Here is a 72089-nt window from a genome sequence, read left to right as displayed (position 1 = left end):
CAGACACTGTCCTTTCACACTCTGGGACAGTGGGTCAGACTCTGACCTCTCACACTCTGGGATAGTGGGTCTGACTGTCCTTTCACACTCTGGGACAGTGGGTCAGACTCTGACCTTTCACACTCTGGGACAGTGGGTCACACTCTGTCCTTTCACACTCTGGGACAGTGGGTCAGACTCTGTCCTTTCACACTCTGGGGCAGTGGGTCAGACTCTGACCTCTCACACTCTGGGACAGTGGGTCAGACTGTCCTTTCACACGCTGGGACAGTGGGTCAGACTCTGTCCTTTCACACTCTGGGACAGTGGGTCAGACTGTCCTATCACACTCTGGGACAGTGGGTCAGACTCTGTCCTTTCACACTCTGGGACAGTGGGTCAGACACTGTCCTTTCGCACTCTGGGACAGTGGGTCAGACTCTGACCTTTCACACTCTGGGACAGCGGGTCAGACTCTGTCCTTTCACACTCTGGGACAGTGGGTCAGACTCTGTCCTTTCACACTCTGGGACAGTGGGTCAGACTCTGTCCTTTCACACTCTGGGACAGTGGGTCAGACACTGTCCTTCAGTGGGTCAGACACTGTCCTTTCGCACTCTGGGACAGTGGGTCAGACTCTGACCTTTCACACTCTGGGACAGTGGGTCAGACTCTGTCCTTTCACACTCTGGGACAGTGGGTCAGACTCTGTCCTTTCACACTCTGGGACAGTGGGTCAGACTCTGTCCTTTCACACTCTGGGACAGTGGGTCAGACACTGTCCTTCAGTGGGTCAGACACTGTCCTTTTGCACTCTGGGACAGTGGGTCAGACTCTGACCTTTCACACTCTGGGACAGTGGGTCAGACTCTGTCCTTTCACACTCTGGGACAGTGGGTCAGACTCTGTCCTTTCACACTCTGGGACAGTGGGTCAGACTCTGTCCTTTCACACTCTGGGACAGTGGGTCAGACTCTGTCCTTTCACACTCTGGGACAGTGGGTCAGACACTGTCACACTCTGGGACAGTGGGTCAGACACTGTCTTTTCGCACTCTGGGACAGTGGGTCAGACTCTGTCCTTTCACACTCTGGGACAGTGAGTCAGACTCTGACCTCTCACACTCTGAGACAGTGTGTCAGACCATCTTTTTTAAACACTGGGATTTGGCTGTCAATCCATTGACTGTAAGGGTTCCATGTGGATTGTGTTTTGGACAATCTCAACTCTACTCTTAGTGGGTGTGGGCTGTGCAAAAAGCCGTCCCCCAATTGACAGTCTTACTCGGAGCCACTGATACAGGATGAGGGTCAGTTTCTGATTTCTAACTATTGTTCTGTTTGTGACGTGTCTGCTTTTTAAACACAATGGAGCCCATTATTTGAGATTCCACTGCCATCTGGCAGCTCACTCACCATGTCCTGATATCACAGGCTCCCCCCAGCATCGGATAATCAGCCCTGTTGGTTCAGATCTGAGGAAGGCTGAACTGAAACTCTGATCACCCTACTTGGCTCAAAAACCTTAAAACACGAGGCTCAGATACTGAGGGCTAAAAATTCGGTGGCGCTGCGTTTGGGGCGCCAAGCTCGCCTGGGTGCCGGAATTTGCGCTCCGGCCAGAGCCGCTTGCGCCCTCCCGATATTCAGTGGGTGCGCCCCAAGAGGGACTCGGGGCGCTGCTCGAGGCTCCCCGCGTCCCACTTGGGGCGCTCAAACTGAATATTGCCGCGCTACGTGCCACAGCGCCACATGCTGTGGCATGGCGTGCTGCTGTACTGCAGGCCTTCCTCCCCTTCTTAAGGGGGAGGGGCCTGCACCAGCGCGATCACCGATCGCGAGTGCCAGCAAAAGAGCCCGACACCGAGGAGAAGTGCCGGGCTTTTGGGACACAGCCGGCACTGCCCGGGGGGTGGATCAGGAGGCCGGGGAGGGCGGCGCGAGGAGGTGCTGGCAGGCGGCCACCGGAAAAAATGGCCGCCCCGCACCGCCACCTTAATTTGCGCCACTACCGCCACAGGTAGGCCCTGTGAACCGGTCGCGATTTGCGACCGGCGTTACAGAGGCGGGCGCGACCAAATATCGCGATCGGGGCGGGGCGCTGCGCACACCAATGATGTCATCGGTGGTGGTGCAGCGCTACAAGCTAACACCGCCATTAGCGCCCCGCTAAATATCGCGGGAGACGTGGCCAGTGGCGCTAAAGCCACTGAGTGCCCTCTTTGGGCGCTAACTGGTGGCGCAGCCCACCGAATTTCTAGGCCTGAGTGTCCCAGACACTGAATAACCACAGCGAGGGCCCAGAGTTGGTTGTAACCGGTGCCGTGTGTTGGTGTTTGAATGAACTGATCACAATGCAATGACTTAATTAATACTATTTTAAATTTTTTAAAACTGTGATAATGCTGAATGTTTACCTTTGACCTCCTGGGAGATTTGGTGCTAAAGACTGCCACCTGGCATTACATTGTCTTGGTATCCTCGTACTGTTCTTTACCCAATGAATGTAAACAGTTATTTTACTGCATTTATTGACACTTACAGGACTGTCTCCTGCTGTTTACTTTGTATTCTTAAATATGAAGTTTTAACTTTATTTTTTTATTAAAAGCTGCATTTTGACAACTCTAACATTGCTTTTTATGTGATTTTTAAAGTGTGTTGTGGATCAGAATCTGAACACCTCACTAGAAACCACATTAGTGATGATCTCGAGATAGAATTACAATATTCAAAGATTTTCACACCCTGAATATCAGCCTTGGCCCTGACTCTCGCCTCGAGTCAGAAGGTCGTGGGTTCAAACCCCACTCCAGAAACATGAGCACATAATCCAGGCTGACACTCCCAGTGCAGTGCTGAGGGAGTGCTGCACTGTCGGAGGTACCGTCTTTTGGATGAGACGTTAAACTGAGGCCCCGTCTGCTCTCTCAGGTGGATGTAAAAGATCCCATGGCAGTATTTCGAAGAACAGGGGAGTTATCTCCAGAGTCCTGCCTGATAGTTATCCCTCAACCAACATCGTTACAATTACAACAACAACAACTTTATTTATATAGCGCCTTTAACATAGTAAAACGTCCCATGGTGATGCACAGGAGTATTATAAGACAAAAAAAATTTGACACCAAGTCACATAAGAAATTAGGGCAGATGACCCAAAGTTTGTTCAAAGAGGTAGGTTTTAAGGAGCGTCTTAAAGGAGGAAAGAGAGGAGCAGTTTAGGGAGGAAATTCCAGAGCTTAGGGCCTTGGCAACAGAAGGCACAGCCACCAATGGTTGAGCAATTATAATCAAAGATGCTCAAGAGGCCAGAATTTGAGGAGCGCAGGTTTGTGGGGATGAAGGAGATTACAGAGATGAGGAGGGATGAGGCCATGGAGGGATTTGAAGACAAGGATGAGAATTTAAAATGGCGTCGCTTAACCGGGAGCCAGTGGAGGTCAGCGAGCACAGGTGTGATGGGTGAACGGGGCTTGGTGTGAGTTAGAACACGGGCAGTCGAGTTTTGGATGACCTCAAGTTTATGTAGGGTAGAATGTGGGAGGCCGGCCAGGAGTGCGTTGGAATAGTCAAGTCTAGAGGTAACAAAGGCATGGATGAGGGTTTCACCAGCAGATGAGCTGAGGCAAGGGCGGAGACGGGCAATGTTACGGAGGTGGAAATAGGTGGTCTTAGTTATGCCACGGATATGTGGTCGGAAGCTCATTTCAGGGTCAAATATGACACCAAGGTTGCAAACAGACTGGTTCAGCCTCAGACAGATGTTGGGGAGAGGGATGGACTCAGTGGCTAGGGAACGGAGTTTGTGGCAGAAACCGAAAACAATGGGTTCGCTCTTCCCAATATTTAATTGGGGTAAATTTCTGCTCATCCAGTACCGGATGCCGAACAAGCAGTCTGACAATTTAGAGACTGTGGAGGGTTTGAGAGATGTGGTGGTGAGGTACAACTGGGTGTTGTCAGCGTACATATGGAAACTGACACTGTGTTTTCGCATGATGTCGCCAAGGGGCAGCATGTAGATGAGAAATAGGAGGGGGCCAAGGATAGATTCTTGGGGAACCCCAGAGGTAATGATGTGGGAGCAGGACGAGAAGCCATTGCAGGTGATTTTCTGGCTACAATTAGATAGATAAGAATAGAACCAGTCCCACCCAGCTGGACAATGGTGGAGAGGCATTGGAGGAGGATGGAGTGGTCAACCGTGTCAAAGGCTGCAGACAGGTCGAGGAGGGATAGTTTAAAATACATTATCTGGTCATTTATCTTATTGCTGTTTGTGGGATCTTGCTATGCACAAATTGGCTGCCGCGTTTCCTACATTACAACAGTGACTACACTTCAAAAGTATTTCATTGGCTGTAAAGCACTTTGGGATGTCCCAAGAACATGAAAGGCGCTATAGAAATGCAAGTCTTTGCCATGCTTTAAGTTTTTGTTCTTCCCGGTTTTCAATGAACTTTTTCCATTGGATGTTTAATCCCATGTGTTCTACCCATGACATATGTGTTTATTCATACTCAACAACAACAACAACTTGTATTTATATAGCGCCTTTATCGTAGTAAAACGTTCCAAGGCACTGCACAGGAGTATTATAAGACAAAAAATTTGACATGAGCCACATGAGGAATTAGGGCAGATGACCAAAGTTTGGTTAAAGAGGTAGGTTTTAACGAGCGTCTTAAAGGAGGAAAGTGAGGTAGAGAGGTTTAGGGAGGGAATTCCAGAGCTCAGAGCCTAGGCAACAAGGCATGGCCACCAATGGTTGAGCTTTTATCATCAGTGATGCTCAACAGGGCAGAATTAGAAGAGCGCAGATATCTCGAGGTGGGGGGTGGGGGGAGGTTGTGGGGCTGAAGGAGATTACAGAGATAGGAAGGGACGAGGCCATGGAGGGATTTGAAAACAAGGATGAGAATTTTAAAATTGAGGCATCGCTTAACCAGGAGCTAATGTATGGTGCGAGTTAGGACATGGATGTACAATGTGTGTAGCAAACCTACATGTCAATTTTGCACACTCTAAATACAGAAATGAGTTAATTACTGGTTACAAAGGTTAAATTTGAGATCAAGGGTTTCCTTATAATGTGCAGTACTCCTAAGGTGAGCTGCATTCAGCGTTGCTAATGTAACATAAGGAAAGTCAGAGCTGATAAAAAGGCCATTGGGACCGTCGTCCCTCTGGTATGGTAACATTAACATTGAACAACCACAATGCAGCATTTAATGGGGACAATGTTGTTGGAGACACTGTCATTGAATGAAGCATTGAAGCCCAAAGTCCTGACCACCTGACCCAGAGGATAATTCGGGCTGGAACCAGTGTCCTGGCAAATCGAATAACTAGTGCAGTAGACAGGGCTTTAAAATAATGAAAGTCGGGGGGGGGGGGGGCGGTGGGAGGCTTCAGGAAAGAGTAAATTTAAAAGCAGCGAGAGAAATGTCAAGGCTCTAGAGCAGAGTAGAGTTTGGGGTAAAAATAAGCAGAGTGGGTCAGGAAGGGACAGAGAGAGTAAAAAGGTAATCAGGCATCAGTGACTAAGATGACATCAGAGAAAAATAGAAAAAAGTCAAAGCTAAAAGCATTATATCCGAATGCGTGAAGCATTTGCAACAAAATAGATGAATTAATAACGGAGATAGAAATTAAAAGGTTTGAGTTAATAGCCATTACGGAGACGTGGCTGCAAAGTGACCAAGGTTGGGAACGGAATATTCCAGAATACTTAACTTTTAGAAGAGATAGGCAAAATGGAAAAGGAGGAGGGGTAGCCCTGATAATAAAGGATGGGATAAAGACAGTAGAGAGAAAGGATCTTGGTTCGGAAAATCAAGAAGTAGAATCTGTTTGGGTGGAGCTAAGAAACAGCAAAGGGCAGAAAACATTGGTGGGAGTTGTTTATAGGTCCCCAAACAGTAGTTGTAATGTAGGGCAGCGTATAAATCAGGAAATTAGAGGAGCATGTAACAAGGGTAATACAGTAATCATGGGGGACTTTATTCTACATATAGACTGGGTAAACCAAATTTGCAGTAATAGTGTGGAGGACAAGTTCATGGAATGTATACAAGATAGTTTTCTAGATCAGTATGTTGAGGAACCAACTGGGGAACAGGCTATTTTAGATCTAGTATTGTGCAATGAGAAAGGGTTAATTAATAACCTTGTAGTAAAGGGACCTTTAGGGAAGAGTGACCATAATGATAGAATTTTATATTGAGTTTGAAAGTGATTTAGTTAAGTCTGAAACTAGGGTCTTAAATCTAAACAAAGCAAACTATGCAGTTATGAGGGGCGAGTTGGCTAAGGTAGATTGGGAAACTACATTAAAAGGTATGATGGTAGACAAGCAATGGCTAGCATTTAAAGAATTAATACATACTTTAAGGCACAAAAATCCCACAGGAAAAGTGGTCCAACCGTGGCTAACAAGAGAAGTTAAAGATAGTATTAGGTTAAAGGAAGAGGCTTATAATGTTGCCTTGCCAAAAAGAGTAGTAAGCCTGAGGATTGGGAGGATTTTAGAATTCAGCAAAGGGGGACCAAGAAATTGATAAGTAAAGAGAAAAAAAAGAGACATAAAAACAGATTGTAACCATTATTATAGGTATGTAAATAGGAAGAGATTAGTGAAAGTAAACATAGGCCCATTAGAGGCAGAGACAGGAGAAATTATAATGGGCAATGAGGAAATGGCAGAGACATTAAACAAAAACTTTGTGTCTGTCTTCACAGTAGAAGACGCAAAAAAAATTCCGGAAATAATGGGGAACCGAGGGTCTAGAGAGAATGAGAAACTCAAAGAAATCAGTATAAGTAAAGACATAATACTAGAGAAATTAATGGGACTAAGTGGTGACAAATCCCCTGGACCTGATGACCTGCATCCTAAGATTTTAAAAGAGGTAGCTGCAGAGATAGTGGATGCACTGGTATTAATCTTTCAATATATACTAGATTCTAGAACAGTCCCCAAGGATTGGAAGGTAGCAGATATAACCCACTATTTAAGAAAGGAGGAAGAGAAAAAACAGGGAACTATAGGCCAATTAGCCTGACATCAGTAGTAGGCAAAATGCTAGAACTTATTATTAGGGACATGGTAACAGGCTACTTAGAAAATTGTAATATGATTAGGCAGAGTAAACATGGTTTTATGAAAGGGAAATAGTGTTTGACAAATCTGTTTGAGTTTTTTGAAGATGTAATTAGTAGAATGGATAAGGGGGAACCAGTGGATGTAGTATATTTGGATTTCCAAAAGGCATTCGATAAGGTGCCACATAAAAGGTTGTTAAGCAAGATAAGGGCTCATGGGGTTGGGGGTAATATATTAGCATGGATTGAGGATTGGTTAATGGACAGAAAACAGAGAGTAAATAAATAGGACTTTTTCGGGTTGGCAGGCTATAACTAGCAGGGTACTGCAAGGATCAGTGATTGGGCCTCAGCTATTTACAATCTATATTAATGACATGGTTAAAGGAATTGAGTGTAACATATCCAAGTTTGCTGATGATACAAAGTTAGGTGGGAAAGTAAGCTGTGAGGAGGACACAAAGAGGCTGCAGAGAGATATAGACAGATTGACTGAGTGGGCAAGAACATGACAAATGGAATACAATGTGGGGAAGTGTGAAGTTATCCACTTTGGTAGGAAAAACAAAAAAGCAGAATATTTTTTGAATGGTGAGAGACTGGGAAATGCTTGCATTCAGACGGACCTGGTTGTCCTTGTACATGAATCACAGAAAGTTAACATGCAGGTACAGCAAGCAATTAGGAAAGCAAATGGTATGTTAGCTTTTGTTACAAAGGGATTAGAGTATAAGAGTAAAGAAGTCTTATTACAATTATACAGGGCATTGGTGAGGCCACACCTGGGGTACTGTGTACAGTTCTGGTCTCCTTACCTAAGGAAAGATATACTTGCCTTAGAGGGAGTGCAACGAAGGTTCACTAAACTGGTTCCTGGGATAAGGGGATTGCCCTATGAGGAGAGATTGAGTAGACTCGGCCTATATTCCCTAGAGTTTAGAAGAATGAGAGTTGATCTCATTGAAACATACAAAATTCCTTAGGGGCTTGGCAGGGTTAATGCTGGATGTTTCCCCTGGCTGGGGAGTCTAGAACCAGGGGTCACACTCTCCGAATAAGGGTCAGCCACTTAGATGAGGAGAAATTTCTTCACTCAAAGGGTTGTGAATCTTTGGAATTCTCTACCCCAGAGAGCTGTGGCTGCTCAGTCGTTGAGTATATTCAGGACAGAGGTCAATAAATTTTTGGGAATTAAGGGATATGGGGATAGTGCGGGAAGGTGGTGTTGAGGTAGAAGATCAGCCATGATCTTGTTGCATGGTGGGGCAGGCTCGAAGGGTCGAATGGCCTACTCCTACTCCAGCTGTGGCTCACTTTCCTCTGAGTCAGAGGGTTGTGGGTTCACGTCCCACTCCAAGGACTTTGAGCACATAAATCTAGGCTGACAATCCAGTGCAGTACCGAGGGAATGCTGCACTGTTGGAGGTGCCATCTTTCGGATGAGACGTTAAACCGAGGCCCTGTCTGCTCTCTCAGGTGGACAAATAAGATCCCATGGCACTATTTCGAAGAAGAGCAGGGGATTTAGCCCCGGTGTCCTGGCCAATATTTATCCCTCAATCAACATAACAAAAACAATTATCTGGTCATTATCATATTGCTGTTTGTGGGAGCTTGCTGTATGCAAATTGGCTGCCACGTTTCCCACATGACAACAGTGACTACATTCCAAAAGAACTTCATTAGCTGTAAAGTGCTTTGAGACGTCCGGTGGTCATGAAAGGCGCTATATAAATGCAAGTCTTTCTTTTTTCTTTATTTCTTATGTTCTTGAATTCCACCGCCCCACCCCCACCCCGCAGCCACTGTTACTGTGTTAGTTCTGGTTTTACACTAGATAGAATCATAGAATTATAGAATGGTTACAGCACGGAAGAAGGCCTTTCGGCCCATTGAACCCGTGCCGACTCTCAGCCTGTCCCACTCCCCTGCCCTTTCCCTGTAGCCCTCCAAATTTTTTCCATCAGATACTTAACCTACTCCCATTTGAAACATAGAAACATAGAAGATAGGAGCAGGAGTAGGCCATTCGGCCCCTCAAGCCTGCTCCACCATTCAGTGAGATCATGGCTGATCATCCAAACTCAGTACCCTGTCCCTGCCTTCTCCCCATATCCCTTGATCCCTTTAGCCTTAAGAAATATATCCAACTCTTTCTTGAATATATTTAATGAACTGGCCTCCACCGCCCTCTGTGGCAGAGAATTCCACAGGTTCACCACTCTCTGGGTGAAGAAATTCCTCCTCATTTCAGTCCTAAATGGCTTACCCCTTATCCTTAGACTATGACCCCTGGTTCTGGACTCCCCGGCCATCAGAAACATCCTTCCTGCATCTAGTCTGTCCAGGCCTGACAGAATTTTATAGGTTTCGATGAGATCCCCTCTCAATCTTCTAAACTCCAGTGAGTATAAGCCCAATCGACACAATCTCTCCTCATACGTCATTCCTGCCATCCCAGGTATCAGCCTGGTGAATGTTCGCTGCACTCCCTCCATGGCAAGAACGTCCTTCCTCAGGTAAGGCGACCAAAACTGCACACAATACTCAAGGTGCGGTCTCACCAAGGCCCTGTACAACTGCAGCAAGACATCCTTGTTCCTGTACTCGAACCCTCTTGCTACGAAGGCCAACATACCATTTGCCGCCTTAACCGCCTGCTGCACCTGCATGCTTACCTTCAGCGACTGGTGCACAAGAACACCCAGGTCTCTTTGCACTTCCCCTTCTCCCAATCTATTGCCATTCAAATAATAATCTGCCTTCCTGTTTTTGCCACCAAAGTGGATAACCTCATATTTATCCACATTGTAGTGCATTTGCCATGTTTCTGCCCAATCACCCAACCTGTCCAAATCGTACTGGAGTTTCACAACATCCTCCTCACAGCATACCCTCCCACCCAGCTTTGTGTCATCTGCAAATTTGGAGATATTACATCCAATTCCCTCGTCCAGATCATTAATATATATTGTGAACAGTTGGGGTCCTAGGACCGATCCTTGCGGTACCCCACTAGTCACTCCCTGCCACTCGGAAAACGACCTGTTTATTCCAACTCTTTGCTTTCTGTCCGCCAACCAGTTCTCTATCCAAGTCAATACCTTGCCCCCAATCCCATGTGCCTTAATTTTGCACGCTAATCTCTTATGCGGGACCTTATCGAAAGCCTTCTGAAAGTCCAAATACACCACATCCACTGGTTCTCCCTTATCTATTTTACCAGTTACATCCTCAAAAAATTCCAGTAGATTAGTCAAGCATGATTCACCTTTTGTAAATCCATGTTGACTTTGTCCGATCCAGTCACTGCTTTCCAAGTGCTCTGCTATTACATCTTTTATAATGGACTCTAGCATTTTCCCCACTATCGATATCAAGCTTACCGGTCTATAATTTCCCGCCTTTTCTCTACCACCTTTTTTGAATAGTGGGGTAACATTAGCTACCCGCCAATCCATGGGTGCCGTTCCAGAGTCTTATCGAGTTCTGGAAGATGACCAGCAATGCATCTACTATTTCTAGGGCCACTTCCTTAAGTACCCTGGGATGTAGATTATCAGGCCCTGGGGATTTATCGGCCTTCAGTCCCATCAATTTTCCTAACACCATTTCCCTACAAATACTGGTTTCTTTCAGTTCCACCCTTTCATCAGACCCTATGTTCCCCAGCATCTCTGGGAGGTTATTTGTGTCCTCCTTTGTGAAGACAGAACCAAAATATGTATTTAGTTGGTCTGCCATTTCTTTGTTCCCCATCCCACAGTCCAAAGATGTGCAGGTTAGGTTGATTGGCTATTTTAAATTGACCCTTAGTGTTAGGGGGATTAAATACGTGGGGCTACGGGGATCGGGTGGGATATGTGTAGGGGTTACGGGGATCGGGTGGGATATGTGTCGGTGCAGGCTCGATGGGCCGAAATGGCCTCTATCTGCACTGTGGGGTTTCTGTGATTCTGTGATTCTGTGATTATAAATTCCCCCGATTCTGACTGCAAGGGACCTACACTTGACTTCACCAATCTTTTTCTCTTCAGATATCTATAAAAACTTTTACAGTCAGTTTTTATGTTCCCTGCAAGCTTACTCTCATATTCTATTTTCCCTTTCTTAATTAATCCCTTTGTCCTCCTTTGTTGAATCCTAAACTGCTCCCAATCCTCAGGATTATTGCTTTTTCTGGCCAATTTATATGCCCCCTCCTTGGACCTTATGCTATCCCTAATTTCCCTTGTTAGCCACGGTTGGGTCACCTTTTTTGTTTTATTTTTATGCCAAACTGGGATGAACAAATTCTGTAGTTCATCCATTCGGTCTTTGAATGTTTGCCATTGCCTATCCACCGTCAACCCTTTGAGTGCCATTCCCCAATCAATCCTACCCAACTCGCTCCTCAGACCATCGTAGTTTCCTTTATTTAAATTGAGGATCCTTGTCTCTGAGTCAACTACTTCATTCTCCATCTTAATGAAGAATTCGATCATATTATGATCGCTCCGACCCAAGGGGCCTCGTACAACAAGATTGCTAATTAATCCTTTCTCGTTACATAATACCCAGTCTAAGATGGCCTGATCTCTGGTTGGTTCCTCAACATATTGGTCCAGGAAACCATCCCGTAAACACTCCAGGAATTCCTCCTCCACAGTATTGTTACTAATTTGGTTGGCCCAATCTATATGTAGATTAAAGTCACCCATGATGACTGCTGGGCCCTTATTGCACGCTTCTTTAATTTCCCTTTTAATGCCATCCCCAACCTCCGCCTTACTGTTTGGAGGTCTATAAACCACTCACACTAACGTTTTTTTCCCCTTAGTATTTCTCAATTCTACCCATACAGATTCCACCTCATCAGAGCTAATATCCTTCATTACAATTGTGTTAATCCCTTCTTTAACCAGTAATGCTACCCCACCTCCCTTTCCTTTTTGCCTATCTTTCCTGAATATCGAATACCCCTGGATGTTGAGTTCCCAGTCCTGGCCTTCCTTGAGCCACGTTTCCGTAATCCCAACCAAATCGTATTTACTTCTATTTGCGCAGCCAATTCATCCACCTTATTACAAATGCTCCTCGCATTAAGACACAAAGCCTTCAGGCTTGTTTTTTTAACGCTCTTAGACCTATTAAAATTATTATTTACTGTGGCCATGTTTGATTTAAACCGTTGATTTCTCTGACTGCCACTTTTGTTTTTCTCCTTCCTATCTTTTGCTTTTATCCTTGTTTCCCTTTCCTCTGTCTCCCTGCTCAGGTTCCCAACCCCCTGCCATTTTATTTTAAACCCTCCCCCACAGCACTAGCAAACACTCCCCCTAGGACATCGGTTCCAGCCCTGCCCAGGTGCAAACCGTCCGGTTTGAACTGGTCCCACCTCCCCCAGAACCGGTTCCAATGTCCCAGGAACTTGAATCCCTCCCCCTGGCACCATTCCTCTAGCCACGTATTCATCTGAAGTATCTTTCTATTTCTACTCTGAGTAGCACGTGGCACTGGTAGCAATCCTGAGATTACTACCTTTGAGGTCCTGTTTTTTAATTTATCTCCTAACTCCCTATATTCCGCTTTTAGGACCTCATCCCACTTTTTACCTATATCGTTGGTGCCTATATGCACCACGACAACTGGCTGTTCACCCTCCCCTTCCAAGATGTTCTGCAGCCGCTCGGAGACATCCTTGACCCTTGCACCAGGGAGGCAACACACCATCCTGGAGTCTCGTTTGCGGCCGCAGAAACGCCTATCTATTCCCCTTACAATTAAATCCCCTATTACTATAGCTCTACCCCTCTTTTTCCTCCCATCCTGTGCAGCAGAGCCACCCCTGGTGCCAGGAAGTTGGCTGCTGCTGCCTTCCTCTGATAAGCCATCCCCCCCAACAGTACTCAAAGTGGTGTATCTGTTGGAGAGGGGGATGGCCACAGGGGATCCCTGCACTACCTGCCTGCACCTAGTACTCTGCCTGTTGGTCACCCATTCCCTTTCTTCCTGTCCAACCTCTACCTGCGGTGTGTCCAACCCCGTAAATGTGATATTCACGATGTCCTGAGCATCGTGAATGCTCCAGTATGCATCCAATCGCAGCTCCAGTGCCGCAATGCAGTCTGTCAGTAGCTGCAGCTGGATTCACTTCCTGCACATGTAGTTGTCAGGGACACAGGAAGTGTCCCTGAGTTCCCACATACTGCAGGAGGAGCATACAATGGGCTGGGCTCTCCTGCCATGACTTACCCTTTAATTTAAATTAAATCAATCAATCCCACTAATTACACTACAGTTAACTGGTTTACCAACAGTCCCCGCTACACCAGAGACCTTAGTAACTATAAACCAGAGTTAAAGTTTAAAAAAGAGAGAAATACTCACCAACCAATCACTTACCTGCTTCCTAGTGACGTCACACTTTGATTACTTTTTACCTCTCTCCCCGCTGTTGAATTGGTTGGGCCTCGTTCACTGCCACCGGTTTTAAGCTGCCGCTGCTCCCACACAGGTCCGATGCTCTGGTCGGGCCTCGTTCACTGCCGCCGGTTTTAAGCTGCCGCTGCTCGCCTCACTGCTCCCATACAGGTCCGATGCTCTGGTCGGGCCTCGTTCACTGCCACCGGTTTTAAGCTGCCGCTGCTCGCCTCACTGCTCCCACACACATCCGATGAGATTGAGTCTGCCTCCACCACCCTTTCAGGCAGTGCATTCCAGATCTTAACCACTTGCTGTGTAAAAAAGTTTTTTCTTATGTCGCCTTTGGTTCTTTTGCCAATCACCTTAAATCTGTGTCCACTGGTTCTCGACCCTTCTGCCAATGGGAACAATTTCGCGCTCTCTACTCTGACCACAACCCTCATGATTTTGAACACCTCTATCAAATCTCCTGTCAATCTTTTCTTCTCCAAGGAGAACAACCCCAGCTTCTCCAGTCTATCCATGTACCTGAAGTCCCTCATTCCTGGAATCATTCTTGTAAATCTTTTCTGCACCCTCTCTAAGGCCTTCACATCCTTCCTAAAGTGTGGTGCTCAGAATTGGACACAGTACTCCAGTTGGGGCCAAACCAGTGTTTTATAGAGGTTCATCATAAATTCCACACTTTTGTACTCTATACCTCCATTTATGAAGCCCAGGATCCCGTAAGCCTTTTTAACTGCTTTCTCAACCTGCCCTGCCACCTTCAACAATTTGCGCACATATACCCCCAGGTCTCACTGTTCAATGCACCCCCTTTAGGATTGTACCATTTAGTTTATATGTCCTCTCCCCATTCCACCAAACTGTATCACATCACACTTTTCTGCATTAAATTTCATCTGCCACAGGTCCGCCCATTCCAGCAGCTTGTCTATGTCTTCCTGAAGTCTATCTCTCCTCCTCACTGTTCACTATATTTCCAAGTTTTGTGTCATCTGCAAATTTTGAAATTGTGCCCTGTACACTCATGTCCAAGTCATTAATATAAAATAATAGCAAAATACTTTGGATGCTGGAAATCTGAAATAACAACAGAAAATGCTGGAAATACTCAGCAGGCCAGGCAGCATCCGTGGGGAGAGAAACAGAGTTAATGTTTCAGGTCTGAAACGTTAACTCTGTTTCTCTCCCCACGGATGCTGCCTGGCCTGTTGAGTATTTCCAGCATTTTCTGTTGTTATTTCATTAATATAAAATGTACCCTTACGATTGAAATGCCTCCTGTTTAATGTGGGCACCCTCTGGAAATAGAATGAAACCATCCTTATTGACCACTGATGTTCGTCAATGACGGGCCATTTATCGGTGGCTAATTATCATTTACAATTACCGGCCCACTTTCATATCTGTTGGTTAATGTTGAGCCAAAAATTTGCGGCATCTCCTTCCGAGTTAATCGCTTTTTCGCTGATAAGTGCATTGCACCTACCATACAACACTCAACCTACAGGGGGCAGATTTGCGACTGAACAATATTATTGCTTCCGAGCTCACCCTGAGGTGTAATTTTCTTCTATTTTTAACCGGGAATGGGGCGGAACGCCGGGACAAACGATCACCAGCAGCTCCGTTGAACAAAAATTGTGCTTCCGAAATCTCTTGATATCGATTCCGCACGGATAAAGCGCATGCGCCTCTTCCATGTGCTATTCACAGCAGAAACCCTTTTGATAAGAAAGCTGCGGAGCCCGGACCTAACCAGCCACCCCACACCGTGAAGTGAGGGTGAGCTAATCCTGAAAACTGCCCACGCAACCTCATTGAATCTTCTTATCCGTTAAGAGTAACAACACGACAGCGACATGGAAACACCCCGGTTCTTTACTGTACGCTCAAATTCCACGGTTACCGAACGCGGATAAATTATGCAAACATCGCAAAGCATTTTGGGATACAGCCTAATACAAAAGCAAAATACTGCGGATGCTGGAAATCTGAAATAAAAACAGAAAATGGGATACAGCTGTTGCTCATTCTCAGGGCAGTGGCCTTCGCACTGCTCACCAAGAGGGGGGCGCCGTGGAGCACCAATGGCTGGGCCCGACTGCCAGGGGCTAGAAAAGCATTGGAGGCATTGGTTTTCGCTTTGGAGAGAGAGAGGGCAGCAAGTGGCAGGAGGCCCTCGCCACAAGTCTTCCGCACCATGTGGAGGGAGGTAGCGCAGCATGTCTCGGGCAGCACTGTGGTCCCCCGGACCCACACACAGTGCAGGAAGAAATTTAATGACCTCACTTGGGTGGTCAGGGTGAGTGAATGCTTCAATAAATGCTACATACCACCATTTGAGCCACAATCTTCACATACTGCCCAAAGTACCACCCCCCCCCCCCCCAGTAATCACCCAGTAACAATATCTACCAACACTCACCCTTGCACACAATGACAGTTATTCAACTATGGCAGGCACATCACCCAAACACATTGGGCACCAGGTGGTGGGTGCCGTGGCCACCAACGACGTTGACCCCCTTGGGGAGAACGGTATGTTCATCCCGACTTCTTCTTCTCACACCCCACTTCCCCCTCACCCCACAAGCGTTTCGCACTTTCCAGCTAATCATGCTGTATGCATGCATTTCTCCCTTCCTGCTCCCCTCCCCTCACCTTAATCCGACTCTGGTGCCTTTATGCTTTCAGATAATCAACAAGCACCTGAGCAGCCTGTCCCTGAGGGCATCGCAGAGATCGAGGTGGGAGAAGAGGAGGAGGAAGAACACACCGTGTCACTGCATGTCTCACCTGCAGACACCAGCTCAGATACTGGCACTACGCGTTCTTTAGAGGCTACTATAGTAGCGGGATCTGCACAGGGTGAGGCACCGGGGACGAGTGGGCTGCAGCAAGGCCAGGAGGAAAGGCTAGCTCAGGGGCCTGTTCCCCGGAGGGCGAGTTTACGCGTGAGTTCTGCTGCACAGGACACAGATGAGGACCTCGATGGAGAGGCATGCACATGGAGATGATTGTGCAATGGCAAGGGTCCCCGCGAGCCTCTCGGCAATGGTAAGCAGCGTGGCGGAGTCGACCTCCAACACTGCACAAGGCTCTGCACACACCATGGAGCCCAACATTTCCAGTCTGCAAAGGATGGTAGATTCCCAGAGAGACCATGGCGACCCAGACTGGGGTGATGAGCGATCTGGCAGCTTCCATTGCAGCACAGGCAGAAACGACGCAACGTCTTAGTAGTGTAATGCAGTCTATGCTTAGTGGCATCCAAGCTCAGACTGCCCTCATGCAGTTTCAACTTGATGTCACGCAAGCTCTGACTGCTGCCATCATGGCTGGGTCTACAACCGTCGACCGGGGCTTTCACGGTGTCGCAGCAGGCCAGCAATCTGTGCTCCAACAGATTGCTAGGGATGCTGAGGTTCTGCCCCAGGGGAGTGGCAGTGGGTCAGTGGAGCAGGAACCTGCTGTTCTCTCTCAGGATGACAGCAATCCTGCTCCCACCACTGCCACTCCGCCATTGCCATTGTCGCTGCCTGTCACCCAGCCACCCCATGCTGCCGCCCATGCTGAAGTGGTGCAGCCTACAGCTGGGCCTTCCAGGCCCAGAGCTGGTCGAGGGCGTCCTGCAAGAGCATCTGAAGTCTCCCGCACGGACACTCAGCAGCCTTCCACCAGCCCTGCTGCAGCCACTGGGCCAACACTTCATAGGAGCACCAGAGTAAGCAAAGGCACAGTAACGACAGGCACTAAGGGATTGCACAAGGGTGATAGTTAATATATTTGGTGTAAATATGTATTCATTGATTTTTGATAAATTTATTCATTCAGTTTGGATTCTTTTGTGGTGTGTCTCCTTTCAGCTTTGCACTGTGATATGGCCTGCGACAGGGATGGAATGATGGGGATGTGATGAGCAATGGGAATCTGGGGTTTAATTCATTCGAACCGCAGTCTGATGAGGCGGTCATGGACCGCCCTTCCGGAAGGTCAATTGAGTGGCTGCCTCCTCCCTCGCTCGTGTTCCTCCTCCTCATCCTCCTCTCCCTCCCCCTGAGGTGGTCCCGCAATCCCTGGTGGCAAGGGCTGGACCCTCATGATTGCCAAGTTGTGCAGCATGCAGCAGACCACCACAAAATGGGACACCTGCTCAGCCGAGTCCTGGAGGGCTCCTCCCGAGTGGTCTGCTCTATGATGTTCCTGGTGACGCTATGGCTCTCATTATATGAGTGCTGGTCAGGTGTGTTGGGGTTGCGGAGGGGAGTCATGAGCCAGGTGGAGAGCGGATACCACTTGTCTCCGAGCAGCCAGCCGTGAGCTTGACGTGGTGGCTGGAAGAGTGCTGGCACAAAGGTCTGGCGCAGGATGAAGGTATCGTGGCTGCTGCCAGGATAGTGGGCATTGACATTGAGGATTCGCTGTCTGTGGTTGCACATTAAGTGAGTGGTAGCCTTTGTGGTTACGGAAGATTTAAGGATTATTATGAGGTGCCTGCAAAGTCATGTGGGTGCAGTCAATGGCGCCCTGCACCATGGGGAATCCTGCTATCCTGGCAAAGCCACATGCACGCTCATCCTGCTTCTCTCTGGTGATGGGGAAGGAAATGTAGTCCCTTCTCCTACTGTAGAGAGCCTCTGTGACCTCCCGGATGCAGTGATGGACAGCGAACTGTGAGATGTTCGCTACGTCTCCTGTTGCAGACTGGAATGATCTGCTGGCAAAGAAATTGAGGGCCACGGTGACCTTAACTGCCACTGAGAGAGCCGTGGTCGTCCTGATCTGAGGCTGGAGATCTGGTTGCAGGAGGTGGCAGAGTTCTGTGACCACCTCCTTGGTGAAGCAAAGCCTTCTAATACACTGCTCCTCGCTTAATTGGAGGTAGAAGTGCTCTCGGAATACCCTTGCAGGGTAAGGCCTCCTGTTGAGAGCCCTGATGGACCTCCTCCTCCCTCTAGGCACATGTTCCAGTCTTTCTCGCTGCCTGCGCTCCCTCCGCCGTAGATCCTGGAGGGCGAGGTTGACGGCCAGTACAGCCCCCATTAATGTAACCAAGTGTAGCAGTTTGATTCTTTGAAGAATAAATGTAGCTACCTTTTAGTTGCCACAACATTCCTGATAGAAAAGAACCTCGACATTACTGAATGAAACTGTTGGAATGGGTGAAACTGACAAGAAACCACTGAAACTGCACTAAACAGACAGCTGCAAGTCATTACTGATGATCCCTTTAAATGACGTCCCTGGAGCCGGCTTCCTGGTGCTTCACGCCTGCTCTCCTTGTCGGTGTTTACTAGAGGCGCTAAGGTGGGTGGCAACAATAAATTTAGCAGATCGAGCAGTGTGAGTGTTGCACACTCACTGACGTCACGATCCACCTGGTGTTGACGTTCCCGGCGATAACTCTTCCCGGCGGTGTTACGGGGGCGGGATTTGGCGTGTGCCGCTGGATTCGCCTCGCCCCAGTGATACTGCTCTAGCGCCCCATTAGTGCCATCTTCTGGCGTTAACGGGAGGTGCTAAGGGGACAAATTTTTCCCCCAGTAGCATCTACATGAACAAGGTGGCCATTGTTGGAAAGCCTGGCCTAGATTTTCTGCTCAAATTATGCCAGCTCCAGGAATAACTGGACTTCCAACACATTCTGTCAGAAGTGACATTCGGGTGCATAATGCATATATGAGCAGGGCTATTATAGCTAGAGTAAAATGGCAGAAAAACCCAATTACGCCTTAACAATGTTGGGCCCAAGAAATACAAATATTCTGCCCCTCTTCTGCTGCCCTAGAAGCCACCAGACACGCAATCCCACCAAGCCCAGCCCAGCCTTTCTCCAGCTGCTCGCAGTCGGGCTGTTGAGTGGAGGCCAGGGAGCCTGTCAAAATAATTTAAATGACCTTGACCCGAAAAACTTAGCCGAGCTCAGGGGAACAACCCTGCGGTGGGTAAAAGTCCCGCCGAGTGGATGTTCCTGTTTTCTATCTAACAAGGATAACGTGCAGTTTATAAACAAAACCGCACTAGTCCCACCCTCTCCCTACTGTCAGTACTCTGTAACCTCTTCTGGTTCAATTAGAGTGCAGCATTTGCATTTTTGAAATTGCTTATTCTTTCATATATCAAATAGTGAAAAGAATTTTGGAATAAGCAGGCTGGTTCGAACCTTCACACTGCCCCTGACTGCTGCAGGTTTGGATGCACCGAGTGAGATTGAGCAGCTATTCAGGTTCTGGGCTACAGACAGGGGACGGCCCACCATTAGACCGTAGCAAGAATGGAACACTCGCACCTGCTCATGATGTACGAATGCTGTAGTGGCAGTGGCCCCTGATTTGAGGTGTCTGATTTATCTTTTCAATCTGGCTGAATATCTATTGATGAGTTTTTCAGCTGCCTGGGGAATGGAGCAGGAACTTACAGCAGCTGCAGCACAAATGTAGCATTTCATTCTATTGATGCAATGCCCTCAGTTACCCACAAACCCACCCTCTCACTCCCTCCCACTCTCACCCCCACTCCCTCACTCCCACCCCCTCACTCCCTCACTCCCACCCCCTCACTCCCACTCCCTCACACCCTCACTCCCACCCCCCTCACACCCTCCCACTCCCACCTTCTCACTCCCTCACCCCCTCACTCCCACCCCACACCCTCCCACTCACTCCCTCACACCTACCCCCTCACTCCCGCCCTCTCACTCCCTCACACCTCTCTCTCTCCCACACTCCCTCACGCTCACTCCCACCCTCTCACCCTCTCCCACACTCTCACACGTGCTCCCAGCTCTCTCCCTTGCTCCCTCACACTCACTCCCACCCTCTCACTCTCTCACACTCACTCCTACCCCACACTCCCTCACACTCACCCTCTCACTCCCTCACTCACCCACTCCCTCACAATCACTCCTACCCTCTCACTCCCTCACACTCTCACTCCTACCCTCACTCTCTCCTACCCTCTCACTCCTACTCTCTCACTCCCTCACACTCACTCCTACTCTCTCACTCACTCCTACCCCTTCTCACTCCCTCACACTCACTCCTACTCTCTCACTCCCTCACACCCACTCCTACCCTCTCACTCCCTCACACTCTCACTCGCTCCTACCCTCTCACTCCCACTCCTACTCTCTCACTCCTACCCTCTCACTCGCTCCTACCCTCACTCCCTTACACTCACTCCTACTCTCTCACTCCCTCGCTCACTCCTACTCTCTCACTCCCTCACACTCACTCCTACTCTCTCACTCCCTCACTCACTCCTACTCTCTCACTCCCTCACACTCACTCCTACTCTCACTCCCTCACTCCCTCCTACTCTCTCACTCCCTCACACTCACTCCTATTCTCACTCCCTCACTCACTCCTACCCTCACTCCCTCACACTCACTCCTACTCTCTCACTCCCTCACACTCACTCCTACTTTCTCACTCCCTCACACTCACTCCTACTCTCACTCCCTCACTCACTCCTACCCTCACACTCACTCCTACTCTCTCACTCCCTCACACTCACTCCTACTCTCACTCACTCCTACCCCCTCTCACTCCCTCGCACTCTCACTCACTCCTACTCTCTCTCCCTCACACTCACTCCCTCACTCACTCCTACCCTCACTCACTCCTACCCTCTCACTCCCTCGCACTCACACCTACTCTCTCACTCCCTCACACTCACTCCTACTCTCACTCCCTCACTCACTCCTACCCTCACTCACTCCTACCCCCTCACTCCCTCGCACTCACACTCACTCCTACTCTCTCACTCTCACTCCTACTCTCACTCCCTCACTCACTCCTACCCTCACTCCCTCACACTCACTCCTACTCTCTCACTCCCTCACTCACTCCTACCCTCACTCACTCCTACCCCCTCTCACTCCCTCGCACTCTCACACTCACTCCTACTCTCTCACTCCCTCACACTCACTCCTACTCTCACTCCCTCACTCACTCCTACCCTCACTCACTCCTACCCCCTCTCACTCCCTCGCACTCTCACACTCACTCCTACTCTCTCACTCCCTCACACTCACTCCTACTCTCACTCCCTCACTCACTCCTACCCTCACTCACTCCTACCCCCTCTCACTCCCTCGCACTCTCACACTCACTCCTACTCTCTCTCCCTCACTCACTCCTACTCTCTCACTTCTACTCTCACTCCCTCACTCACTCCTACCCTCACTCCCTGACACTCACTCCTACTCTCTCACTCCCTCACACTCACTCCTACTCTCACTCCCTCACTCACTCCTACACACTCACTCCTACTCTCACTCCCTCACACTCACTCCTACTCTCACTCCCTCACTCACTCCTACCCCTCACTCCCTCGCACTCTCACACTCACTCCTACTCTCTCACTCCCTCACACTCACTCCTACTCTCACTCCCTCACTCACTCCTACCCTCACTCCCTCACACTCACTCCTACCCCCTCACTCCCTCGCACTCTCACACTCACTCCTACTCTCTCACTCCCTCCTACCCTCTCACTCACTCCTACCCTCTCCCTCACACTCACTCCTACTCTCTCACTCCCTCACACTCACTCCCGGTTCAGGATTATTTGGTCATTTTACCACAGAGAATACTTGGATAAAAGCAGTTTTTAATACACATTCTGAGCAAAAGTTGCCTAAAAGGTTTGATCTTTCTGGGACAAGCTCGTGCTGACTACTGAGAGGGGATTTAAATGCGGGGTGTGCAGCTCTTTTGCACAGATCCTAATCAATAGCCAATGTGTTACCAGTGTCTGGCCATCATCCCGCACATCCCTTGGTGTCCTTAAACCCTTTCAATCATAGAATCATAGAATCGCACAGCACAGGAGGAGGCCATTCAGCCCATCGAGTCTGCACCGGCTCTTTTGAAGACCAATCCAGTTAGTCCCACTCCCTGGCTCTTTCCGATATCCCTGCAATGTTTTCTCATTCAAATATTTATCCAATTCCCTTTTGAAGGCTACTATTGAATCTGTATCTACCACCCTATCAGGCAGTGCATTCCAAATCCTAACCACTCGTTGTGTAAAAATGTTTTTTCTCATGTTGACCCTGGTTCTTTTGCCAATCACCTTAAATCTGTGCCCTCTGATTACCGACCCTTCAGCCATTGGAAACAGTTTCTCTGTTTACTCTATCTAAACCCTTCATGATTTTAAACACCTCTATCAAATCTCCTCTTGGCCTTCTCTGCTCCAAGGAGAACAACCCAGCTTCTCCAATCTATCCATGTAACTGTAATCCCTCATCCCTGTCTGTAACCTCTCCAAAGCCTTTACGTCCTTCCTAAAGTGTGGTGCCCAGAATTGGACACAATATTCCAGCTGGGACCGAACTAGTGTTTTATATAGGTTTAGCATAACTTCCTAGCTTTTGTACTCTGTGCCTCTATTTATAAAGCCCAGGATCCCACATACTTTATTAACTGCTTTGTTAACCTGTCATGCCACCTTGAAAGATTTGTGCACAAACACTCCCAGGTCACTCTCTCCTTGCACCCCTTTTGAAATTGTACCATTTAGCTTGCAACCTTGTTCAGCAAGAGTCTCTGGGGCTCAAAGCAATATCTGTATCGCATCGGAGGTTGGAGGACTGTGGACATATTTTCTGTATCCCACACTTGGGCAACCTGAGTTGGACATATATCGCCGTTCCTTCATCGTTATTGGGTCAAAATCCTGGAATTCCCTCCCTAACAGCACTGTGGGAGTACCTTCACCACACGGACTGCAGCGGTTCAAGAAGGCAGCTCACCACCACTTTCTCAAGGGCAATACCGGCTCTGCCAGCGATGCCTATATCCTGAGAATTATTTTTTTTTATAAAGGCCGGGAATTTCCTCGGAGCTGCTCCCGTTCTGCTGCCTTTACTTCACCGGAAATGCAGACAAGTGAGTGGTGACGGAACGGGAGCAGCTGGAAAGGAAATTCCCAGTCTTAAGTTGTAAAGCACACATTTAAAAAAAAAGATATTGATCGGAATCATGTTAAATAAACTGAGCTTTTCCCTTCATGGGCCGCATAGATAGATATCATGGAGCCTCGAGCCATGTATAAAGTTTAAATCAAATTAATCTGGATGTACCTTAAGCTGCGTAAACCAACAGGATTTGGTGCTCTAGGATTCAACAACTGAAAAAAGCTCTTTCCCAATCTGCAGGCTCACAAATTGCAAACAAAACAAACCAGCAAATAAGAAATAAGAGTTCAAATATCAATGCGTTACCTTGGCCCCAGAGTTGGACACCCCTGGGTTACTTAGTTACCAGAGAGGTATGAAAAATCTCTTCGCTTGTAAGGAGGATTCTCTCATCCCCGTTTCACTTGTACAAGAGTTGAAACTGTATTGCCATCATTCTATTAACGGCTGGTCCCCACAGTGATTCCTGCTTGTCCTCATCAACCTGCATCTTCAAATTTGGAAGCTTTCCTTATATAGGTTAATGATTACTTTGTAAATTCTAGTTAGCATCTGAATCTTATTAGAAAGATGTTAAAAACATGTTTTTTGTCTGTATTTACAATGCAAATCAAACATTTTGGAAACCAAAATGTAGGAGGAAATGTGTTGCAAACCTTAGAAGTTGTACGCCTTAAAACTGATCTGGCACTATACAATAAAGAAAAGACAAGGCCTGTCACTCATTTATTTTAACATTCTCATCCTTGTTTTCAAATCCCTCCATGGCCTCGCCCCTCCCTATCTCTGTAACCTCCTCCAGCCCTACAACCCTCCGAGATCTTTGCGTTCCTCCAATTCTGGCCTCTTACACATCCCCAATTTTAATCATTGCACCATTGGCGGCCGTGCCTTCAGCTGGCAAGGCCCTAAGCTCTGGAATTCCCTCCCTAAACCTCTCCACCTCTCTTTCCTCCTTTAAGACACTCCTTAAAACCTACCACTGTGCTAATATCTCTATGTGGCTCGGTGCGCAAATTTGTTTGATAATCACTCCTGTGAAGCGCCTTGCGATGTTTTACTACATTAAAGGTGCTATATAAATGCAAGTTATTGTTGTTACTTTCACTAATGAACAACTCTAAGTTGTTAAGGTGGTGGTTTCCAATTTACTCCTCACCATTTGAATGGTCTGCAGCACATGGCTAGGTCTCTTGTACATGTCATGTTGTCTCACCCATTATATGTTGAATACCTGATTTTCAAATATCAAAAGTCAGATGGTCTAGTTGTTAAGTCAAAGATTTCAGTATTAAAGGACAGTTTTAGTCTTGAGACATCCAGGCAGACAATTGTATAAGACTGTGCTGTACCTGCAATTGGTGGGCCAAATGTCATTGGTATGGACATCAGCCCAAGAAGGAATCCTATAACCTGGGATACATTCTCTGAACCCACAAACTCAAAGGCAGTGGGGGCCATGATTGAGATGAAGCATCCGTCAAATAAACCCACGAAAAGGCAGACAGAAACGAGACTGCCAAAGCCTTGGCACAGTGGAATCATCATGGACATCAGGCCGATCACAAAGAATGAGGCCACCTAAAGGAAATTGCTACTACTCTTTGAAGATCGGCTTTTAAAAATCAGGACCCAGGCACTAAGATGCAGTCAGGCTGCAAGAGTAAACCTCAGGGACACTTTGTGCTTTTATATCGAGTAGAAGGTCCACCGTGTATGTGTTTTCTTGATTTATTTCTGTAATAGTACACAAATGCATGGCTATGAGCTTCCCGTCTTTCTGCAAGACATGTTGAATACTCTTTATTCCAGTCCTCCTCAGGTCCCCTTTGACCTCTTCCTCCGTTCCATTGATGACTATCTGTGCCGATTCCTGCTCTCGCCCTTATCTAGAGAATCTCATTAATTATGCTTCCAATTCCCACCCCTCCCGTACCATTACCTGCTCTGTCTCTGACTCTTCCCTTCGCTTACTGGACTTCTCTATCACGAGGCTGGGCTTTCCACCAACTCTTAAAACTGCCTCAATTACACTTCTTCCCACCCTGCTTCCTGTAAGGACTCCATTCTCTTCTCCCAGTTTCTCTGTCTCATCTGTTCTTACGATGCTACCTTCCACACCAGAGCTGTGGGAGACAGGACCCTCGACCAAGTCCGTCCCATTTCCTGAGCTTCTGCCCTCCCCCCACAAAACCATGATATGGGTCCCCTTGTTCCTCACCAGCCTCCACAATCAACAGATCATTCTCTAGACTATTGGGCCAGTGATTTATCCGTTTTTATGCTACCATCTCGACCTGGCTATCTCCCACCCCATCAGCTCCGTGACTCAAATAGGTCACTTATTTCTTTGATTTCTCTCATTCTGCCTATTGGTTCTTGCTATTATCACATCTGCCATTTAACCATCTCCTCTTCTTGTATGCGTCTGTGCCTTCCCCTCGTCCCCTTGTTCTGTTCCATTTTAAATACTGTCCATCTGTAATTGAGTTCTGATGAAGGATCCATACCTGGAGCATTAACTTCTCTGCTGTCTGACCTGCTGAGTCTTTCCAGCATTTCGTGTTCTTGTTTCCGATTTCCAGCATTGGCAGTATTTTGTTTGCAAAGGTTAGAGACTTGTCCTTCCTGTGAGCGTCTGTCCCACATTCTGCCAGGGGTTACGCAGAAACCGTAGTTTGGTGTTGGCACCAGTGACAGACCTGACTGCACAGTATGGTCACTCCCAGTTTATTGCTGCACTATTTACAGTGCGTTAGCCACTCAGAAATGCATATTTATTGAGAGAATTGGACTCGAATAGATCGAACCTGTGGAAACCCCTGAATATATATGTAGCACCCCCAGTGCAAACCTGGAACTTGCTCCCCCATAAGGCTGTGGATGCTGGTGCTCAATTAAAATTTTCACGGCTGAGATTGATAAGATTATTGTTGGGTAAGGGTATCAAGGGATACAGATAAAAGGCAAGTAAATGGGGTTGAGGTACAGATCAGCCATGATCTAACCGAATGGCGGAACAGGATCGAGGGGCTGAATGGCCTCCTCCTGCTCTTGGGTGCCACCCTGCATGTGACTGGGGGCCTACATTCCAATCTCCCTGGAAAACGGTTGCCCAGGGTGGAGGTGAGATCTGTAACCTGACCCTATCGAGCTGTCTCGGGGTCAGGAGGTTAAGGGCGCCAGCACCTGATAATCGTCACACTCTGGGACATTGCAGAATGATTGAGAGGCCGATTGATCTGGTAAGTTTAATTGCAACATGAAAATACAGAGCATCACTGTCCTGTTAAGGCTCTGACCGAGGTAACTTGTCCCAATTGATCCCACAACTTTTATAGGGAGAGACTGGGACCACCGAGGCTGTTGGAAACATGTTTACAGACAAAGCCATACATCTTTATATATTGCGTGCAGCCCAGAACTCCAGCCTCTCAACATTTGCTTGTACTTTTTTCTCCATCTCTTTAAGAACAGCAGTGAAAGAACATTTAGTGAAGGTGGTCAATGCAGCCTGCACCCCACACGGGTCTAAACCCCACACACTCGCTCTCTATAAACAGAATGGGGTTGCAACAACTCAATATATTCCTGAATGAAAACAAAACCTTCAAATGAATCCAACAAAACAGTAGTTGGTGCGAGTATGTTGTAGTTGATGCAGCTAGTGTAAACACACCAACATCCGTGAGCATATTCACATCCTGCCTCAGGCTTCACGTAGTCACACAGAACCGGTTTATTCACTGGACATGTGGTTTCTGCACAATAAAGGTCTCGCTAACTGGAAGGTCACAGTTCATCAGCCCAGATCCTGCTCTCTCTAAGGTCACAGTTCATTGGTCCAGGTCCCACTCTCTGGAAGGTCACAGTTCATTGGCCCACGTTCCACTCTCTGGAAGGTCACAGTTCATTGGCCCTGGTCACACTCTCTGGAAGGTCACAGTTCATTGGCCCAGGTCCCACTCTCTGAAGGTCACAGTTCATTGATCCAGGTCCCACTCTCTGGAAGGTCACAGTTCACTGGCCCAGGTCCCACTCTCTGGAAGGTCACAGTTCATTGGCCCAGGTCCCACTCTCTGGAAGGAGGATTGCAAATGTTACACCCTTGTTCAAAAAAGGAGTGAAGGATAAACCTGCCAATTACAGGCCAATCAGTTTAACGTCAGCGGTGGGAAAGCTTTTAGAAACAATAATCCAGGAGAAAATTAACAGCCACTTAGATATGTATGGACTAATAAAGCATGGATTTGTTAAGGGCAAATCATGTTTGACTAACTTGATTGAGTTTTTTGATGAGGTAACAGAGAGGGTGGATGAGGGCAGTACAGTTGATGTTTCAAAAGGCATTTGATAAGGTACCACCTATTAGGCTTATTAGCAAAGTTGAAATATAATGGGCAGTAACATGGATACAAAATTGGCTAAGGGATAGAAAACAGAGAATTGTGGTAAATGACTGTTTTTCAGACTGGAGGGAGGTATACAGTGGTGTTTCCCAAGGTTCCGTATTAGGATCACTGCTGGTTTTGATATACAATAATGACTTGGACTTGGGGGTACAGGGCACAATTTTGAAATTTGCAGATGACACAAAACTTGGAAGTGTAGTAAACAGTGTGGAAGAAAGTAATAGACTTCAAGAGGGCGTAGACAGCCTGGTGGAATGGGCGGACATGTGGCAGATTAAATTCAACGAAGAGAAGTTTTGGTAGGAGGAATGAGGAGAGCCCATACACACTAAATGGTACAATTTTAAAGGGGGTACAAGAAGAGAGAGACCTGGGGGTGTTTGTGCACAAATCTTTGAAGGTGGCAGGACAAGTTAACAAGGCAGTTAATAAAGCATATGGGATCCTGGGCTTTATAAATAGAGGCTTAGAGTACAAAAGCCAGGAAGTTGTGCTAAACCTATATAAAACACTAGTTCAGCTCCAGCTGGAGTATTGTGTCCAATTCTGGGCACCACACTTTAGGAAGGACATGAAGGCTTTGGAAGTGTACAGAAGAGATTTACTGGTTCCAGGGATGAGGGATTACAGTTATGTGGAGAGACTGGAGATGCTGGGCTTGTTCTCCTTGGAGCAGAGAAGATTTGATAGAGGTGTTTAAAATCATTAAGGGTTTAGATAGAGTAAATAAAGAGAAACTGTTTCCAATGGTTGAAGGGTCGATAACCAGAGAGCACAGATTTAAGGTGATTGGCAAAAGAACCAGGGTCGACATGAGGAAAAACTTTTTTATGCAACGAGTGGTTAGGTTTTGGAACGTACTGCCTGATAGGTTGGTGGATACAGATTCAATAGTAGCCTTCACCAGGGAATTGGATAAATACTTGAAGGAGAAAAAATTGCAGGGATATGGGGAAAGAACAGGGGGAGTGGGACTAACTGAATTGCTCATTGAAAGAGCCGGCGCAGACTCGATGGGCTGAATGGCCTCCTTCTGTGCTGTACTATTCCATGATTCTAGTTCATTGGTCCAGATCCCACTCTCTGTGAGGTCACAGTTCATATTCAGGCATCAGTCTCTGTAGAGTGTTAAATGATGGCTATCCAGTTACCCCGCAGACCAGTGAACAGTATTTTCACATTGCTGATCACTGCTAGCGAGATGGTTTCAGTTTCCAGCACACGGCTCCCTCACGCACATTCCCGCATCTCCATTCCAGCTTTTGACTAAAATATTCCTTATCACAGTTAAAAACTTGCTGGGGTTGCAGGAGAAAGGGCCTGTGTCCGTACTTGCTGCCCTAGAGCTGGGCTATCCAGTTTTTTGAGTATCAGAATCCAATTGTTCAGCTGGAAAGATGTCGATAGCAGTTAATGGTGAAATGAGCCATTGCCAGACCAACACAATGGCCAAACAAGCGTCATCTCCAGTGGCCCGTCCATCCAGAGAGGCACTAAGCATCAGGAAGGTGATGGGCTGCCTGTCTGTGCTAAGCCCAAACATCTCCCCATCTCAACAGTGCATCACAGTGGCTGCTCCGAGTCCTGCACGTTCCCAGGTCCTGGCCAGAGCTGGGCTGTTTGATTCTCCCACTCATCAACCCCAAGTCCGGCCTGGGTCTTGCATAGGCCTGGGCCGAGAGCCTAGCAGAGAAAGGCTGCTTTTCTTCAGGGTGGCACTTTCACCCTCCGTCCAGTCAGCTAATACTGGATTCCATAAATCCCTCAGGCATCTGGCGGTGTTGGACCTAAGGAGGGAAGAAAGATGGAAAAGGATCAGCAACAAATAACCTGCTGTGCACTGTGGGCGATTCCAGTGCTGTGATGGGTACCTCAGTGTGAGCTTCACCTACCGGTGTCAGATATCGGCATTGTGTGTCCACTCCGGCCTCCTTTTGTCTGAATTCAGCAGGTTTTCCAGATTCTGTTCAACAGTTTGTACAGCTTTACCTAGAAACAGACACTCACAATAAGTACAGCTTCAGCCCAAATCCAATCAGGGGATCACTCCCGGTCAGGGGGGTTACTCTCGGTCGGGGGGGGGGGGTCACTCCCGGTCAAGGGGTCACTCCCGGTCGGGGGGGGGTCACTCCCAGTCAGGAGGGGTCACGCCCAGTCAGGAGGGGTCACGCCCAGTCAGGAGGGGTCACGCCCAGTCAGGAGGGGTCACGCCCAGTCAGGAGGGGTCACACCCGTTCAGGGGGTCACTTCCGGTCAGGGGTCACTCCCGGTCAGGGGGGTTACTCCCGGTCAGGAGGGGTCACTCCCGGTCAGGAGGGGTCACCCCCGGTCAGAGGGTCACTCCTGGTCAGGGGGGTCACTCCCGGGCAGCAGATCACTCCCGGTCAGGGAGTTAATAATTCATTAGAAAAAGGTGTAGTGCCAGAGGACTGGCGGATAGCTAACGTAATACCTACATTTAAGAAGGGGAATAGAACATGTCCAGGGAATTATAGACCAGTCAGCTTAACATTGGTGGTAGGAAAAATAATGGAATCCCTACTAAAGGTGAAATTAGAAGAACATCTAGAAACCAAAAACATAGTAATGAATAGTCAGCATGGATTTCAAATGGGAAAATCTTGCTTGACCAACCTCAATGAATTTCTTTGAAGAGGTGACAGAGAGAGTAGACAATGGTAATGCAGTAGCTGTAATTTATCTAGATTTTCATAAGGCCTTCGACAAGGTACCACATAATAGACTAATGAATAAGGTCAGAGAATGCGGAGTCGGGACAAGTAGCAGAATGGATAGTTGGCTGGCTTCAGGATGGAAAGCAGAGAGTGGGAGTAAAGGGTAGCTAATCACAGTGGCAGAAGGTGGGTAGTGGTGTTCCACAGGGATCAGTGCTGGGATCACTGTTGTTCACAATTTACATTAACGATTTAGACTTTGGAATCAAAAACACAATTTCTAAATTTGCAGATGACACCAAATTGGGGGGTGATTGTCAATACTGAGGAGGACTGCAACAAATTACAGGAGGATATTAATAAACTTGCAGAATGGGCGAATAATTGGCAAATGAAGTTCAACACAGATAAATGTGAGCTATTACATTTTGGTAGGAAGAATAGGGAGGTCACATCACTTGGAGGGTGCGCGTCTAGGAGGGGTAGAGGAACAAAGGGATCTTGGAGTACAAATACATAAATCACTAAAAGTTGCATCACAGCTTAGCAAGGCCATAAAAAAAGCAAGCCAAGCACACGGGTTTATTTCTAGAGGTATGGCCCTGAATTTCCGATCGGAGGCTTCCTGCGGGCGGATGCCTCCGATCGGAAAAATATCTACAAACTTACCTGCTGGTTCCGTAGATCCGTGGTTCCGAAATGCGCAGAGGCCTTGGTATCCCAGGGGCACGTGCAGTTTGCAAGCACCCCTGGGATCATGTGGGCCAGGTGAACCAATGAAAGAAGGGAATTCCCCTTCATACTTTTGACAGTTCCGTACGGACAGAACTGTCAAAGGTATGAATGGGGATCACATTTAAAAACACACTAAAACAGTAAATAAATTTAAAAGAACATTACATAATTAAAATTAATTAAAATGCCATTTAATTAAATATTTTAAACAAAAACTTAATTTGTATGGGGCTAAAATAAACTTACCTTTTTGAAGAGTTTTCTATTTTTTAAAACTCTTAAGCTGGTAAAAGCAGGCCTTACGCCTGTTTTTACCAGGCGTAAGAATTTGACAGTCATTCAGCGGGCGGAAGTTGTGCAAAGGCACTTTTCTTGTGCAGGCGGATGATCTGTCAAGAGAATTCTTGACAGATCACAAGTGCTGGTTTTCAGCGCATGCGCTTCTCATGCCTGAAACTGGCACTTGTGTGGCCCCTACGGATGCATGCGTGCGCACCTCGTACGCACCCGGTGGGAGTCAGAAAATCCGGCCCTAATTGAAAAGTAGGGAAGTTATGCTAAACCTGTATCTGTGCCCAGAAGATGGTGAAGGTGCCTCAATGCTCTGCCAAACTATGTCTCCACTTCACAGCACAGCCATCAGTTTGTGTACGTATTATAAAGCAATCTGCAACACACACAGCTGCAGATTTCCCCGTGATTCTCACTCACCCATTTCCTCTGTGCATTCTTTAAAAGTTGCGTTCAGTTCCGATGTGCTCAGGGATCCCAGAACAGATTTCCACTTAGCAAGGCCTTCTGGAAAGAGAGAGAAGAACCAAGATTAGCAACACCTATAGCCTGGTCACAGGACATAAATACACAAGGAACTTTTTAAAAATTTGTTCATGGGATGTGAGCACCACTGACAAGGCCAGCATTTATTGCCCATCCCTAATTGCTCAATTGCCCTTGAGAATGTGGTGGTGAACCACCTTCTTGAACTGCTGAAGTCCGTGTGGTGAAGGTACTCCCACAGTGCTGTTAGGGAGGGAGTTCCAGGATTTTGACCCAGCAACGATGAAGGAACGACAATATATTTCCAAGTCAGGATGGTGTGTGACTTGGAGGGGAACTTGAAGGTGTGTTCCCATGTGCCTGCTGCCCTTGTCCTTCCAGGCGGTAGAGGTCACGGGTTTGGGAGGTGCTGTTGAAGAAGCCTTGGCGAGTTGCTGCAGTGCATCTTATAGATGGTGCACACTGCAGCCACGGCGCACCGGTGGTGGAGGGAGTGAATGTTTAAGGTGGTGGATGGGGCGCCAATCAAGCGGGCTGCTTTGTCCTGGATCGTGTCAAGCTTTTTGAGTGTTGTTGGAGCTGCACTCATCCAGGCAAGTGGAGAGTATTCCGTCACACTCCTGACTTGTGCCTTGTAGATGGTGGAAAGGCTTTGGGGAGTCAGGAGGCGAGACACTCGCCACAGAATACCCAGCCTCTGACCTGCTCGTGTAGCCACAGTATTTATGTGGCTGGTCCAGTTAAGTTTCTGGTCAATGGTGACCCCCAGAATGTTGTTGTTGGGGGATTTGGCGATGGTAATGCCACTGAATGCCATGGGGAGGTGGCTAGACTCTCTCTTGTTAGAGATGGTCATTGCTTGGCACTTGTGTAGCGTAAATGTTACTTGCCACTTATCAGGCTAAGCCTGAATGCCGTCCAGGTTTTGCTGCATTCGGGCATGGACTGCTTCACTATCTGAGGAGTTGTGAATGGAACTGAACACTGTGCATTCATCAGCAAACATCCCCACGAACATAAGAAACAGGAGCAGGTGTCGGCCATTTGGCCCCTCGAGCCTGCTCTGCCATTCAATAAGATCATGGCTGATCTTCCACCTCATCTCCACTTTCCTGCACTATCCCCATATCCCTTGATATTCAAAAATCTATCGATCCCAATCTTGAATATACTCAACGACTGAGCCTCCACAGCCCTCTGGGGTAGAGAATTCCAAAGATTCACCAACCTCTGAGTGAAGAAATTTCTCCTTAACTCAGTCCTAAATGGCCGACCCCTTATTCTGAGACTGTGACCCCTGGTGCTCCCCAGCCAGGGGAAACATCCTCCCTGCATCTACCCTGTCAAGCCCTGTACGAATTTTGTATGTTTCAATGAGATCGCCTCTCATTCTCCTAAACTCTAGAGAATATAGGCCTAGTCTACTCAATCTCTCCTCATAGGACAATCCCCCCCATCCCAGGAATCAGTCTGGTGAACCTTCGTTGTACTCCCTCTATGGCAAGTATATCCTTCCTTAGGTAACGAGACCAAAACTGTACACAATACTCCAGGTGTGGTCTCACCAGGGCCCTATATAATTGCAGTAAGTCATCTTTACTCTTATACTCAAATCCTCTTGTAATAAAGGCCAACATACCATTTGCTTTCCTAATTGCTTGCTGTACCTGCATGTTAACTTTCAGTGATTTGTGTACGAGGATACCCAGGTCCCTCTGAACACCAACATTTCCCAATCTCTCAACATTTAAAAAATACTCTGCTTTTCTATTTTTACTACCAAAGTGGATAACTTCACATTTCTCCACATTATATTCCGTTTGCCATGTTCTTGCCCACTCACTTAGCCTGTCTATATCCCCTTGAATCCTCCTTGCATCCTCCTCACAACTTACATTCCCCCCCAGCTTTGTACCATCAGCAAACTTGGATATATTACATTTGGTCCCCTCATCCAAATCATTGATGTAGATTGTGAATAGCTGAGGCCCAAGCACTGATCCTTGCGGTACCCCACTAGTTACAGCCTGCCAACCCTACTCTCTGTTTTCTGTCCGTTAACCAATCCTCAATCCATGCTAGTAAATATACCCCCAATCCCACAAGCCCTAATTTTGTTTAATAACCTCTTGTGTGGCACCTTATCGAATGCCTTCTGATAATCCAAATACACCACATCCACTGGTCCCCCTTATCTATTCTGCTAGTTACAACCTCAAAAAACTCAAACAGATTTGTCAAACACGATTTCCCTTTCATAAATCCATGTCGACTCTGCCCAATCCTATTATTATTTTCCAAGTGCCCTGTTACCACATCCCTAATAATAGATTCTAGCATTTTCACTACCTGTACTACTAATGTCAGGCTAACTGGTCTGTGGTTCCCTGTTTTCTCTCTCCCTCCTTTCTTAAATAGTGAGGTTATATTTGCTACCTTCCAATCCACGGGAACCGTTCCAGAATCTATGGAATTTTGGAAAATGACAGATTGAGAGTAGACTGATGGGGTGGTAATTGGCCGGATTGGATTTGTCCTGCTTTTTGTGGAGAGTAACTAACCGGGAGTGAAGGAAGTAAGCTACCTGTCAGTTCAAGCTCTGACCTGTGCAAAGACCAGGAGTTCAGAAAGAACTCGTCACAGCACCTTCAGAGGCATCCCAAAGCACTTCATGGTCAATGGTTCATGAGCAACTGCTATGTAGGCAAATTCAGCAGCCATTTTGCACACAGGAAGATTTCACAAATACTAAATAAGATGAATGAGTAGTTACTTGGTGCTTGATGGTGTAAGTTGAGGGATGAATGTTGACCAGGACACCAGCAACATCCACCACCCAGAAGGACAAGGGCAGCAGGTGCATGGGAACACCACCACCTCCACGTTGTTCTCCCAGTCACACACCATCCTGACTTGGAAATATATTGCCATTCCTTCAGCATCGCTGGGTCAAAATCCTGGAACTCACTCCCTAACAGTGCCATGGCAGCACCTTCACCACACAGACTGCAGCGGTTCAAGAAGGTGGCTCACCACGACCTACTCAAGGTGAATTACGGAGGGCAATAATGCTGGCCTTGCCAGCGATGCCACATTGTGAGATTGATGTTTTTAAAAGCAGGACTCCCTGCTCTTTTTCAGATAGTGCCCTGGGATCTTCAACATCCACCTGAACACTGAACAGGCAAATAATATCTTGATTATCCAAAGGAGTGTGCAGCACTGCCTCAGTATTGCCCCTCCAACAGTGCTGCGCTCCCTCAGTACTGCCCCTCCGACAGTGCAGTGCTCCCTCAGTACTGCCCCTCCGACAGTGCTGCGCTCCCTCAGTACTGCCCCTCCGACAGTCCAGCGCTCCCTCAGTACTGCCCCTCCGACAGTGCAGCGCTCCCTCAGTACTGCCCCTCCGACAGTGCAGCACTCCCTCAGTATTGCCCCTTGGACAGTGCAGCGCTCTCTCAGTACTGCCCCTCGGACAGTGCAGCGCTCCCTCAGTACTGCCCCTCCGACAGTGCAGCGCTCCCTCAGTACTGCCCCTCCGACAGTGCTGCGCTCCCTCAGTACTGCCCCTCCGACAGTGCAGTACTCCCTCAGTACTGCCCCTCCGACAGTGCTGCGCTCCCTCAGTACTGCCCCTCCGACAGTGCAGTACTCCCTCAGTACTGCCCCTCCGACAGTGCAGTACTCCCTCAGTACTGCCCCTCCGACAGTGCTGCGCTCCCTCAGTACTGCCCCTCCGACAGTGCAGCGCTCCCTCAGTACTGCCCCTCCGACAGTGCAGCGCTCCCTCAGTACTGCCCCTCCGACAGTGCAGCACTCCCTCAGTACTGCCCCTCCGACAGTGCAGTGCTCCCTCAGTACTGCCCCTCCGACAGTGCTGCGCTCCCTCAGTACTGCCCCTCCGACAGTGCTGCGCTCCCTCAGTACTGCCCCTCCGACAGTGCAGTACTCCCTCAGTACTGCCCCTCCGACAGTGCTGCGCTCCCTCAGTACTGCCCCTCCGACAGTGCTGCGCTCCCTCAGTACTGCCCCTCCGACAGTGCAGCACTCCCTCAGTACTGCCCCTCCGACAGTGCAGCACTCCCTCAGTACTGCCCCTCTGACACTGCAGCACTCCTTCAGTACTGACCCTCCCACAGGGGTGGAAGATAAAATCAGCTCGGGTTCCTGCTCAACGCTGTCAAGTAAGGACAAGATGGGGCTCAGCTATGATGGCACATTCTGCCAACATACACTGTGTATGTTTACAAATGAAGGCGACGGTGCCCGGGATACTGTTCCCCAAGAAGTCAGGACCTTTAGCTCGCCTGCTCCACTGGGACTATACAGCAGCACAGTTAGTTGCTGTGATGGGGCTGGGATTAAGCGACACCCATGGAGGCTGCTAATGTGCTAATTGGGGTCACAAGCGTGGCCCCTGACTCAGCCATTACTCACCTTCCTGTGTGTTTGGTGGCTGCTTCCTGACCTCTGCTTTCCTCCTCTGTCCACTGCCATCTTTGAATCGGGTTGATAGTTCAGACTGGCAAGCTCTGGGAACAAGATTAAAGTGATGAGAAGCAGCTCCCCCAGCTGAGTAGATGCTCGGGTAGTTCGGGGGCCGATAATGGTTACTGTTCTAATTAACATCAAATCACTGACACCAACAAAAGACACGGACCACACTGAGATGATCAGCAAATCCATTACACAGCAACAACCTTGGCTCACACAGTTGTCCCACTCCCCACCCTGCTGTCGCTCTGAGGATGTTAAGGCTCCGTCTCTCCCGTCTGCACCCAGCAGGCCCAAGTCACAATCGGCCCATTATGCACGCAGTCCGTTAGGAATTCCATATCCTTGGTGACTGAAAGTACTGACTCACTTGATTTGCTCAAGGATGACTGCTGTCTCGCGACAGACTCCCTGCGTCTCTTCAATCTGTTTCTGTTGTTGTTTCCAGGCCGTTTTATCCTCCATTAAAAACCCTTCCACCACAGCCCGCAGCTTCTGCTCCTGTGACACTCGTCCCTTCAGCAACTCCACCTCCTCGCACACCTGACAAAGGAACCACAAAACTTCAATGAAATGATCCAGAGACTGGAGTTTAAACCAGCTTCTGGCTACTCAGTGCTCGAGCCCTTACATCATCAAAGGGTGATCGAGGGAGCGAATAGAGAGAGGGGCTATCCCATAGCACCCAGTGAACAACTGGGAAAGAACTACCCAGTACAGCTGTGCTCAGACTGCACACACCCCCCGAGTACTGGGACAGTGTAGAGGGAGCTTTACTCTGTATCTAACCCGTGCTGTACCTGCCCCGGGTGTGTTTGATGGGACAGTGTAGAGGGAGCTTTACTCTGTATCTAACCCGTGCTGTACCTGCCCCGGGTGTGTTTGATGGGACAGTGTAGAGGGAGCTTTACTCTGTATCTAGCCCGTGCTGTACCTGCCCCGGGTGTGTTTGATGGGACAGTGTAGAGGGAGCTTTACTCTGTATCTAGCCCGTGCTGTACCTGCCCTGGGAGTGTTTGATGGGACTGTGTAGAGGGAGCTTTACTCTGTATCTAACCCGTGCTGTACCTGCTCCGGGAGTGTTTGATGGGACATTCTAGAGGTAGCTTGACTCTGTATCTAACCCGTGGTGTACCTGCCCTGGGAGTGTGTGATGGGACAGTGTAGAGGGAGCTTTACTCTGTATCTAACCCGTGCTGTACCTGCTCCGGGAGTGTTTGATGGGACAGTATAGAGGGAGCTTTACTCTGTATCTAACCCGTGCTGTACTTGCCCTGGGAGTGTTTGATTGGACAGTGTAGAGGGAGCTTTACTCTGTATGTAACCCGTGCTGTACCTGCCCCGTGAGTGTTTGCTGGGAAAGTGTAGAGGGAGCTTTACTCTGAATCTAACCTGTGCTGTACCTGCCCTAGGAGTGTTTGATGGGACATTGTAGAGGGAGCTTTACTCTGTATCTATCCCGTGCTGTACCTGCCCCGGGAGTGTTTAATGGGATAGTGTAGAGGGAGCTTTACTCTGTATCTAACCCGTGCTGTACCTGCCCTGGGAGTGTTTGATGGGACAGTGTAGAGGGAGTTTTACTCTGTATCTAACCTGTGCTGTACCTGCCCTGGGAGTGTTTGATGGGACAGTGTAGAGGGAGCTTTACTCTGTATCTAACCCGTGATGTACCTGCCCTGGGAGTGTCTGATGGGACAGTGCAGAGGGAGCTTTACTCTGTATCTAACCCGTGCTGTACCTGCCCTGGGAGTGTTTGATGGGACAGTGTAGAGGGAGCTTTACTCTGTATCTAACCCGTGCTGTACCTGCCCCGGGAGTGTGTGATGGGACATTCTAGAGGTAGCTTGACTCTGTATCTAACCCGTGGTGTACCTGCCCTGGGAGTGTGTGATGGGACAGTGTAGAGGGAGCTTTACTCTGTATCTATCCCGTGCTGTACCTGCTCCGGGAGTGTTTGATGGGACAGTATAGAGGGAGCTTTACTCTGTATCTAACCCGTGCTGTACCTGCCCTGGGAGTGTTTGACGGGACAGTGTAGAGGGAGTTTTACTCTGTATCTAACCTGTGCTGTACCTGCACTGGGAGTGTTTGATGGGACAGTGCCGAGGGAGCTTTACTCTGTAGCTAACCTGTGCTGTACCTGCCCTGGGAGTGTTTGATGGGACAGTGCAGAGGGAGATTTACTCTGTATGTAACTCGTGCTGTACCTGCCCCGGGAGTGTTTGATGGGACAGTGTAGAGGGAACATTACTCTGTATCTAACCTGTGCTGTACCTGCCATGGGAGTGTTTGATGGGACAGTGTAGAGGGAGATTTACTCTGTATGTAACTCGTGCTGTACCTGCCCCGGGAGTGTTTGATGGGACAGTGTAGAGGGAACATTACTCTGTATCTAATCTGTGCTGTACCTGCCATGGGAGTGTTTGATGGGACAGTGTAGAGAGAGCTTTACTCTGTATGAAACCGGTGCTGTTCCTGCACTGGGAGTGTTTGATGGGACAGTGTAGGGGGAGCTTTACTCCGTATCTAAACCGTGCTGTACCTGCGTAGGAGTGTTTGATGGGACAGTGTAGAGTGAGGTTTACTCTGTATCAAACCCATGCTGTACCTGCCCTGGGTGTGTGTGCTGGGACAGTGTCGGCGGAGCTTTAATCTGTATCTAACCCGTGCTGTACCTGCCCCAGGAGTGTTTGATGGGGCAGTGTAGAGGGAGCTTTACTCTGTATCTAACCCGTACTGTACCTGTCCCGGGAGTGTTTGATGGGGCAGTGTAGAGGGAGCTTTACTCTGTATCTAACCCGTGCTGTACCTGCCCTGGGAGTGTTTGATGGGACACTGTAGAGAGAGATTTTCTCTATATCTAACCCGTGCTGTACCTGCCCTGGGAGTGTTTGATGGGACACTGTAGAGGGAGCTTTACTCTGCATCTAACCCATGCTGTACCTGCCCCGGGAGTGTTTAATGGGACAGTGTAGAGGGAGTTTTACTCTATATCTAACCCGTGCTGTATCTGCCCTGGGAGTGTTTGATGGGACAGTGTAGAGGGAGCTTTACTCTGTATCTAACCTGTGCTGTACCTGCCCTGGGAGTGTTTGATGGGACTGTGTAGAGGGAACTTTACACTGTATCTGACCCATGCAGTAACTGCCCTGGGAGTGTTTGATGGGACTGTGTAGAGGGAGCTTTACTCTGTATCTAACCCGTGCTGTAACTGCCCTGGGAGTGTTTGATGGGACAGTGTAGAGGGAGCTTTACTCTGTATCTAACCCGTGCTGTACCTGCCCCGGAAGTGTTTGATGGGAAAGTGTTGAGGGAACTTTACTCTGTATCTAACCCGTGCCGTACCTGCCCTGGGACTGTTTGATGGGACAGTGTAGAGGGAGCTTTGCTCTGTATCTAACCTCTGCTGTATCTGCCCTGGGAGTGTTTGATGGGACAGTGTAGAGGGAGCTTTACTCTGTATGTAACCCGTGCTGTACTTGCCCTGGGAGTGTATGATGGGACAGTGTAGAGGGAGCTTTACTCTGTATGTAACCCGTGCTGTACCTGCCCTGGGAGTGTTTGCTGGGAAAGTGTAGAGGGAGCTTTACTCTGAATCTAACCTGTGCTGTACCTGCCCTAGGAGTGTTTGATGGGACAGTGTAGAGGGAGCTTTGCTCTGTATCTATCCCGTGCTGTACCTGCCCCGGGAGTGTTTAATGGGATAGTGTAGAGGGAGCTTTACTCTGTATCTAACCCGTGCTGTACCTGCCCTGGGAGTGTTTGATGGGACAGTGTAGAGGGAGTTTTACTCTGTATCTAACCCGTGCTGTATCTGCCCTGGGAGTGTTTGATGGGACAGTGTAGAGGAGCTTTACTCTGTATCTAACCTGTGCTGTACCTGCCCTGGGAGTGTTTGATGGGAGTGTGCAGAGGGAGCTTTACTCTGTATCTAACCCGTGCTGCAACTGCCCTGGAGTGTTTTATGAGACAGTGTAGAGGGAGCTTTACTCTGTATCTAACCCATGCTGTACCTGCCCTGGGAGAGTTTGATGGGACAGTGTAGAGGTAGCTTTACTCTGTATCTAACCCGTGCTGTACCTGCTCCGGCAGTGTTTGATGGGACAGTATAGAGGGAGCTTTACTCTGTATCTAACCCGTGCTGTACCTGCCCCGGAAGTGTTTGATGGGACATTCTAGAGGTAGCTTGACTCTGTATCTAACCCGTGCTGTACCTGCCCTGGGAGTGTTTGATGGGACAGTGTAGAGGGAGATTTACTCTGTATGTAACTCGTGCTGTACCTGCCCCGGGAGTGTTTGATGGGATAGAGTAGAGGGAACATTACTCTGTATCTAACCTGTGCTGTACCTGCCCTGGGAGTGTTTGATGGGACAGTGTAGGGGGAGCTTTACTCTGTATCTAAACCGTGCTGTACCTGCGTAGGAGTGTTTGATGGGCAGTGTAGAGAGAGCTCTACTCCTTATCTTGCCCGTTCTGTACCTGCCCTGGGAGTGTTTGATGGGACAGTGTAGAAGGAGCTTTACTCTGTATCTAATCCGTTTTTATCTGCCCTGGGAGTGTTTGATGGGACAGTGTAGAGGGAGCTTTACTCTGTATCTAACCCGTGCTGTACCTACCTTGGGAGTGTTTAATGGGACAGTGTAGAGGGAGTTTCACTCTGTATCTAACCTGTGCTGTACCTGCCCCAGGAGTGTTTGATGGGACAGTGTAGAGGGAGCTTTACTCTGTATCTAACCCGTGCTGTACCTGCCCTGGGAGTGTTTGATGGGACAGTGTAGAGGGAGCTTTACTCTGTATCTGACCCGTGCTGTAACTGCCCTGGGAGTGTTTGATGGGACTGTGTAGAGGGAGCTTTACTCTGTATCTAACCCGTGCTGTAACTGCCCTGGGAGTGTTTGATGGGACAGTGTAGAGGGAGCTTTACTCTGTATCTAACCCGTGCTGTGCCTGCCCCGGAAGTGTTTGATGGGACAGTGTAGAGGGAGCTTTACTCTGTATCTAACCCGTGCTGTATCTGCCCTGGGAGTGTTTGATGGGACTGTGTAGAGGGAGCTTTACTCTGTATCTAACCCATGCTGTACCTGCCCCAGAAGTGTTTGATGGAACAGTGTAGAGGGAGCTTTACTCTGTATCTAACACGTGCAGTACCTGCCCTGGGAGTGTTTGATGGGACAGTGTAGAGGGAGCTTTACTCTGTATCTAACCCGTGCTGTACCTGCCCTGGGAGTGTGTGATGGGACAGTGTAGAGGGAGCTTCACTCTGTATCTAACCCGTGCTGTATCTGGCCTGGGACTGTTTGATGGAACAGTGTAGAGAGAGCTTTACTCTGTATCTAATCCGTGCTGTACCTTCCCTGGGAGTGTCTGATGGGACAGTGTGAAGGGAGCTTTAACCTGTATCTAACCCGTGCTGTACCTGCCCTGGGAGTGTTTGATGGGACAGTGTAGAGGGAGCTTTACTCTGTATCTAACCTGTGCTGTACCTGTCCTGGGAGTGTTTGATGGGACTATGTAGAGGGAGCTTTAATCTGTACCTAATCCGTGCTGTAACTTCCCTGGGAGTGTTTGATGGGACAGTGTAGAGGTAGCTTTACTCTGTATCTAACCCGTGCTGTACCTGCCCCGGAAGTGTTTGATGGGACAGTGTAGATGGAACTTTACTCTGTATCTATCCCGTGCTGTACCTGCCCCAGGAGTGTTTGATGGGACATTGTAGAGGGAGCTTTACTCTGTATCTATCCCGTGCTGTACCTGCCCCAGGAGTGTTTGATGGGACATTGTAGAGGGAGCTTTACTCTGTATCTAACCCGTGCTGTACCTGCCCTGGGAGTGTTTGATGGGACATTGTAGAGGGAGCTTTACTCTGTATCTTACCCGTGGTGGACCTGCCCTGGGAGTGTTTTTTTGGGCAGCGTAGAGGGAGCTTTAGTCTGTATCTAACCCATGCTGTACCTGACCTGGAAGTGTTTGATGGGACAGTGTAGAGAGAGCTTTACTCTGTATCTAACCTGTGCTGTACTTGCCCTTAGAAATCAATGCCTCAATGAATGAATCTCTCACAGATTCTGTTTAGTTGCTTTCAGTCCCATCAAATAAACCGTACCTTATGAAGCTGAATGGCCATTTCCTGCATTTCCGTCTCCAGCCGGTCAGCATAGACTTGCTCCAGGGTGTTATTGAGAGGTAGGGCGTTACTGTGCCAGCGAGCGATTGCAGCTGTCATCTTCCTTTTAGGTCCAAATAACCTGCAGAGATACCAGCAACTAGTCACACTTTCCCTGGAGCTTCATCATTGACTTCCCTTACACCCCCAGTCCTCCAAAACCACCGCTCGCCGCCCCCCCCCCCCACTGTCCCACGGTACCCCCATCCCCCCCCCGCAATAGACCACCACTCCATGGTTTCATCCCCCCTTCCCCCCCATCGTCCCACGATACCCGCATCCCCCCCCCCGCAATCGACCACCACCCCATGGTCTCACCACCCCCTGTACCCCCCCCGCCCCCCACCCTTCCAGTCATCCACCTCTGCCCCCCGCCCCAAACTGCCCTCCGGTTCCGCCAACACACCCTTCCCCCCCACCAACCGCCACCCTTCCCTGCCCCCTCCAGTTACACTCCAGCAGGACCCTGTGTGCCCTATGCCTTGGCTCTACTTGTTCATGTGACACCTACTCACGTAATGCCTACTTCTTTCAGATCAGTTTCCGTTAGAGTGAGGAATATTCGCAAATCCACATCCTGCTCCTCGAGGATTTGGAGATACTTCAAGCAGCCAATCTGTTCCAGAAACTCCGGCAAATCCTGCAACCAGAGGGAACATTGTCAAAACTTCACAATAGCACTGAGGAAATGGCTGTGATGCAACAGGAGGGAACACAGGAACAGGAGCAGGCCATTCAGCTCATCGAGCCTGTTCCGCGGAGATGAGGGAGGGAGTACCTCAGTGTTCTGATCCTTCACAGGTACAGTTGTGCAGAGTTGGCGCTGAAAGTATCACTTCTGCCTGATACAGAACGGTGGCTATGTGCAATGGTGCTTCACTAATGGCCGAGTGTTAGAGAAATTGATGGGATTGAAGACCGATAAATCCCCAGGGCCTGATAATCTACATCCTAGGGTACTTAAGGAAGTGGCCCTAGGAATGGTAGATGCATTGCTGGTCATCTTCCAAAATTCGATACACTCTAGAACAGTACCCATGGATTGGAGGGTAGCTAATGTAACACCACGATTTTAAAAAGGTGGTAGAGAAAAAACAGGGAATTATAGACCGGTAAGCCTGACATCGGTAGTGGGGAAAATGCTAGAGTCCATTATAAAAGATGCAATAGCAGAGCACTTGGAAAACAGTGACCGGATCGGACAAAGTCAACATGGATTTACAAAAGGTAAATCGTGCTTGACTAATCTACTGGAATTTTTTGAGGATGTAACTGGTAAAATAGATAAGGGAGAACCAGTGGATGTGGTGTATTTGGACTTTCAAAAGGCTTTCGATAAGGTCCCACATAAGAGATTAGCGTGTAAAGTTATGGCACATGGGATTGGGGGCAAGGTATTGACTTGGATAGAGAACTGGTTGGCAGACAGAAAGCAAAGAGTTGGAATAAACAGCTCTTTTTCCGAGTGGCAGGCAGTGACTAGTGGGGTACCGCAGGGATCAGTCCTTGGACCCCAGCTATTCACAATATATATTAATGATCTGGACGAGGGAACTAGATGTAATGGCCCAGAAATTCGGGTCGGGGGCTTCCCGCGGGTACAAGCCCCCGACCTGCACTTACCTTGCGCGCCGGCAGTTGAGCTGTAGGGCCCCGTGGAATTCCGATCCGGGGCCTGGCCCAGCTGCCGGCGCGCAGTGCTTGCGTGTCCCAGGGGCGCAGTTAGTTCGATGCGTCCCCTGGGATCACGTGGGCCATGGGCAGCCAATCGGAGGAGGGAAAAGCCCATTCATAAGTCTTGACAGGAAGACCTGTCAAGACTTATAAATACTACGGCCCCAAAATAGCAGTAAACCTTCAAATAAATTTAAAAAATAATCACACTTTTTAAATAAACTATAAATTACATTAAATAACTATTTTAAACAATCATTTACATTTTTGAAAAAAATAATTTTATATTCTAACGGGGCTAAAAATAAACTTACCTTACTTTAAAGTATTTAAAAATAATAAACCTGTGGAAAAAATGTTTTAATTTTAATTAATTCACCACTTACCTTGTAAAAAGCATGCCATATGCCTGCTTTTTACATTTCGAAATTCTAAAGACTTACCCTCCCGGAGAAACCTGTAAAAAAAACGTACGTTCAAAGTGCACGCGCAGACTCCCCCGCGTACACGTTCGACCTCTGAACCTCTTCGTTCAGAGGAACGGAAGTGCCGGTTTCCCGCGCATGTGCAGTGCATGCAGGAAACTGGCACTTCCATCAGGCCCACGCGTGAGTACCCCGTGCGTACTCACCCGCGGAGACCCGAATTTCTGGGCCAATATCTCCAAGTTTGCAGACGACACAAAGCTGGGTGGGCGTGTGTGCTGTGAGGAGGATGCCGAGAAACTCCAGTATCATTTGGACAGGTTGGGTAATTGGGCAGAAGCATGGCAGATGCAATATAACGTGGATAAATGCGAGGTTATCCACTTTGGTGTCAAAAGCAAGAAGGCAGATTATCTGAATGGCAATAGATTGGGAGAAGGGGAAGTGCAATGAGACCTGGGCGTCCTTGTGCACCAGTCACTGAAGGTAAGCATGCAGATGCAGCAGGCGGTTAAGAAGGCAAATGGTATGTTAGCCTTCATAGCGAGAGGGTTTGAGTACAGGAACAAGGATGTCTTGCTGCAGTTGTACAGGGCCTTGGTGAAACCACATCTTGAGTATTGTGTGCAGTTTTGGTCACCTTATCTGAGGAAGGATGTTCTTGCCATGGAAGGATGCCATGCAGCGAAGATTCACCAGGCTGATACCTGGGATGGCAGGAATGACGTATGAGGAGAGATTGGGTTGATTGGGCTTGTACTCGCTGGAGTTTAGAAGAATGAGAGGGGATCTCATTGAAACTTATAAAATTCTAACAGGACTAGACAGACTAGATGCAGGAAGGATGTTCCTGATGGTCGGGGAGTCCAGAACCAGGGGTCACAGTCTAAGGATAAGGGGTAAGCCATTTAGGACAGAGATGAGGAGGAATTTCTTCACCCAGAGAGTGGTGAACCTGTGGAATTCTCTTCCACAGAAGGCAGTAGAGGCCAATTCATTAAATATATTCAAGAAGGAGTTGGATATATTTCTTAAGGCTAAAGGGATCAAGGGATATGGGGAGAGGGCAGGGACAGGGTACTGAATTTGGATGATCAGCCACGATCGCATTGAATGGTGGAGCAGGCTCGAGGGGCCGAATGGCCTACTCCTGCTCCTATCTTCTATGTTTCTATGAGTGGCTAAAGGCACCATGTGGCGCTCTGCTGAGCCACAGAGCCTAGGAAAATCCGAGCCCCAAATCCCTATCAGTTAACTGAGCTCAGCTGGTACAAGCAGCTCAAACACTGTTGGAACATCTGTGACAGAGAGTAACGGGATCAAGAGTGTTTGAGAGAGAGTAACGGTATCAGAATGTCTGAGAGAGAGAGAGAGAAACAATATCAGAGTGTCTGTGACAGAGAGTAACAGTAATAGAGGTCGCGATTTCCCCTACCTCGGCAGGTCTGGTGCGGCCGGCGTCGGTGGCAGGGTGCGATCCCACTGCTGGCACCAGCCCGCTGTCCAAAGTGATCTTACGCTGATTGAGCGTGTTAATCCACCCAGCCTGTTTCCCGGCCAATTGAAGGAAGCGGGTCTGATGACGTCGCTTGATGATGCATCATCAGCCAGTTTCCTTAAAGGGACCATGCGCAAATTGATATTGACAGTTGTGCTGTCAGTGTTCTACAGCATTGAGATGCTGCAAACACTGACAAGCACTGCACAGAGATGCATGGCTGCACTCAGGCTCACCCATGACTCCTTCATATGCTTAAAGGGGGAATCACAATACGCAGGGAGGTTCTCTTCCCTTCCCATGGGCAGGAGAGACCTCACCATGAGATCAACGCAGCCTGGTTGCACATTGCACAGGAGGACACAAGCAGGGATGTCGTTAGGACAACCAGGCTGCAGTGGCGCAAACCTTTCAATGATCTCAGTAGATCACGAAGCGCTACTGCAAAGCCACACTCAACCTTGTCCTGCTGTGCCACTCATTACATCCCCGTCACTCTGCCTTCCCTAACCTGCTCCTGCACATCCTTACTCACACCAACTTACCTTGCACCTCCACCCATCCCTCCCTATCTACATTATCACTTCCCCATCTCACTAGCCACCCCTCACACTCACCCTCATCCTAGTCCAATCATATCAAGTAACAACACACAAGGGTAGGCACTTGGGTGTTTTAGCCAATGTTTATGTGAAGTTTCTGTTAATGTGCTGTCAAACATTGAAATCTTTATTTTCAACACTTTGCGTTCTTGAACAGATTTGTGTGCACCTTTGGAAGTGGCTTAGTGAGTTGCAGTGAATGGAGAGACATAAAAGTACCCCCCGCAATGGCAATGAGTGTGAAAGGAATGGCTTGGGCATTGTAGGATGTTTTATGGTGTTGGTGTGGGGTGGTGCCAACCTGGCGCATCATGTGGCAGCCAGGGTGTACAGTGTCAAGTGAAGTAAATCTGGCCATTGCGAGGCCATCCCTGGCGTCCCGGGCAGCAATGTGGTCGGGTGCTGATGCCTTGTGTCCTGTGCAGCATCAGTTGATTGTGGAGAAGGTTGGTGTTGTTGTTGGTGCTGCTGGTGTTGGGGCTGATCGTGGTGGGATTCTGAGGACCAAGGTGAGATTTTTTCAAGATGCTGATGGAATAGATGGCAGGTGAGGTTGAGATGACTGGTGAGAGAGGTTGCTCCAATGAGGTTACACTGGATACAGAGTTTGCTCCAAACACTTGCAAGCTGTATAAAGTCCAATCTGTCTTCCAAATGCAGTAATCAACAGCTTCTAACCTTGGAAAGTGAACAGCTATGAAATGGGAGCTTTTATAGAACATTTGCAGCTGTCAAGTTAAGAAATCATCCCATGCTGACACAACTCCCGACCTGCTTACCTGACGTGATCCCTGAGCAGTGGGGAAGCCTTAGGCGGACTCTTAAAATCTAAAGGTGAGCTTAAAATAGTTTTTAAGTGCCTGTTAACAAACTCTTAATCATCTAAAGTGCCTCCCCCGCCGCTTGGTGTCAGGTCTGTTCAGCGAGTGTCTGTGTGGGAGTGACGGTATCGGTGTGCCTAATAATGTTGCCTCTTTGATGTATTTCACTGTTACTGCTTACAGGTTAATTATAATTATTGAAGGTGCAGAGTGTCAGGATAAGATTATAGAAAGTTTCCAGCCTCAGTAAAGTTGTCCCAGGAGAACCACTTGCAAAGCCCGTTCTGTGCTCAGGATCAAACTGTACCTTAGGCCCTTGGTATTTCGCCACCCCCTCATTCCGATTCAGTAGCTGCGGACTGGGAATTGTGGGAATGTCACTGTCTCCCGAATGGGAGCTCTCAATGCTCCTCCCGTGGCCTCTGCGAATCTTCACCTGCCTTCTGTTATAGCATTTACTGGGCTGATCTGAATCCTTCAAAAGACACAAGAGGGTTTGATTTGTAAAGAATATGGACAGTGCAGCCATTAATACAGCACTCCGAAACCATATCCCACCGCCATTCACTCCAAAACCATCTCCTACTCCCTTCACTCCGAAACCGTGTCCCACCCCCTTCACTGCGAATCCATCTCCCACCCCCTTCACTCCGAAACAATATCCCACCGCCATTCACTCTGAAACCATCTCCTACCCCCTTCACTCCAAAACCACGTCCCACCCCCTTCACTGCGAATCCATCTCCCACCCCTTCACTCCAAATCCACCTCCCACTCCCTTCACTCCGAAACCACATCCCACCCCCTTCACTGCGAATCCATTTCCCACCTTCACTCCGAAACCATCTCCTACCCTCTGCACTCTGAAACCACGTCCCACCCCCTTCACTCCAAATCCATGTCCCACCCCTTCACTCCAAATCCATATCCCACCCACTTCACTCCGAAACCATATCCCACCGCCATTCACTCCGAAACCATCTCCTACCCTCTGCACTCTGAAACCACGTCCCACCCCCTTCACTCCAAATCCATATCCCACCCCTTCACTCCAAATCCATATCCCACCCACTTCACTCCGAAACCATATCCCACCGCCATTCACTCCGAAACCATCTCCTACCCTCTGCACTCTGAAACCACGTCCCACCCCCTTCACTGCGAAGCCACGTCCCACCCCCTTCACTCCGAATCCATATCCCACCCCTTCACTCCAAATCCATATCCCACCCTCTTCACTCCGAAACCATATCCCACTGCCATTCACTCCAAAACCATCTCCTACCCCTTCACTCTGAAACCACGTCCCACCCCCTTCACTGCGAAACCATGTCCCACCCCCTTCACTCCGAAACCACATCCCACCCCCTTCACTCCAAATCCATCTCCCACTCCCTTCACTCTGAAACCACATCCCACCCTCTTCACTGCGAATCCATCTCGCACCTCCACTCCGAAACCATCTCCTACCCTCTGCACTCTGAAACCACATCCCACCCCCTTCACTCCGAATCCATATCCCACCCCTTTCACTGTGAATCCATATCCCACCCCCTTCACTCCGAATCCATATCCCACCCTTCACTCCGAATCCATATCCCACCCCTTTCACTGTGAATCCATATCCCACCCCTTCACTCCGAATCCATATCCCACCCCTTTCACTGTGAATCCATATCCCACCCCTTCATTACAAATCCATATCCCACCCCTTCACTCCAAATCCATATCCCACCCCTTTCACTGTGAATCCATATCCCACCCTTCACTCCAAATCCATATCCCACCCCTTCACTCCAAATCCATATCCCACCGCCACTTCACTCTGAAATCATCTCCCACCCACTTCACTCCGAATGCATATCCCACCCCCTTCCCATATCCCACACCCACCATTCCAAAACCACATCCCAGTGTTATTCACTGCGAAGAGCATATCCTAATAACTCCAGAAGACAAATTTACAAATGTCCGTCTCAGTACCCAGATCAAAACTGCAGCACCGATCATGTAAGTGCCCCGAATGCATTCTTCCCAGCCCATTCATATACAAACCGGAAAGGCTGATCGTGCCTCCCACCACAGCCCCCGCCCCACAATCAAACACAGCCTCCGCCCCACAATCAAACACAGCCTGTACAGCACCCACTTCTCATCTCATACAACTCCACATCCTCCCTGTGCAGCACCTCACCTCCCTTCTGTACCCCTGCCCCCACCTCCTGTCTTCACCCCCCACTCCCACATCCCATCTGTACCCCTCCCGCTCTCGTCTCCCGTATGTACCCCCGCCCCCACCACGTGCAGCACCTCACCTACTCCACGGCCTCTGTCCCATGTGGCAGTGCCCACACCTCCCCGTTTGTAAACACTGGTCCCCTGACCCCGAGAGAGCCCCTCACACACTGGACAGATGACGGAGCAGAGCTCAGCACATCCACTGCGAATGCAGCAGGAGACCAGCCGAGAAAGGAAAGGCTCAGCGGGCTGTCGAAGGGCGGGATTTAAGCAGGTTCACTTCCAGTTTGGGAATGCGCTGAAATCTGAGTAAATTGGCAGTGCCCTTGCGTACACCTTCTCACCTCGTTACTCTCCACGGATCCCTCGCGGCTAACGCCCAGTGCCTTTGCCAGCCCATCGCTGCTGCTGCCGCTACTCCTGCGGGTGGTCACAGCGTCGGTGATGCAGAAAGGATTCTCCTCTACAGCGGAGGGAAACTGTCAGTCATTGTTAGGGACATTGCCAGCAGCGTGGGACATCCAACAGTCACAACCCCACCACCCAGTCACTTACCGCACAGAGAGAGCAAGAAAAAAACACTGGAAATACACAGCAGGAGCGCGGGCAAGAGGGAGAAGGAAAACTGACTAATGGTTCAAGTGGGGATCGCGATCAGGGGTCTCTACCCGAAACAATAACTTGATTTTCAGTTGCTGATAGTCCTGTTCTCTGGGGGTCGCACAGCTCTCCCTGGACGAAGAGCTGTGACTCACGCACACACACATGCTCGCTCACACGCACTCACACAAGACCAGCTGCAAGGGACCAGCCCCAGCCCCAGCCCCAGCCCGTCAGCTGCCGGTGAATGGTGAGACAGGCTGTTTGCACCTACCCCTGCTGCTGTTGCTTTCTACATCGTGCTCATTAATCGGGGAGGTGACATCACGGTTCCGGATATCTTCTTCATCTTCATCCTGGTTGTTTCTGAATGTGACGTATCCTTGTGGTGGGAAAGACTCTGAAACGAGAGTAAATGTGAGAACGCGGAGAGAAGGAATAGAGAGTGCGGGGGTGGGAGCGAGGGGCTGGAAACTCCCGCTGTGGGTTGATTAACACAGGACTGTCCTCTAAAATACAATCTATTCAGTCCTACAGAACACCCAGAGTTCACTGGGAATCTTACCCTGTGCCTCTGTGCCTCCCAGACAAATTCGATCGGCCGTGGCGCAGTGGGTAGCACGCTTGCCTCTGCGTCAGGAGATTGTGGGTTCAAGCCCGACTCCAGAGGCTGGAGCACAAAATCTAGGCTGACAACCCCCACAATCTAAACCCCCCCACAATATCAATCCCCCCGTGATGCGCTATCAATTACTCATAAAAGACTGAGAGTTAAGAGAGTAACTAAAGGCTTTTATTAACAAAAGAATGAAGGTCTGCCTCGAGTGGTCGACCGGTCCAGAAATACAAAGGGCTGGGGAGCAGTCACCTTTATACTAGGACTTGTGGGAGGAGTCAGCCGAGGCATGTCCAGGCATGTACACAGTGGAATACAAACAGTGGTTTACCACATTCACCCCTTGTTTAAAATTGAGTCCGGCGGGGTGAAGTGTATTAAAAGTTAGTGTATTGGAGTCTCTCCGGAGGTCTTGTCTGCCGCTGTGATCGGCGTGGCGACGGCAGGGGTAGTGGAGCTTCCGGCGTCGAGTCCTGCGTGGGCTGTGGCACAGGCGTGTCGTCCTCGTAGATGTCGAGCGGGTCGCGGGGCCCAGGCCTGCCGTCTGCTGGGGCTGGATATCGGATCGTGGGGGGGGGGTGGTAGTGAGTAGTGGGTTACTGCGGCCCCCGAGGGTGCAAGGTCTCTTATGGAGACTGTGTCCTCCCGCCCGTCCGGGTATGCAATGTAAGCATACTGGGGGTTGGCATGGAGGAGGTCGACCCTCTCGACCAGGGGGTCCGTTTTATGGGTCCTCACGTGCCTTCTCAGTAGGACCGGCCCTGGGGACGTCAGCCATGGCGGTAGCGATGTCCCCGATGTGGACTTCCTTGGGAAGACAAACATTTTCTCATGAGGGGTGGCGTTAGTGGCAGTGCAGAGCAGTGACCGAATAGAGTGGAGCGCATCGGGGAGCACATCCTGCCAGCGGGAGGTTGGAAGGCCCCTAGACTTTAAGGCTAGCAGGGCGGCCTTCCAAACTGTCGCATTTTCTCTTTCCACCTGTCCGTTCCCCCGGGGGTTGTAACTGGTGGTCCTGCTTGTGGCAATACCCCTAGTTAGCAGGTACTGACGGAGTTCGTCGCTCATAAACGATGAGCCCCGGTCGCTATGGATATAGCTGGGGAAACCGAACAGGGTGAAGAGGTCGTTCAGAAATTTAATGACCGTGGCACTGGTCATGTCCGGGCAGGGGATGGCGAACGGGAAACGGGAGTACTCATCAATAATATTGAGGAAGTACACATTGCGGTCGGAGGAGGGGAGAGGCCCTTTAAAATCAACGCTCAGGCGCTCGAAGGGGCGAGTGGCTTTTATCAGGTGGGCTCTGTCTGGTCTATAAAAGTGCGGTTTGCACTCAGCGCAGACTTGGCAGTTCCTGGTCATGGTCCTGACCTCCTCAATAGAGTAAGGCAGGTTGCGGGCCTTGATGAAGTGGAAGAACCTGGTGACCCCCGGGTGGCAGAGGTCATTGTGGAGGGCCCGCAGTCTATCGATCTGCGCGCTGGCGCAGGTGCCACGCGATAGCGCATCCGGGGGTTCATTGAGCTTCCCGGGCCGGTACAAGATCTCGTAATTGTAGGTGGAAAGTTCGATTCTCCACCTCAAGATCTTGTCATTTTTGATTTTGCCCCTCTGCTTGTTGTTAAACATGAAAGCAACTGAACGTTGGTCAGTGAGCAGGGTAAATCGTTTTCCGGCCAGGTAGTGCCTCCAATGACGCACAGCCTCCACAATCGCCTGGGCCTCCTTCTCAACAGCGGAGTGTCTGGTCTCCAGGCCTTGGAGGGTTCGTGAAAAGAAGGCCACGGGTCTCCCCACCTGATTGAGGGTAGCGGCCAGGGCAAAGTCGGACGCGTCGCTTTCCACCTGGAAGGGGATGGATTCGTCCACTGCGTGCATGGTGGCTTTGGCAATGTCTTCCTTGATACGGTGGAAGGCTAAGCGGGCCTCTGCCGTCAAGGGAAAAGAGGTGGACTTGATCAGCGGATGGGCCTTGTCCGCATAGTAGGGGACCCACTGGGCATAATAGGAGAAAAACCCTAGGCACCTCTTCAGGGCCTTGAGGCAGTGGGGCAGTGGGAGTTCCATAAGGGGACGCATCCGGTCGGGGTCGGGGCCGATGACTCCGTGTTCCACAACACAGCCAAGGATGGCGAGGCGGTTTGTGCGGAATATGCACTTCTCCTTGTTATATGTCAGGTTCAGGAGTTGGGCGGTGCGGAGGAATTTTTCGAGGTTTGCGTCATGGTCCTGCAAGTCACGGCCGCAGATGGTCACATTGTCCAGATATGGGAAAGTGGCCTGCAACGCATTTTGATCTACCATCCGGTCCATCTCCCTTTGGAAGACGGAGACCCCGTTGGTGACGCCAAAGGGAACCCTAAGGACGTGGTAGAGGCGGCCGTTTGCCTCAAAGGCAGTATACTGGCGGTCCTCAGGGCGGATAGGGAGCTGGTGGTACGCTGATTTCAGGTCAATGGTTGAGAAGATGCGGTACTGCGCGATCTGGTTGGCCATATCAGCTATGCGGGGGAGTGGGTAGGCGTCCAGCAGGGTGTAGCGATTTATTGTCTGGCTGTAGTCGATGACCAGGCGCTGCTTCTCGCCGGTCTTAACGACCACAACCTGGGCTCGCCAGGGGCTGGTGCTGCCCTCAATAATCCCTTCCTTCAGGAGCCGCTCCACTTCGGTTTTAATGAAAACCCTGTCCCCGGCACTGTATCGCCTGCTCTTTGTGGCAATGGGCTTACAGTCGGGGGTGAGGTTAGCAAACAGTGGGGGGGGGTGACTCTGAGTGTGGAGAGGTTGCACCTGGTGCGCGGCGGGCAATTTGGGAGCTGCTGGCTGCGGACTGTGAGTGGGGGTAGGGGTCCACCGTACGCCATCGTAACACTTTTAAGGTGGCACTGAAAATCTAACCCCAGCAGGACGGCAGCGCAGAGGTCGGGCAGGACCAGAAGTTTAAAATGATCGTACACGGTCCCGTCTACTACGAGTGTCACTACGCAGTAGCCGCCGATGTCCGCCGACTGGGACTCGGAGGCCATAGAAATCCGCTGGTGCGCAGGCAGGACTGGGAGAGAGCAACGCCGCACCGTGTCGGGGTGGATGAAGCTCTCCGTGCTCCCAGAGTCAAAAAGGCAGATTGTATCGTGGCCATTTACCTTAATGTCCATTGTGGAACTGGCCAGCTGGTGCGGTCTCGCTTGGTCCAGTGTAACGGATGCCAGCGTAGGGGTCGGTGTGTCGCTGCGGGTATCAGATGAGGCGGTGTTGGGGGCCTGCTGCGTTCCGGCTGTCGTCCAAGATGGCGGCGTCCATGATCCCCATGTGGCTGGAGGCGTCCAAAATGGCTGCTGTACCGGTGGTTCGCACATGGCCGGGGAGGCCCAAGATGGCGGCCCGCATGGCCCACACGCGGCGCTGCTGGGGTTCGGGGTGGCTTTGGCCCTGCAGACGTTAGCGTAGTGTCCCTTCTTCCCGCAGCCCGAGCAGATCGCGTTTTTCGCCGGGCAGCGCGCTCTGGGGTGTTTTGCCTGGCCACAGAAGTAGCATTTCTGGCCTTGGGGCACTGCTGTCTGGCCTTGGGACACTGCTGCGGTAGTTGGGCCATTGCTGGGGTGTGGCTGGGGTGGCACGGCGCTATGAGGCGGTCCTACCGTGTCCCAGGCTGTCATTCCCCGTGGCGTCCACGGTGCAGAGGAGTAGGCATCCATGCCCCGGTAGGCTGCATCCAATGATAGTGCGAGTTCAGAGGCCTTGTTGAGGTCGAGGTCACTCTGCTCCAACAGTCGCTGTCGGGTGTAATTGGATCTGTGGCCCGCTACAAAAGCGTCCCGGATAAGTTCCTCTGTGTACACGGCGGCCTTTACATCCTTACAACCACAGGCCCGGCCAAGCACAGACAGTGCCTGAAGGTATTCCACGGTCGATTCCCCAGGTTGTTGTTTACGACTCCCCAGAAGGTGCCTGGCGTACACTTCGTTCACTGGGCGCGTGTACTGGTCCTTGAGGAGCTTGATAGTGTCCGCGTACGAGGTCGCGTCTTGGATGACCGAGTACACTCGGTGGTTCACTTTGGAGGTCAGGACATCCAGTTTGTCCTCGTCCGATTTGATTGCTGCGGAGGCGGTCAGGAATTTTTCGAAACACTTAAGCCAGTGACTAAACTTGGTGGATGAGTCCGCCTCCCGATGATCTAAGTCCAGGCATGCTGGTGTGAGGATCTTCTCCATTATAAAAATTTTGTTAATAAAATTGATGCGCTATCAATCACTCATAAAAGACTGAGAGTTAAGAGAGTAACTAAAGGCTTTTATGAACAAAAGAATGAAGGTCTGCCTCGAGTGGTCGACCGGTCCAGAAATACAAAGGGCTGGGGAGCAGTCACCTTTATACTAGGACTTGTGGGAGGAGTCAGCCGAGGCATGTCCAGGCATGTACACAGTGGAATACAAACAGTGGTTTACCACACCCCGACACAATCCAACCCCCCCACAATCCCGACACAATCCGACCCCCCCCACAATATCAACCCCCCCACAATCCCCCCACACAATCCCCCCCCCCGCAATATCAACCCCCCCACAATCCCGCCCACACAATCCAACCCCCCCCACAATCCAACCCCCCCACAATCCCCCCCGCAGAATCCGACCCCCCCACAATCCAACCCACCCACAATCCCCCGACACAATCCAACCCCCCCACAATCCCCCCACAACAATCCCCCCGACACAATCCAACCCCCCCAATTCCCCCGACACAATATCAACCCCCCCACAATCCCCCCGACACAATCCAAACCCCCACAATCCCCCCGACACAACCCCCCTCCCACAATCCCCCCGACACAATCCAACCCCCCCGAATCCCCCCGACACAATCCAACCCCCCCACAATCCCCCCGACACAATCCAACCCCCCCACAATCCCCCCGACACAGTCCAACTCCCCCCCACAAAATCCAACTACCCCCACAATCCCCCCGACACAATCCAACCCACCCCACAATCCCGACACAATCCGACCCCCCCACAATCCCCCGACACAATCCAACCCCCCCCACAATCCCGACACAATCCAACCCCCCCACAAACACCCGACACAATCCAACCCCCCCACAATCCCCCTGACACAATGCAACCCCCCCACAATCCCCCCGACACAATCCAAGCCCCCCCACAATCCTCCGACACAATCCAACACCCCCGACCATCCCCCCGACACAATCCAACCCCCCCACAATCCCGACACAATCCCCCCCACAATCCCGACACAATCCGACCCCCCCACAATCCCCCGACACAATCCAACCCCCCCACAATCCCGACACAATCCGACCCCCCCACAATCCCCCGACACAATCCAACCCCCCCTACAATCCCCCTGACACAATCCAACCGCCCCACAATCCCGACACAATCCAACCCCCCCACAATCACCCCGACACAATCCAACCCCCCCCACAATCCCGACACAATCCAACTCCCCCCACAATCCCCCCGACACAATCCAACCCCACCCACAAGCCCCTGACACAATCCAACCCCCCCACAATCCCCCCGCCACAATCCAACCCCCCCCACAATCCCCCCCGACACAATCGCCCCCCCCCACAATCCCCCGACACAATCCAACCGACACAATCGGACCCCCCCCACAATCCCCCTGACACAATCGGACCCCCCCGACAATCCCCCGACACAATCCAACCCCCCCACAATCCCCCCGACACAATCGGACCCCACCCCACAATCCCCCGACACAATCCAACCCCCCCACAATCCCCCCGACAGAATCCAACCCCCCCACAATCCCCCCGACACAATCCCCCGACACAATCCAACCCCCCCACAATCCCCCGACACAATCCAACCCCCCCACAATCCCTCCGACACAATCCAACCCCCCCACAATCCCCCCGACACAATCCAACCCCTCCCACAATCCCCCCGACACAATCCAACCGCCCCCACAATCCCCCGACACAATCCGACCCCGCACAATCCCCCCGACGCAATCCAACCGCCCCCACAATCCCCCCGACACAATCCAACCCCCCCACAATCCCCCCGACACAATCCGACCCCCCCCACAATCCCCCCGACACAATCTAACCCCCCCACAATCCCCCGACACAATCCAACCCCCCCCACAATCCCCCGACACAATCCAACGCACCCCACAATCCCCCCGACACAATCCAACCAGCCCCACAATCCCCCCGACACAATCCAACCCCCCCCACAATCCCCCCGACACAATCCAACCCCCCCCACAATCCCCCCGACACAATCCAACTCCCCCACTATCCCCCGCCACAATCCAACCCCCCCACAATCCCCCCAACACAATCCGACCTCCCCCACAAAGCCCCCGACACAATCCGACCCCCCCACAATCCCCCCGATACAATCCGACCCCCCCACAATCCCCCCAACACAATCCAACCCCCCCACAATCCCCCGACACAATCCAACCCCCCCACAATCCCCCCGACACAATCCAACCCCCCCACAATCCCCCCGACACAATCCGACCCCCCACAATCCCCGACACAATCCAACCCCCCGACAATCCCCCGACACAATCCAACCCCCCCCACAATCCCCCGACACAATCCGACCCCCCCACAATCCCCCCGACACAATCCAACCCACCCCACAATCCCCCCGACACAATCCGACCCCCCCAACAATCCCCCGACACAATCCAACCCCCCCACAATCCCCCCGACACAATCCAACCCCCCCACAATCCCCCCGACACAATCCAACCCACCCCACAATCCCCCCGACACAATCCAACCCCCCCCACAATCCCCCGACACAATCCGACCCCCCCACAATCCCCCCGACACAATCGAACCCCCCCCACAATCCCCCCAACACAATCCAACCCCCCCCACAAGCCCCCGACACAATCCAACCCCCTCCACAATCCCCCTCCACAATCCAACCCCCCCACAATCCCCCCGACACAATCCAACCCCCTCCACAATCCCCCTGACACAATCCAACCCCCCAATCCCCCCGACACAATCCAACCCCCCCCACAATCCCCCCGGCACAATCCAACCACCCCCACAATCCCCCCGACACAATCCAACCCCCCCACAATCCGACCCCCCCACAATCCCCCGACACAATCCAACCCCCCCCACAATCCCCGAGACAATCCAACCCCCCCAACAATCCCCAGACACAATCCAAACCCCCCACAAGCCCCGAGACAATCCAACCCCCCCACAATCCCCCCGACACAATCCAACCCCCCCACAATCCCCCCGACACAATCCAACCCCTCCCACAATCCCCCCGACACAATCCAACCCCCCCCACAATCCCCCGACACAATCCGACCCCCCCCACAATCCCCCCGACGCAATCAAACCCCCCCCACAATCCCCCCGACACAATCCAACCCCCCCACAATCCCCCGACACAATCCGACCCCCCCACAATCCCTCCGACACAATCCAACCACCCCCACAATCCCCCGACACAATCGAACCCCCCCCACAATCCCGACACAATCCAAACCCCGACAATCCCCCGACACAATCGAACCCCCCCCACAATCCCCCAACACAATCCAACCCCCCCCACAATCCCCCGACACAATCCAGCACCCCCCACAGTCCCGACACAATCCAACCCCCCCCAATCCCCCCGACACAATCCAACCCCCCCACAATCCCCCCGACACAATCCAACCCCCCCACAATCCCCCCGACACAATCCAACCCCCCCACAATCCCCCCGACACAATCCAACACCCCCAGAATCCCGACACAATCCAACCCCCCCATAATCCCGACACAATCAAACCACCCCCACAATCCCCCCGACACAACCCCCCTCCCACAATCCCCCCGACACAATCCAACCCACCCGAATCCCCCCGACACAATCCAACCCCCCCACAATCCCCCTGACACAATCCAACCCCCCCACAATCCCCCCGACACAGTCCAACCCCCCCCCACAAAATCCAACTACCCCCACAATCCCCCCGACACAATCCAACCCCCCCCACAATCCCGACACAATCCGACCCCCCCACAATCCCCTGACACAATCCAACCCCCCCCACAATCCCGACACAATCCAACCCCCCCACAAACACCCGACACAATCCAACCCCCCCACAATCCCCCCGACACAATCCAACCCCCCCACAATCCCCCCGACAGAATCCAACCCCCCCACAAGCCCCCCGACACAATCCCCGACACAATCCAACCCCCCCACAATCCCCCGACACAATCCAACCCCCCCACAATCCCTCCGACACAATCCAACCCCCCCACAATCCCCCCGACACAATCCAACCCCTCCCACAATCCCCCGACACAATCCAACCGCCCCCACAATCCCCCGACACAATCCGACCCCGCACAATCCCCCCGACGCAATCCAACCGCCCCCACAATCCCCCCGACACAATCCAACCCCCCCACAATCCCCCCGACACAATCCGACCACCCCCACAATCCCCCCGACACAATCTAACCCCCCCCACAATCCCCCGACACAATCCAACCCCCCCCACAATCCCCCGACACAATCCAACGCACCCCACAATCCCCCCGACACAATCCAACCCCCCCCACAATCCCCCGACACAATCCAACCCCCCCACAATCCCCCCGACACAATCCAACCCCCCCACAATCCCCCCGACACAATCCAACCCCCCCCACAATCCCCCCGACACAATCCAACCCCCCCACAATCCCCCCGACACAATCCAACCCCCCCACAATCCCGACACAATCCAACCAGCCCCACAATCCCCCCGACACAATCCAACCCCCCCCACAATCCCCCCGACACAATCCAACCCCCCCCACAATCCCCCCGACACAATCCAACCCCCCCACAATCCTGACACAATCCAACCCCCCCACAATCCCGACACAATCCAACCAGCCCCACAATCCCCCCGACACAATCCAACCCCCCCCACAATCCCCCCGACACAATCCAACCCCCCCCACAATCCCCCCGACACAATCCAACTCCCCCACAATCCCCCGCCACAATCCAACCCCCCCACAATCCCCCCAACACAATCCGACCTCCCCCACAAACCCCCCGACACAATCCGACCCCCCCACAATCCCCCCGACACAATCCGACCACCCCACAATCCCCCCAACACAATCCAACCCCCCCACAATCCCCCCGACACAATCCAACACCCCCACAATCCCCCGACACAATCCAAACCCCCACAATCCCCCCGACACAATCCAACCCCCCCACAATCCCCCCGACACAATCCAACCCCCCCCACAATCCCCCGACACAATCCAACCCCCCCCACAATCCCCCGACACAATCCGACCCCCCCACAATCCCCCGACACAATCCAAACCCCCACAATCCCCCCGACAAAATCCAACCCCCCCACAATCCCCACGACACAATCCAACCCCCCCCACAATCCCCCGACACAATCCAAACCCCCCACAATCCCCCCGACAAAATCCAAACCCCCCCCACAATCCCCCGACACAATCCAACCCCCCAACAATCCCCCGACACAATCCAACCCCCCCACAATCCCGACACAATCCAACCCCCCCAACAATCCCCCCGACACAATCCAACCCCCCCCACAATCCCCCCGACACACCCCCCCACAATCCCCCGACACAATCCGACCCAACACAATCCCCCCGACACAATCCAACCCCCCCCACAATCCAACCCCGCCACAATCCCCCCGAGACAATCTGACCCCCCCCACAAACCCCCGACACAAACCGAACCCCCCACAATCCCCCCGACACAATCCAACCCCCCCACAATCCCCCCAACACAATCCGACCCCCCCACAATCCCCCTGACACAATCCAACCCCCCAATCCCCCCGACACAATCCAACCCCTCCCACAATCCCCCCGACACAATCCGACCCCCCCCACAATCCCCCCGACACAATCCAACCCCCCCACAATCCCCCCGACACAATCCAACCCCCGACAATCCCCCCGACACAATCCAACCACCCCCACAATCTCCCCGACACAATCCAACCCCCCCCACAATCCCCCTGACACAATCCAACCCCCGCACAATCCCCCCGACACAATCCAACCCCCCCACAATCCCCCCGACACAATCCAACCCCCCCACAATCCCCCCGACACAATCCAAGCCCCCCCACAATCCGAACCCCCCACAATCCCGCGACACAATCCCCCCGACACAATCCAACCCCCCACAATCCTCCCGACACAATCCGACCCCCCACAATCCCCGACACAATCCAACCCCCCGACAATCCCCCGACACAATCCAACCCCCCCCACAATCCCCCGACACAATCCGACCCCCCCACAATCCCCCCGACACAATCCAACCCACCCCACAATCCCCCCGACACAATCCGACCCCCCCAACAATCCCCCGACGCAATCCGACCCCCCCACAATCCCCCCGACACAATCCAACGCCCCCACAATCCCCCCAACACAATCCAACCCCCCGACAATCCCCCGACACAATCCGACCCCCCTACAATCCCCGACACAATCCAACCCCCCAATCCCCCCGACACAATCCAACCCCCCCCACAATCCCCCCGACACAATCCAACCCCCTCCACAATCCCCCTGACACAATCCAACCCCCCAATCCCCCCGACACAATCCAACCCTCCCCACAATCCCCCCGGCACAATCCAACCACCCCCACAATCCCCCCGACACAATCCAACCCCCCAACAATCCGACCCCCCCACAATCCCCCCAACACAATCCAACCCCCCCACAATCCCCCCGACACAATCCAACCCCCCCCACAATCCCCCGACACAATCCAACCCCCCCCACAATCCCCCGACACAATCCGACCCCCCCACAATCCCCCGACACAATCCAAACCCCCACAATCCCCCCGACAAAATCCAACCCCCCCACAATCCCCACGACACAATCCAACCCCCCCCACAATCCCCCGACACAATCCAAACCCCCCACAATCCCCCCGACAAAATCCAAACCCCCCCCACAATCCCCCGACACAATCCAACCCCCCAACAATCCCCCGACACAATCCAACCCCCCCACAATCCCGACACAATCCAACCCCCCCAACAATCCCCCCGACACAATCCAACCCCCCCCACAATCCCCCCGACACACCCCCCCACAATCCCCCGACACAATCCGACCCAACACAATCCCCCCGACACAATCCAACCCCCCCCACAATCCAACCCCGCCACAATCCCCCCGAGACAATCTGACCCCCCCCACAAACCCCCGACACAAACCGAACCCCCCACAATCCCCCCGACACAATCCAACCCCCCCACAATCCCCCCAACACAATCCGACCCCCCCACAATCCCCCTGACACAATCCAACCCCCCAATCCCCCCGACACAATCCAACCCCTCCCACAATCCCCCCGACACAATCCGACCCCCCCCACAATCCCCCCGACACAATCCAACCCCCCCACAATCCCCCCGACACAATCCAACCCCCGACAATCCCCCCGACACAATCCAACCACCCCCACAATCTCCCCGACACAATCCAACCCCCCCCACAATCCCCCTGACACAATCCAACCCCCGCACAATCCCCCCGACACAATCCAACCCCCCCACAATCCCCCCGACACAATCCAACCCCCCACAATCCCCCCGACACAATCCAAGCCCCCCCACAATCCGAACCCCCCACAATCCCGCGACACAATCCCCCCGACACAATCCAACCCCCCACAATCCTCCCGACACAATCCGACCCCCCACAATCCCCGACACAATCCAACCCCCCGACAATCCCCCGACACAATCCAACCCCCCCCACAATCCCCCGACACAATCCGACCCCCCCACAATCCCCCCGACACAATCCAACCCACCCCACAATCCCCCGACACAATCCGACCCCCCCAACAATCCCCCGACGCAATCCGACCCCCCCACAATCCCCCCGACACAATCCAACGCCCCCACAATCCCCCCAACACAATCAACCCCCCGACAATCCCCCGACACAATCCGACCCCCCTACAATCCCCGACACAATCCAACCCCCAATCCCCCCGACACAATCCAACCCCCCCCACAATCCCCCCGACACAATCCAACCCCCTCCACAATCCCCCTGACACAATCCAACCCCCCAATCCCCCCGACACAATCCAACCCTCCCCACAATCCCCCCGGCACAATCCAACCACCCCCACAATCCCCCGACACAATCCAACCCCCCAACAATCCGACCCCCCCACAATCCCCCGACACAATCCAATCCCCCCCACAATCCCCGAGACAATCCAACCCCCCCCACAATCCCCAGACACAATCCAACCCCCCCCACAAGCCCCGACACAATCCGACCTCCCCAACAATCCCCCCGACACAATCCGACCCCCCCACAATCCCCCCGACACAATTAAACCCCCCCCACAATCCCCCCGACACAATCCAACCCCCCCACAATCCCGCCGACACAATTAAACCCCCCCCACAATCTCCCGACACAATCCAAACCCCCCACAATCCCCCGACACAATCCAACCCCCCCCACAATCCCCCAACACAATCCAACCCCCCCACAATCCCCCCGACACAATCCGACCTCCCCAACAATCCCCCCGACACAATCCGACCCCCCCACAATCCCCCGACACAATTAAACCCCCCCCACAATCTCCCGACACAATCCAACCCCCCCACAATCCCCCGACACAATTCAACCCCCCCCACAATCCCCCGACACAATCCAACCCCCCACACAATCCCCCCGACACAATCCAACCCCCCCACAATCCCCCCGACACAATCCAACCCCCCCACAATCCCCCCGACACAATCCAACCCCCCACAATCCCCCCGACACAATCCAACCCCCCCCACAATCCCCCCGACACAATCCAACCCCCCCACAATTCGACCCCCCCACAATCCCGCGACACAATCCAACCCCCCCACAATCCCCCCGACACAATCCAACCCCCCCCACAATCCCCCGACACAATCCAACCCCCCTCACAATCCCCCGACACAATCCAACCCCCCCACAATCCCCCGACACAATCCAACCCCCCCCACAATCCCCCCGACACAATCCAAACCCCCCCACAATCCGAACACAATACAATCCCCCCCACAATCCCCCCGACACAATCCAACCCCCCCACAATCCCGCGACACAATCCAACCCCCCCACAATCCCCCCGACACAATCCAACCCCCCCCACAATCCCGCGACACAATCCAACCCCTCACAATCCCCCGACACAATCCAACCCCCCCACAATCCCCCCGACACAATCCAACCTCCCCCACAATCCCCCGACACAATCCAACCCCCCCACAATCCTGCGACACAATCCAACCCCCCGACAATCCCCCCTACACAATCCAACCCCCCCACAATCCCCCCGACACAATCCAACCCCCCCACAATCCCGCGACACAATCCAACCCCCCCCACAATCCCCCGACACAATCCAACCCCCCCCACAATCCCCCGACACAATCCAACCGCCCACAATCCCCCCGACACAATCCAACCCCCCACAATCCCCCCGACACAATCCAACCCCCCACAATCCCCCCGACACAATCCAACCCCCCTCACAATCCCAACACAATCCAATCTCCCCCACAATCCCCCGACACAATCCAACCCCCCCAACAATCCCCCCGGCACAATTCAACCCCCCCCACAATCCCCCGACACAATCCAACACCCCCCACAATCCCCCGACACAATCCAACCCCCCCACAATCCCCCCGACACAATCCAACCCCCCACACAATCCCCTGACACAATCCAACCCCCCCACAATCCCCCGACACAATCCAACCCCCCCACAATCCCCCCGACACAATCGAACCCCCCCCACAATCCCCGCGATACAATCCGCCCCCCCACAATCCCCCGACACAATCCAACCCCCCCACAATCCCCCGACACAATCCAACCCCCCCCACAATCCCCCCGACACAATCCAACCCCCCCACAATCCCCCCGACACAATCCAACCACCCCCACAATCCCCCCGACACAATCCAACACCCCCCACAATCCCCCCGACACAATCCAACCCCCCCCACAATCCCCCCGACACAATCCAACCCCCCCACAATCCCCCCGACACAATCCAACCCCCCCCACAATCCCCCGACACAATCCAACCACCCCCACAATCCCCCTGACACAATCCAACCCCCCACAATCCCCTGACAGAATCCAACCCCCCCACAATCCCCCCGACACAATCCAACGCCCCCCACAATCCCCCGGCACAATCCAACCCCCCCCACAATCCCGACACAATCCAACCCCCCCACAATCCACCCGACACAATCCGACCTCCCAACAATCCCCCCAACACAATCCGACCCCCCCACAATCCCCCCGACACAATCCGACCCCCCCACAATCCCTCCCGACACAATCCAACCCCCCCCACAATCCCCCCGACACAATTAAACCCCCCCCACAATCCCCCGACACAATCCAACCCCCCCACAATCCCCCGACACAATCCAACCCCCCCCACAATCCCCCAACACAATCCAACCCCCCCACAATCCCCCCGACACAATCCAACCCCCCCCACAATCCCCCCGACACAATTCAACCCCCCCCACAATCCCCCGACACAATCCAACCCCCCACACAATCCCCCCGACACAATCCAACCCCCCCACAATCCCCCCGACACAATCCAACCCCCCACAATCCCCCCGACACAATCCAACCCCCCCACAATCCCCCCGACACAATCCAACCCCCCCACAATCCGAACCCCCCACAATCCCGCGACACAATCCAACCCCCCACAATCCCCCCGACACAATCCAACCCCCCTCACAATCCCCCGACACAATCCAACCCCCCCCACAATCCCAACACAATCCAATCCCCCCCACAATCCCCCCGACACAATCCAACCCCCCCACAATCCCCCCGACACAATCCAACCCCCCCACAATCCCCCCGACACAATCCAACCCCCCCCACAATCCCCCCGACACAATCCAACCCCCCCACAATTCGACCCCCCCACAATCCCGCGACACAATCCAACCCCCCCACAATCCCCCCGACACAATCCAACCCCCCCCACAATCCCCCGACACAATCCAACCCCCCTCACAATCCCCCGACACAATCCAACCCTCCCACAATCCCCCCGACACAATCCAACCCCCCCCACAATCCCCCCGACACAATCCAAACCCCCCCACAATCCGAACACAATACAATCCCCCCCACCCCGACACAATCCAACCCCCCCACAATCCCGCGACACAATCCAACCCCCCCACAATCCCCCCGACACAATCCAACCCCCCCCACAATCCCCCGACACAATCCAACCCCCCTCACAATCCCCCGACACAATCCAACCCCCCCACAATCCCCCCGACACAATCCAACCTCCCCCACAATCCCCCCGACACAATCCAACCCCCCACAATCCTGCGACACAATCCAACCCCCCGACAATCCCCCCGACACAATCCAACCCCCCCCACAATCCCCCGACACAATCCAACCCCCCCCACAATCCCCCGACACAATCCAACCGCCCACAATCCCCCCGACACAATCCAACCCCCCCACAATCCCCCCGACACAATCCAACCCCCCCACAATCCCCCCGACACAATCCAACCCCCCTCACAATCCCAACACAATCCAATCTCCCCCACAATCCCCCGACACAATCCAACCCCCCCAACAATCCCCCCGGCACAATTCAACCCCCCCCACAATCCCCCGACACAATCCAACACCCCCCACAATCCCCCGACACAATCCAACCCCCCCACAATCCCCCCGACACAATCCAACCCCCCACACAATACCCTGACACAATCCAACCCCCCCCACAATCCCCCCGACACAATCCAACCCCCCCACAATCCCCCCGACACAATCGAACCCCCCCCACAATCCCCGCGATACAATCCGCCCCCCCACAATCCCCCGACACAATCCAACCCCCCCACAATCCCCCCGACACAATCCAACCCCCCCCACAATCCCCCGACACAATCCAACCCCCCCGACAATCCCCCGACACAATCCAACCCCCCCACAATCCCCCCGACACAATCGGACCCCCCCCACAATCCCCCGACACAATCGAACCCCCCCCACATTCCCCTGACACAATCCAACCCCCCCACAATCCCCCCGACACAATCGGACCCCCCCACAATCCCCCGACACAATCGAACCCCCCCAGAATCCCCCCGACACAATCCAACCCCCCCCACAATCCCCCCGACACAATCCAACACCCCCACAATCCCCCCGACCCAATCCCCCCCCACAATCCCCCGACACAATCCAACCCCCCCACAATCCAACCCCCCCACAATCCCCCCGACACAATCCGATCCCCCACAATCCCCCGACACAATCCAACCCCCCCACAATCCCCCCGACACAATCCAACCCCCCCACAATCCCCCGACACAATCCAACCCCCCCAACAATCCCCCCGACCCAATCCAACCCCCCCACAATCCCCCCGACACAATCCAACCACCCCCACAATCCCCCCGACACAATCCAACCCCCCCAACAATCCCCCGACACAATCCAACCCCCCCCACAATCCCCCGACACAATCCAACCCCCCCAACAATCCCCCCGACCCAATCCAACCACCCCCACAATCCCCGTGACACAATCCAACCCCCCCACAATCCCCTGACAGAATCCAACCCCCCCAACAATCCCCCCGACACAATCCAACCCCCCAACAATCCCCCCGACACAATCCAACCCCCCCACAATCCCCCCGACACAATCCAACCCCCCCCACAATCCCCCCGACACAATCCAACCACCCCACAATCCCCCGACACAATCCGACACCCCACAATCCCCCCGACGCAATCCAACCCCCCCCCACAATCCCCCCGACGCAATCCAACCCCCCCCCACAATCCCCCCGACACAATCCAACCCCCCCCACAATCCCCCGACACAATCCAACCCCCCCACAATCGCCCCGACACAATCCAACCCCCCCCACAATCCCCCCGACACAATCCAACCCCCCCCACAATCCCCCGACACAATCCAAACCCCGCACAATCCCCCCGACACAATGCAACCCCCCCACAATCCCCCGACACAATCCAACCCCCCCACAATCCCCCCGACACAATCCAACCCCCGCCACAATCCCCCCGACACAATCGGACCCCCCCGACAATCCCCCGACACAATCCAACCCCCCCACAATCGGACCCCCCCCACAATCCCCCGACACAATCGAAACCCCCCCACATTCCCCTGACACAATCCAACCCCCCCACAATCCCCCCGACACAATCTGCCCCCCCCACAATCCCCCGACACAATCCAACCCCCCCACAATCCCCCCGACACAATCCAACCCCCCCCACAATCCCCCCGACACAATCCAACCCCCCCACAAACCCCCCGACACAATCCAACCCCCGCCACAATCCCCCTGACACAATCGGACCCCCCCGACAATCCCCTGACACAATCCAACCCCCCCACAATCCCCCCGACACAATCGGACACCCCCCACAATCCCCCGACACAATCGAACCCCCCCACATTCCCCTGACACAATCCAACCCCCCCACAATCCCCCCGACACAATCGGACCCCCCCACAATCCCCCGACACAATCGAACCCCCCCACAATCCCCCCGACACAATCCAACCCCCCCCACAATCCCCCCGACACAATCCAACCCCCCCACAATCCCCCCGACACAATCCAACCCCCCCCACAATCCCCCCGACACAATCCAACCCCCCCACAATCCCCCCGACACAATCCAACCCCCGCCACAATCCCCCCGACACAATCGGACCCCCCCGACAATCCCCCGACACAATCCAACCCCCCCACAATCCCCCCGACACAATCCAACCCCCCCCACAATCCCCCCGACACAATCCAACCCCCCCACAATCCCCCCGACACAATCCCCCCCACAATCCCCCGACACAATCCAACCCCCCCACAATCCCCCCGACACAATCCGACCCCCCACAATCCCCCGACACAATCCAACCCCCGCACAATCCCGACACAATGCAACCCCCCCACAAAATCCAACCCCCCGCACAATCCAACCCCCCCACAATTCCCCCGACACAATCCAACCCCCCACACAATTCCCCCACCACCACTCCTCTCCCCCCCCCACCCCGCCACCCCACACACACACAGATTATGAAACTGGCCGTACCGTACTGCTGTGGCCATCCCTGGGCTCCACGGCTTGTGATGTGGGCTAGCGCCTTTGGCCCGTCGTGAATACTGGGGCCCTTGGTTCTCCGGGAATGTGGGTGGCGAGTGTGTGGGTGGCGTGGTTGGAACGGGCAAGACTCATCGGAGGAGCTGAAGTCTTCGTCCATTCCTGCAGGGAGATTAAGGAGCTTCAGATCTGCTCTTGCACAATCTGCACTGTGCTCACTGCAACAAACTACAGACAGGCTGATAGAAGGCAGGACTGGAGTGGAATCCGCAGCCTGTACCCACTCCCCCTCAGTATCCGAAAGTAAATAAATAGACATGCTCATTACTTGACTGACTTTGAGCCACAATTGTACCGATTCCAGTAACAGTATGAAACCGGACCCCTCCGATCCAGCTGCAACACCCCAATATTTCAGGTTCCTACCCACTCATCCCAACCCCCAGTTCAACTGTTACTGTGAGATGTGCTCTTTACAGCGTTCCTGCTCCCGGTCCCACACTGTGGGAACTCCTCCCTACAGTGTTCCAGCTCCCAGTCCCACACTGTGGGGTCTCCAGCCTGCAGCAATCCTGCTCCCAGTCTCACCTGGTGAGTGTGTGAAACAGTCTGAGGCAGGGGCCTATTACAGGCTATCAAGAGTTGGCGCTGCAATGTGCTGGCCTTAATGTTGCAGCACACTGTGCAGAAACAAACCCAGACTTTACATGAAAGGGAAGAAGCCTCCCACAGCGGCACTGCAACCTACCTGTGTCCCTGCGGACTGACTTGGATACTGGGACTGTGTGCAGGTCAATGAGACTCGCTATCTTCGTGTACCCATACATCAGTGCTAAGGAGCGAGCAGTGTCCCCATTTTCATCTTTCACATCAACCTGGACGTCCTGTGTTCAGAAAGGAATTGGTTTTAGACCCCTGGGCCCACACACACACACCCTGCGCGCACACACACTGCGCGCACACACACCCACACACCCTGGGCCCACACACACACGCACCCTGGGCCCACACACACCCACCCTGGGCCCACACACACCCACACACACACCCTGGGCCCACACACCCACCCTGGGCCCACACACACACCCACACACACACCCTGGGCCCACACACACCCACACACACACCCTGGGCCCACACACACACACACACACCCTGGGCCCACACACACACACACACCCCCTGGGCCCACACACACCCCCTGGGCCCCCCCACACACACACACACCCCCTGGGCCCACACACACACACCCTGGGCCCACACACACACCCTGGGCCCACACACACACACACACACTCTGGGCCCACACACACCCCCTGGGCCCACACACACACACACACACCCTGGGCCCACACACACACCCCCTGGGCCCACACACACACCCTGGGCCCACACACACACACACCCTGGGCCCACACACACACACCCTGGGCCCACACCCACACACACACACCCTGGGCCCACACACACACACACACACCCCCTGGGCCAACACACACACACACACACCCTGGGCCCACACACACCCACACACACCCCCTGGGCCCACACACACACCCTGCGCGCACACACACCCACACACACACCCACCCTGGGCCCCCCCACACACACACACACACACCCTGGGCCCACACACACACCCTGGGCCCACACACACACACCCTGGGCCCACACACACCCACACACACACACCCTGGGCCCACACACACACACACACCCTGGGCCCACACACACACACACACACCCCCTGGGCCCACACCCACACACACACCCCCTGGGCCCACACACACACACACACACCCTGGGCCCACACACACACACACACCCCCTGGGCCCACACCCACACCCACACACCCTGGGCCCACACACACCCACACACACACACCCTGGGCCCACACACACACCCTGGGCCCACACACACACACACACCCTGGGCCCACACACACACACACACCCCCTGGGCCCACACACACACACACACACCCTGGGCCCACACACACACCCACACACACACCCTGGGCCCACACACACACCCTGGGCCCACACACACACACACACACCCTGGGCCCACACACACACACACACCCCCTGGGCCCACACACACCCCCTGGGCCCACACACACACACACACACACCCTGGGCCCACACACACACACCCTGGGCCCACACACACACACAGACCCCCTGGGCCCACACACACACACACACACACTCTGGGCCCACACACACCCCCTGGGCCCACACACACACACACACACCCTGGGCCCACACACACACCCCCTGGGCCCACACACACACACCCTGGGCCCACACACACACACACACACACCCTGGGCCCACACACACACACCCCCTGGGCCCACACACACACACACACACCCTGGGCCCACACACACACACACACACCCTGGGCCCACACACACCCCCTGGGCCCACACACACACCCTGGGCCCACACACACACACTCTGGGCCCACACACACACACAGACCCCCTGGGCCCACACACACACACACACACACTCTGGGCCCACACACACCCCCTGGGCCCACACACACACACACACACCCTGGGCCCACACACACACCCCCTGGGCCCACACACACACACCCTGGACCCACACACACACACCCTGGGCCCACACACACACACCCCCTGGGCCCACACACACACACCCTGGGCCCACACACACACACACACACCC

At 52.2% G+C, this 72089-nt stretch overlaps 2 protein-coding genes and 1 non-coding gene across 4 annotated transcripts in view; 1 reads left to right on the top strand and 2 right to left on the bottom strand.

The window, feature by feature from the left end:
* The window catches only part of abca3b (ATP-binding cassette, sub-family A (ABC1), member 3b), a 97435-nt gene extending 94826 nt beyond the window's left edge, over positions 1–2609 (top strand). The window contains exon 22 of the mRNA XM_085999952.1: positions 1–2609. This exon is cut by the window's left edge and continues 5993 nt beyond it. The gene's annotated coding sequence lies outside the window, so the exon portion shown is untranslated.
* A 12479-nt stretch (positions 2610–15088) lies between these two features.
* On the bottom strand, positions 15089–15223 carry LOC147110707 (U11 spliceosomal RNA). Its single transcript, XR_015080147.1, has one exon. It is a non-coding gene; the product is annotated as a U11 spliceosomal RNA (small nuclear RNA).
* Positions 15224–26658: 11435 nt separating this feature from the next.
* Positions 26659–70314, bottom strand: LOC147110706 (ankyrin repeat and SAM domain-containing protein 3-like). Of its 2 annotated transcripts, XM_086000925.1 has the most exons (12): positions 70135–70314; positions 69378–69548; positions 50811–50936; positions 50281–50399; positions 48006–48173; positions 43194–43318; positions 42619–42760; positions 36885–37057; positions 36458–36552; positions 31955–32041; positions 29726–29822; positions 26659–29620 (listed from the first exon to the last, which is right to left on the bottom strand). In XM_086000925.1, the coding sequence occupies exons 1-11, from the start codon at positions 70211–70213 to the stop codon at positions 29731–29733; spliced, it is 1377 nt and encodes a 458-aa protein (XP_085857051.1). In that variant the 5' UTR covers positions 70214–70314; the 3' UTR covers positions 26659–29620; positions 29726–29730. The 2 variants fall into 2 exon arrangements, with proteins under 2 accessions (XP_085857051.1, XP_085857052.1); XM_086000926.1 differs by lacking the exon at positions 69378–69548.
* Positions 70315–72089: the final 1775 nt, after the last annotated feature.

The sequence above is a fragment of the Somniosus microcephalus genome, chromosome 11 (assembly GCF_052327205.1).
Source record: "Somniosus microcephalus isolate GS21.2 chromosome 11, FLI_Smic_1.0, whole genome shotgun sequence".
Lineage (NCBI taxonomy): Eukaryota > Metazoa > Chordata > Chondrichthyes > Squaliformes > Somniosidae > Somniosus > Somniosus microcephalus.
Note: the sequence above shows the minus strand (reverse complement) of the source record. Positions and strands in the feature narration are given on the sequence as shown.

What these genes read in the sequence shown, in the direction of transcription:
- LOC147110706 (XM_086000925.1), bottom strand. Translation starts at nt 70,213, where the DNA reads ATGTATGGGTACACGAAGATAGCGAGTCTCATTGACCTGCACACAGTC. An exon ending in GTCAGTCCGCAGGGACACAG is followed by an intron (nt 69,549 to 70,134) that starts GTAGGTTGCAGT and finishes ATCTCCCTGCAG; the next exon opens with GAATGGACGAAGACTTCAGC. An exon ending in GGGATGGCCACAGCAGTACG is followed by an intron (nt 50,937 to 69,377) that starts GTACGGCCAGTT and finishes CTCTCGTTTCAG; the next exon opens with AGTCTTTCCCACCACAAGGA.